The 72,089-nt window shown below is 32.9% G+C and overlaps 3 protein-coding genes across 5 annotated transcripts in view; 2 read left to right on the top strand and 1 right to left on the bottom strand.

The window, feature by feature from the left end:
• The window catches only part of LOC134718703 (ras-related protein Rab-27A-like), a 14,788-nt gene extending 4,928 nt beyond the window's left edge, over window positions 1-9,860 (top strand). For both annotated transcript variants that reach the window (XM_063581370.1, XM_063581371.1), the window contains exons 5-6: window positions 1,022-1,249; window positions 2,149-9,860. In XM_063581370.1, the coding sequence (XP_063437440.1) occupies window positions 1,022-1,249; window positions 2,149-2,338 (418 nt within the window). In that variant the 3' untranslated portion in view covers window positions 2,339-9,860. The remainder of the gene's footprint in view (window positions 1-1,021; window positions 1,250-2,148) is intronic.
• A 5,841-nt stretch (window positions 9,861-15,701) lies between these two features.
• On the bottom strand, window positions 15,702-39,731 carry LOC134718702 (cytoplasmic polyadenylation element-binding protein 1-like). 2 transcript variants are annotated; one of them, XM_063581368.1, is made up of 13 exons: window positions 39,633-39,731; window positions 33,641-33,794; window positions 32,257-32,364; window positions 29,782-29,919; window positions 29,161-29,188; window positions 28,096-28,267; window positions 27,264-27,561; window positions 25,771-25,884; window positions 24,709-24,771; window positions 23,353-23,477; window positions 18,634-18,927; window positions 17,847-18,049; window positions 15,702-16,608 (listed from the first exon to the last, which is right to left on the bottom strand). In XM_063581368.1, exons 1-13 carry the CDS (start codon window positions 39,666-39,668, stop codon window positions 16,590-16,592), a joined length of 1,752 nt encoding a protein of 583 aa, XP_063437438.1. In that variant the 5' UTR covers window positions 39,669-39,731; the 3' UTR covers window positions 15,702-16,589. The 2 variants fall into 2 exon arrangements, with proteins under 2 accessions (XP_063437438.1, XP_063437439.1); XM_063581369.1 differs by lacking the exon at window positions 39,633-39,731 and adding an exon at window positions 39,515-39,622.
• Window positions 39,732-40,505: 774 nt separating this feature from the next.
• LOC134719553 (uncharacterized) lies at window positions 40,506-53,500 on the top strand. The gene is made up of 6 exons (XM_063582547.1): window positions 40,506-40,718; window positions 48,470-49,108; window positions 49,618-49,734; window positions 50,608-50,655; window positions 51,425-51,511; window positions 53,187-53,500. Exons 1-6 carry the CDS (start codon window positions 40,670-40,672, stop codon window positions 53,294-53,296), a joined length of 1,050 nt encoding a protein of 349 aa, XP_063438617.1. The 5' UTR covers window positions 40,506-40,669; the 3' UTR covers window positions 53,297-53,500.
• The last annotated feature ends 18,589 nt before the right edge of the window (window positions 53,501-72,089 follow it).

Genomic DNA, 72,089 nt, shown 5'->3' with positions numbered 1-72,089 from the left:
ATCTTGGTTAAACCGAAAACCTGTCTCCACCAGACATGTACTTCAGTCCAGTCAAATAAAATTTTGTGCTTGTGATCATGAAAAATAAATATTTGCCCAAATTTTCAAAACATCTTAGTTCTGAAGAGGTTTAATTTAAACAAGTTTCACTGTATATTGAAATAAAGAGATCTGCTATTATTGCCAATGAAACAACTATCCACTAGAGACCCAAGGACAAGGTTGTATGCGGGTAAGGCAACACTGAACAGTATGACGAAATGCGAACAAAACAAGAAAATCATCACCTGATAAATTAAAAATAATAGACAAATGCAAATCTGAAAGACAGAAAGCACTGACTTGGGACATGCACAATTGTTTGCCAAACAATAAAATCAAATATTGTATCGATGAAAATACTATTTTTCATCAATCCATTAAAATGAATACATGAAGTAATTTCTATGGTAGAAATTTACACAAGTAAAAGATTGATACTTTTAGTAATTTCTATGGTAAAAATTTACCCAAGAAAAAGATTAATACATGTAGTAATTTCAATGGTAGAAATTTACCCAAGAAAAAGAATAATACTTGAGTAATTTCTATGGTAAAAATTTACACAAGAAAAAATTAATACATGTAGTAATTTCAATGGTAGAAATTTACACAAGAAAAAGATTAATGCATGTAGTAATTTCTATGTAGAAATTTACAGAAGAAAAAGATTGATACATGTAGTAATTTCTATGGTAGAAATTTACACAAGAAAAAGATTGATACATGTATTTATTTCTATGGTAGAAATTCATACAAGAAAAAGATTAATACATGTATTAATTTCTTGGGTAGAAATTTACACAAGAAAAAGATTGATACATGTGGTAATTTCTATGGTAGAAATTTACACAAGAAAAAGATTGATACATGTAGTAATTTTTATGGTAGAAATTTTGTAAACAAAAATTTTGAAACTACTGCAATAAGGGTATAAACAATTTGAAATCAGGCCTTATTTCCCATAATTTTTTTATTTTAGATTTCGGAGTTTAACAACTGCATTTTTCCGAGATGCAATGGGCTTCCTTTTATTATTTGACTTAACCAATGAGCAATCATTTTTAAACATACAGAACTGGCTCAGTCAATTACAGACACATGCTTATTGTGAAAACCCAGATATTGTACTTTGTGGTAATAAGTCAGACCTTGAAGATCATAGATGTATTTCTGATGAGAGAGCGAGAGAAACTGCAGAAAAATTTGGGTAGGTAAAAATTAAAAATAAAAATCAGATTTGTTTTCTTAATTTTTATTGATTTCTTTGTTTGTGAAACAACTGTTGGTTCTTGTGATTTAAAAAAAATGATTCAAGATAAAACACATTTAGAATAAATGGAAAATGTTATAATTTTGTTTGAGTGAACCATGAAATCCACAAAAGTTAGTATCTTTTGAATAATGTTAATCTTCTGCTTGCTTTAAGGTGGTACCTAACACTACAGGGAGATAACTCTGTAAAGTCAGCTAAACATTTTAATTATGTTGTTTTATAAAAGGAATATTCAGCTTCTCAATGATCAAAATTGGTGTTTGTCAAATTGCTACATAACCAGTGTAATTTTTCTGACAAAACGGTTGGTTCAAAATTTTTGAAATTTTAATATTTTTGTTAAAGGGTCAAAGTACCGGTAAGTACTTTGACAAAATTTTATGAAAATTAAACGGCCCAAATTAATTTTAATGCAAGTGTTGGGTACCACCTATAGTACTGGAGATTTTTGGATTGATCCCTCGTGTCCACAGTATACGCTTTTATATAGAAATCAGAAAATGTGGTATGAGTGCCAATGAGACAAAACTCCATCCAACTCTGGCACAATTTATAAAAAGTAAACAATTATAGGTTGAAGTAAGGTAGTTAACACGAAATTTGCCTCACATGAAACAGTAAGCTATAAAGGGCCCCACAATCACTAGTGTAAAACATTCAAACATGAAAAGCAACTGTCTAATCTATATAGAAAACGAGAAACACTTATTAACCATATTAACAAACGACATTACAACGTGCATACATTATCTGAAATATTTCAGGTTCTGAAATATTTCAGGTTCTGAAATGGCTAATTCTGTTTTTTATATGTTAAATTTTGATCCTTTCAGGCTTCCATATTTTGAGACAAGTGCAGCCAATGGTCAGAATGTAGCTAAGTCTATAGAATGTTTGTTAGACATGGTAATGTTGAGGATGGAGAGCTGTGTGGACAAGTCTCAACTACCAGGGATCAGAAGTAATGCTCAGATGAATGGTTACCATATGGACGAAGCAGGGGAAGGCGGATGCGGATGTTAGAAAAAATGGCTGCAAGAAAATGGCCACTGTGGTGTTTGTCAAGATGTGCCACAATGTTACTTTACTTATTTGTTATCTATTGTGATCCCAAAAGTGAAATTAGAAAATTAATTAATTTTCCGATTTATAAAATGATGGATTGTAAAAATAAAACTCACAAAATGCTGAAAAGTAATTGAAGATAAGGCTGAAAAATGGATGTCATATTTTTCATTTAAATTCAACTCTTTGCAGGTTAAGTAATAAGCCATTTTTTTTTTATCTAAAGGATTATTGGAGATTTCCTTATCCTTACTCAAAAATGAAAACCAAGCCATGTCATTGGTTAAATTTTCATTGTTTAGAGCCATTGATAGCCAATTAAAACTGTTTGTTAAAATTTTGAATAATAATACCCAGAATGCCATCAATTTTTATAAGCAATAAGCATAATAATAATTTCTAATGAACCAATATATTTGTATTGGAAGAAAAGATCAGGGTTTGAAGTCATAAAACTATGCTCAGTGCTTGGAGCATAAAAAAGCTTGCTGGAAACATGAAATCCAGCATTTTGATTGGTTGATTTTGGAGTACGAGGAACAGAAAACTGACTCCAAAGTTTTATGACTTCATTGCCTCATCTTTCATCAATTGATAAGATTTAAAATGTCATGTTTGCTCAGTTTGTAATTGCAAGAGATTTCTAGAAATATGACAGCATTACTTTGATATTTAGATATTAAATAGATTTGTTTGAAATCCCTGTTAATTTGGTGCTGTCGTAGCATGCTCCTATATGCATGGCCCTTTGTTCAAATTGAAATTATTTGGTTGTATAATGTTTTTGTTCTAAGATATTTTGAGGGAGGCTGTAGCCCAGAATATCTTAGTACGGTTGTGAGAAGAAAACGTTTTTAGTCTTTTGGTCTCATGTCACTTATTTTCAAGTATTTGAAATATGATATTATGGCATTCACAATTAATAATGAAAGTTTTTGCCATTTTTTTAATAAATTTTTTTGCTTATTTCAACAATTTTCAATGTTTATAAGGACCTGATAATTGATATAATTTTATGTCAGAAATCCAGTTATTTATCATTTTTACTTTTGTTATTTGTTTTCTGTAACTATTTAATGTCATATACAAGTTAAATGTTTAGTTTTTGTATAACACTGTATCGTTCATCAAACCAGCAAATTCATTATAGAACATTTGTTTTTGTGTCATTTTTTTTTTTGAATCCTGTGATTTTTTCATCAGGAACCATGAATCATAAAGTAAATTTAAGGTTTCCTGATGTTATAACTAGCAACAAAGTACAAAATATCAATTAACAGGAAATATAATTACTATTCTTTCATTATTTACAATAAGATGGGTGTTCTTCAGTTTCTAAAAACCATGGAAATTGAAGTTTGGTGCTGTTATTCTATTTATAGATCTGTACCCTTTTACTTTTCATTGACATTTTTAGAGAACATTTTACCACAGAAATCCATAGAGAATTTGATTTTTTTTTTTACATGACGAAATATTTAAAGCTTTTTAGAGCTAATTTCCTTGTGCATGTAGAGCAAGACTTTGGTTAGCTTGCTTGCTTGTTATATTTGTATATTGACAATTGTAATTGGGAAAACATCCAATTATATTTAAATATAATAGATACAGGTTTAACTATGCCTATATATATTTGTTTGCAGATGTCAATCTTGATTACGAAGCTTGAGTAAATACAAACAAAGCAAGCAAGTAAGCCAACCAAAGTTTTACCCTACAAGCATTAGGAAATTAGCTGTTATCCCCTTTTTGTCATTCAATCCTTCCAATGTTATTTTGTTGATCTGTAGAACTACATTTTACGTAATATTTTGTTGTTTAAGTTTATATTTATGTATTTGTATGTTATATGTGTTAAGGAGCTTTTGCTCAGCTAGATTATAGTTTTTGATTAAGATTCTAGAAGCTATGTACATTTAATTGATAAGTTCAACACCAGACTGTGACCTAATTATATGCATTTCACAGTGATTGCATAATTATTTTCAAAATGCTAAATCTATACTGTTTTTTTTTTTTTTTTTTTTTTTTTTATCTTAATCAATAAATAACACCTAAGTGACCATTTCTCATAGTATTTTTATGTCCTTGTCACTATGCAATAGGGCATAATAAAGTTTTACCCTTTTCCGTCCCTACGTTCCTTGTTTTGTTTCCATTCTCTAACTATAGTTTGGTCTAGATAATGTTGTGAAACTTATACAATGCTTTTTACCACCATAGACTGATCAATTTGTTATTTTCTTGAGTTATGTCCACTTGCATTGCCTTTTAAGGTTGTACCTAACACTACAGGGAGATAACTCTGTAAAGTCAGCTAAATGTTTTAATTACATTGTGTTGTAAAGGGAATGTTAAACTTCTCAATGATCAAAGTTGGTGTTTTTCAAACTGCTATATATCCAGTGTCATTTTTCTAACAAAACGGTTGGTTCAAAATTTTTGAAATTTTTATATTTTTGTTAAAGGGTCAAGGTAAATACATTGTCCAAATTTTATGAAAATTAAACGAGCCAAATTAATTTTAGTTAGAGTGTTGGTTACCACCTTAAATAGAAAAATTGCTGAATTAGACATACATTTTCAAGTGGATCCTAGTTTACTGAAAAAAATAAATTTGCTTCATTTTATTTTGAAAACAAATCCCAGTAAATGAACATGTTGAAGACCGTACTTTGACCTATAATGGTTTACTTTTACAAATTGTGACTTGTATGTGTTGTTGTCGCATTGGCACTCATACTATATCTTCTTATATCTATTGTTATGGTTGTGTTTAAGACTTTCAATAATTATAGTTGTAGGTCTGTCCAGTTAAGATTGGGCTATTCCATTAAAACAATTCAGAGGAAGGCTTTTTAAAATTTAAATAATAACAAACATACATTCATAATATATTGTTTTCGCATTATAACTAGCTCACAACCTTGAATGACCAACAAATTGTGACTAAAAGAAAAATAAACTTCTCACCCTACCACATTCTTTAATATGGAATAGTCTGTATTGTTAATTATCTTATGAAAACATGATAATTGGATCAGATGCTTGGTTGTGAAGAGATTATTTTCTTGCTTTTTTGTAATTTTATATTTTTACAGCTACATTTGTGAAGAATATTAAATTTCCATGTTATCTTGGTACACAAAGAAATGTGTCCAGAAATTATGGCACACTTCAATGTAGTTCTATGATTAATTCTTTATATTTTATCTTCGATATTTAGAAATAGTTTATTGAAATACAATTTAGATATCTAAAAATATTGAATCAGAACATAATATGCTTATAGTATAATAGCATAATTGACGGTAGCTTTATTAATTTCTTTGCACTAGAAGAACTGAAAATTGTTCCAGTAATGAAGAGAAGAAAGTGGATTTTTTTGTATATATATTTTGTATAATGTTTTTTTCTGTCATATCTTCTTTTCTTTGTAACAAAAACCCCTTTTTCTCTCCCAGAAAAAAATGCAGGACAAGGATGTTTTTTTTTAACAAAAGTGTATTTATAGAAACTAATCTCTTAGTGGATGAATACTTGCTTTTTTTTCAATCAACACCCTAACTGCATTTTCAGAGTGTTTAGATAAGTTTATTTTATGTAAGGTATTCAATATTTTTGAAAGTTTTTCTAGACAATGAGTAATGTAGTATACTTTGGTAATAAATAAGAATAAGAATAAAATTGTTTATTATAGTGTCACATATTGATTGAAACAAGGCATTCACACAATATTCATATACATACAAACAACAATCAATATCCAGCTAACAAATGATGAGCTTGTTCTTTTGACAATATGTATATATAGTCCATATTATAACTTTTTTTTTAAAGCTATTTGAATTTGGATAATTATTATACACGATCTTTGTGATATCTTAAAAAATCTAGTCTCTAACTTTCTTAACTGTCTGTTAAATAAATGAGAGCATTTTTTTTTAATATCTTTATTTTATTTTACAGACTTAATAAAAAATCTAATAGTATATTTAATATATTCAAAGAAGTTGCCACACATAAACATATGTATACTAAATAAACAAATGTAAAAAGGTGAAGGTTGTAAAATAATGTAATTAGTAGGTTTAATATAGTTATATCAACATAGTAATATATATTCTGGTTTAAGATGGGTCATATTACCATTAAAAGGGGGGATGGCTTGCAGCCTTTTTTTAATATTGGGAAACTAAATCACTAATTCAAAGGGTGATCTTTCTCATGGTGTATTCAGCTTGACCATCAATATTGACTTTAAAAAAAAAAAAAAGTTTGAAGGCATATTTTCAGAATGCTTAGGGACGACATCAAAAGTTCAATAAAGGATAAAAAAAACTTAATTCACACATGTTTTTCACTGATGTCCGTTAGGTATAAATGAAATTAAAAATCTAAGATTCAAAATTAATTATCATGCTACAGATCAAGATGGAATAAGGATCTGCAAAACACAGTTGTTTAAAATTGTCAACATGTTTCTTCTTTTTAATGATACATGTAACACAAAATATATTTTATAATTATATTTGAATATGCTTTGTTATTACTATTATTAAGTTTATATAAACCAAGCCATTGTAGATGTGGTCCTAATAGTTAATATATAATTAAGATGTAAAATTCCTAATTTTTATAATTATCTTTATTAGCAAAAGTCGGTTAGATAGATTTTTATTTGATTATGAGAAGGAGGAAAATAATGATAGGTTTTTTTTTCCATTATAAATATTAGGGAAAAATCATGTGCATTTTTACAGTGGAAAAATAACCCTCAATTATATTAAATAATAAAATGTAGGATTAATACTAAAGTGAAAATATCTGCTGAATTATTGATAATAATGTAAAGGAGTATGGCCACAAAGGCATTAAATTGGTCCTAAAAATCAAAGTTTGTACCGTTAATATCATATGTAAAACCCTATAAGGGCTATTCCAGAAAAAAATGTATGGGTGGAAGGCAGTTTTTGTCAGCACCTGTACCAAGACAATTGTAAATTAGAATTATAGTGCATTAAAGTGTGAAAATTTGCTCTGATACCCATCACCCATGTATTACAATGTGCCTTCAAAACCCCCCATACATTTTTTTCTGGAATAGCCCTAATTATAATCTTAAATATGAAAATCTAGATACACTATGAAAACAAATTTTGTTGTCTTCTGTTCCTTGTAACAATGTTTACAGCTTTGACATTCAAAAGTGTGATATTTAATAAGTATATTGCTACATTGCCTGTTTTTATGCATTTGTAAGGTCTATTTCCTTCTAAATAAAATCATTGACCACATCCTTTGACAAAAATAAAATTGTTATAAAAAGATGTATATGTGTCCGATGAACATAAACACAAAAGTTATGGTCCTTGCATGTGGCCAAAAATATTTTAAAGCAAACTTATTTAATTTAGGCAAAAATAAGTAATTTTTTTTACTATTATTGTCTTCAAAGGACATTTCAATTGTTCTCATGCATCAGAGCTTGTAGAATTTGTAATTTTAATACACTAGCATATTTTGTAAAATATGGGTAAATTCTTAGAATTTTAGGGCCAATAAGGACCTTTTGTGAATGTACTCCTTTTGGCAATCTTATAGTGCAATAAATCATGTGAAAATTCGAATTCATATAAAATATATTCTGTTTGAATATTTTCAAAATAATTTTTGACATTTTTTTTATTATGAATTTTTGTATGTTTTAATGTTAATTGTGACTTTTTGTAAAAGAAGGAGGTTAAAAGTAAAATTTTTCGTGTGTTGTTCATGTATTGTTGTAAAGTACTTTATCTGTCTTGCATGAAGAGAAATACATTCCAACTTTGTTGTTATATGCATTGGGTTTACATTTACCATAAGAATTAAGAATTAGGTTGATTTTTGGTGTTTTAACACCACTTTTAAGCAACGCATTTAGGCTATTTTGTGGCGGCTAGTTTTTATTGGTGGAGGAAGCCGGAGTGCCCAGAAAAAAGCACTGACCTTCAATAGGAAAACGGACATTCCTTGTCAATTTAGATTGGAATCTAGTGCAACCGTTTGAACGGGGGTTCGAACATACAACCTCAGTGTTGACTGGCTAGTGATTACAGTAGCAACTTCTTAGACCATTCAACCACTGAGGCCCAATGAGACTAGGAGTCAAGTGCTTCTTTTTATTATGATTTGTTTATCAAGTTGTTGAGTAGACCTTAAATAAAGAATTGTAGGTCAAGTACTCGTACAAGATAATACACGAAGTCTCCTTTGTCATCATAAATAGTTGGTCATAAAAATCACAGTAGCAGAATATTTTATTAATTTATTCAGAAATCAAACTTGATTTTTATGGTAGATTTAAACTTAGTATAAAATGTTGGTTATTGTTATAAAATGATTATTGTTAATTTTTAAATTTAAAGATATTTAATTGTTCACACTGAAAAATAAACCTTTTTTTCACTTTTTTTAACTTAAATAAATGTTTATTGTAAACAAGAAACCTACTTTTGTGATATTTTGTAATCCTATTGTTGGGAACATTTGTTATTTTGTGAAACAAGTTCTAAGGATTTTATAATAATTCATTGGCTATTAGTATTTGTGGATATAGGGGGTAAAGGTGAACTATAAACTCAAATATTCAACAAAAGACCAATTCTATATAGTCAATTATGCATAATTTGACCAAACCACATATTTAAGTACCCACTAAAATACAGTTAGTTCTAAATGCACGAAAATAAATTGTATCTCTTGTATTTCTTTTAAAAATTTTCCTTTATTTTGTTTTACTGAATTTGGTTAAACTCAAACTTAACAGAATTCTTAAAACATTTTTTTCAATTAACTTTTCTGTGATACATTAATTCTCAAAAGGGAGATAATTTACAAAATAGATTCTTTACACTTGTTCTATCTAATTTAAAATAGCTTACAATATGTTATGAAATACCATTGAAAATTTACTACCAGTATTTAATAACGGATAAATTTGCATATTTTGAGTTTGTTCTGAAGGTTTGCTTGTTTGTTGGTATTAAAGCCATATTTCAGAAACCATAGCCACAACAGGGGCGTATCCAGCCATTTTAAAAAAGGGGGTTCCTGACCCAGGACAAAAGGGGGGGGGGAGGGGGGTTCCAACTGTATGTCCCCATTCAAATGCATTGATCGTCCAAAAAAACATGTTGACTGGTTTTTTTTATAGGAGGAAAAGACAAGTTTGGGGAAAACCATGACCTTCTAAATTTCAGATTAAAGAAGTTTCTGTGATAGGTGTCACAGGTTATAGTAAACTTGATTTCATGAGGAACATGTTCTTAAAAGATTACCAGCTTAATTAACCAGTTAAGTAATGACTTCATATTTAACTGTTTGACTGATAATGAAATTTCAATGGTATTTTTATACTATATGTAACTTGTTAACACCATGATACTGTTATATCTATATATTGTTATATCTCAATATTTACAATAAACTATTTTATCCACTCTTGTTTTGTTTGTGTAGCACATCTGATCTGAAATGTAAATTGTTGCCATTACTTGCAATTGGCTTTCTTCATTGCTGAACACGAAATAAAATTGCCCTTTCATGACGGAACTAACAATTAATATTTCTGGCACAATAATCTTTTCACGATTTCACGAAAACAGGGTGAGTAACGAACCTTTTTCACAGCTGCAGGTGAAATGAAAATGGCAAAACAAGTTTCACGAAAACAACCCTTTACCATCCTCTTGTAACAATTCAGATTTTAAGTAATGTCATCATTAATTCTGTTGGAGTAATTTTCATAACAGTTCTCTCCAACTTGTACAACAATTAGAAACAGCTCAACTCATCGGAGGGATAAACCAAGCTGCACCAAATATATCTAATTTCTAGCTTATATCAAAGGAAAGGACCTAACCATGAACATATATTGTGAACTTTTAATCATGAACTTTTTTGTATCAAAGAAATTCACTTAACCTTGAAAATGAGGTCAAGGTTAGATGAACCCCTTGTAGTATCATAGAAACCGACATAACTGTGAAAAGTTAACACTTGCTTAAAGAACCATACTGAGGTCAGATAGATTTGTGTACCTTACAATCATTCCATACACAAAATATAGTTGACCTATTGCTTTTAGTATATGAAGCAACAGTTCACAAGAAGACATTACTAAGTTGTAAAACTTGTGTCTGATCCTTTTGGCATTTTGAACAATAAAATATGTTTAAACTACAAGAAGACACAAAAGAGGGACGAAAGATACCAAAGGGACAATCAAACTCATAAATCTAAAACAAACTGACAACGCCATGGCTAAAAATGAAAAAGACAAACAGAAAAACAATAGTACCGTACACATGACACAACATAGAAAACTAAAGAATACACAACACAACCCCCACCAAAAACTAGGGGTGATCTCAGGTGCTCCAGAAGGGTAAGCAGATCCTGCTCCTCATGCGGCACCCGTTGTGTTGCTTACGTGATTACAAATCCAATAAATGGTCTTATTCGGTAGGTCAAATTCATGAAAGGGAAGGGGATCGTAGTTACGACGTAAGGAACATATCCGATATCATTTGTGAAACAACATACTTCTCAAGACAAATAATCGAGCCTCCAGAGCTATCAGTCATTACGCTTACTGCTGAATGCTGTATTCTTAGGGGAGAAGCAGCAAATACAAAATTATAAAGTTTCTTGTGTGACATGGCTGAAGATAAAATAACACACCACCAAATAATTAATTAAACATCTACAAATAAATATTTCTATTGGTATTATAAATATTCAAAGTACAGTGAAACCTGGCTCAACCAGTCTTGACTAAAACGAAAATCTGTATAAAATAAACATGTTCTTAAGAACCGCCATATCAAATTGTAAGCGTTGTGAACCTAATAAAACAGAACAGTTTAAACAGGTTTCACTGTCTCACCAAACAGTAAGTTTCAGTCCAAGTTTGTTTCAAATTCAAAAAATAGTATAAGAAACCACAGGGTGAATGTAATGTTTCTATACAGAAAAAATGAGTCCATTTATAAGTAAAATACAGAAAAAAATAATTTCTATTTTTTACAAAATTTACTTCTAGATACTATCTTATAATCATAAACAAGCTTCTGTCCAAGTTTGGTACAAACCCAGGATAGTTTAAGAAAGTTATTAAAATTTCAAAAATTTTAACCACAGAGTGAATATTTGTGGACGCCACCACACTGGCACAGACGGAATGTAGGATCGCTTAGTCTCGCTTTTTCCGACTTAAAGTCGAAGGCTTGTCAATAAACCAAACAAGAAATACATTACAATCATTCAGTACACTGAATATAGTTGACCTATTGCTTATAGTATTTTTAAAAGAAACAAACTAAACCATGAAAATTTAACATTGACCAATGAACCTTGAAAATGAGATCAAGGTCAGATGATACCTGCCAGACAGAAATAGGCACCATGCAATCCTTCCACACAAATTTAGTTCAGCTGTAGAATATTGTTTTAGAAAAACATACCAAAACACATTAACTTAACTGTGAAAATGAATTCTGTGAGACTGACATGTACATCATATAATATTTCCACAAAACCAAATACCTATTGCACATACTGTGGATTCAAAATTATTCGTTGGATACCAATTTTCGTGGATACAGGTGAACCACGAAATTAAATGTTCAACGAATAACAAATTTATTATAGGCTTGTCTGCAAAGTTTGACAAAACCACGAAATCAAATATCCACGAGCATGCAAGTTTTTCTCAATCCACAAAATTGATATCCACGAAAATAAATGAATCCACAGTAGTGTTAGAAAAAGACCAAAACTTGAATACTTAACTTTGACCATTAAACCATGAAATGATACCTGTACATCTTTCAATCATTCCATAAACCAAATATAGAAGACCTGATTGCTAATAGAATCTGATGTATGGACTTGACCATGAAAACATAACCTTGTTCACGGATTATTGAAATAAGGTTGAGGTCAAATGAAAATGATCCGACAGGCAGGTGAGCAAATATCAAATAGGTTATCCCATTACTCAAAATAAGACAGAAATTAAGGAATATTAAAAATCCTAACTTTTATTCAAGGGTCACTATACCATGAAAATGAGGTCAATGACAATGGCCATACTACAGACTGACACTTCATAACACAAGACATCTATATGCCAATTATAAAGGAACCATGTATTCCATATTCTAAAATATAAAGCTTTTAAGAATTAAGCTAACACTGCCAACAGATCACTATCCCTATGTCAAGCTTTCTGTAACAGAAGTTGCAAATCTACAAAAACATGTAACAAAAGTAAAAGATATACTAAAAGTACATGTATTAGGACAAGTTCATTGCAATAGAACATCTATTTCTTGAGTGGGTGTATTAGATAGAAATGGATGATCGTTGGAAGTTCAAATTGCAATATTGTGGAGGCCTAGGAGAGATGCTTATATTAGTCGGTTGCAAAGAATGTGAATACCTACTGACGTAACTATGTGGTATGGGTTTTACTCATTGTTGAAGGCTGTACAGGGATGTATAGTTGTTTATTTCCGTGTCATATTAGTCTGCAGTGGTGAGGTGTGTCATCGGCAATCATATCACATTTTACATTCATGTTCCACTTTATGTACAATTTATCAACAAAAGCAAGTGTTGCAAAAAATGTTTTATTTTTGCAAAAATATATTTTAAACAAAAGGCCTCAAAATAAGTGCAGTGCAAAACAAAAATAAATCATATCAAAAAACTACAAAAACAGGACTTCTCCCTGAGTGAATAACAAAAATATCCTAGCTCCCTGCTAGTTAATTAAACACTGCATTGCATTGGACAAGGTAACACAAAAATTCTACATTTTAAGAGTACAATTTGATTCTATTAATTACGTATTATGCAATTAGTATTAAACATTAAATATGAATTAATAGTCACATTTCATACTTAAATCTACAAAATACTGATAAAATTAAAGTTTCAAAACTAATACTGAATATGTTAACACCAAGTTCTTAATATCTGAATATGTTAACACCAAGTTCTTCATAACTGAATATGTTAACACCAAGTTCGTAATAACTGAATATGTTAACACCAAAGTCTTAATGACTGAATATGTTAACACCAAGTTCTTAATTCAAACAGACTAGCTATAATAACACTTTGAAAATTAACTTACTTTCTTTTTCTTTAACTTGTAACATGAAAATAAATGAGGTAATTCAGAGAACTAATACTGAATATGTTAACCCCAAGTTCTTAATTACTGAATATGTTAACACCAAGTTCTTCATTACTGAACATATTAACACCAAAGTCTTAATAACTGAATATGTTAACACCAAGTTAATTCTTAATTCAAACAGACTAGCTATAATAACACTTTGAAAATTAACTTTCTTTTCTTTAACTTGTAATATGAAAATAAATGAGGAAATTCAGAGAATGAAAACTCTGAACGACATGATCAAGGAAAATCTCATATTCAATTTCAATTCTCAATTTTATAAACAGAGTTATCTCTCTTAGTAATACAAAAGATATTAAACATACAAAAATTACATTTTTTCATTTTATAGGGTAAAACTTCATGTTAAATTACCCATTCTTATAAATCATAAATAACTTAAAATGATCTCTTCTCTTTTCTTGTTACATTGAAAAATAAAATTACTGAATTAAAAAAAGCAATATTAAAGTAACAAATCTTAAAGCTAAATTTCAGAAATTTTGCAATAAAATCTATAAATAAATGCAAAAATTTCTTTGAAGCTTCATAAAATTCTCTCTGCATTTTTGAAAATGCACCTTAACCTATATTCCTATATTTAAAATGTTCTCAACTATATAAAGAAAATTCTATGTTAAAAGAAGAATATTTGAGAAGTATAGCAAATATTAAATGACAATGAAAGACAAAATAGAATAAAATGTCATTTAAAGAAAATCTAAAAAGATCCAGCATTCAAAATTTTATGAGCCCCATACTTCGGGCCTAAAATCTCATTTGGCTTGCAAAAGAATATGAATGTTATTTTGTATTCATTCATTGCAAAGCCAGGTACCTTGAAATAAAAATACTTTTGAATACTGCAAAGATCAATAAATATATAAAATATTGCATATGACAAAAGTTTGTTAAAATACTGACAGGGAAAATTTCATGTCAACAGAAGGCAATCTGTGTTTAATATATTTTGTTTTCTCTCGCCAATATTTCCATTTATCATGCCTAGTATCATAATAAATTTTATTAATTTTGTGAACTTTTTTGTCATATGCAAATTCTTCTTATTAAATAGGGTAAAATCAAGATTACAAGAAAGAGAAAATAAAAAAAATCTATTAGAGTAACATTTTCAGATAATCACAGTAAAAAGTCAACACATGAAATAAAAGGATCAAGAAAGAACCTAGTCAAAAACTCTAAAAATGAAACAAGTCTAGATTTTATTAAAATGATGCAAATTGCTTCATCCTTTTTTAATTGAATAACAGATTGATGTTGAAGTTTAAACTTAACTTTTAACGAGTTTGGCTTTTTGGCTACATCATGGTCGACAGTTTTGATTGGTTGAGGAAACTGGAGTCCCTGACTCTAAGGAACAGCAACAATTGACAGTCAATTAACTTAATGAGATTAAGCACCAATTGCATATTTCATTTCTCTAGGTTTTTTTGGACAGTGAGTTGACAAGAATATTTGAAAAATGCAACAGGCCCCTTGTGGTCTTTTTGAGCATTTATAAGGGCCCTTAACATGCCAAATGCATGTCAGTCTAGAAAAAAAAAAATTCTAATGAAGGCCAACATTCGGCCCAAATAAGTTTAAATGGTCAATTGGAAATTTCCTCAATGTTTTCAGAAATGATTGAAGTATTTAAAAAATCTAGACTTGTCCATATACAGCACATCTAAATAAAATATTCAATTTGAATAAATTTGACATAAATTACATGTGCATTTTTTCTGAATTCCAGGGAGCGTCAAGAATAGCAAAAAACATACACCATTAAATGGTATTTTAAAAATCAAGTCAAAGTCTGAACAAAATATTCATATATTTATATACATACAAATATATCAAAAATGAAAAATTGGTGCTCCGAGACCAAATTTGTTATAAAATACAAAACACAACACAACATTAACAATAAAAAAAACAGCACTTTTTCAAATTTTTATATTTTTTTTGTTAACTAACCCATTTTGAACTTTCAAATCATAACAGTTCAAACATATGTAGAAAAATCAGAAATCTTCATATGTACAAAATACGGATCTTCTCAAATATGCCACAATTATTGGTCAACTAGTTTGTCATGTCCGCTTTTGGTACCACGTTTTTTTTTCCATTTTCAAGAAAATAGATTATGTATTTCGTAAATTCTTTCATATTCTTAAAATTGCATCTTACACATACAATAAAATATGTACATCTCTTTAAATGAAGACAAATCTGACAAATAGCTATTTCTAAAACTCAAATTTTACTTTCTTTAAAAATTTAACAGCTATATTTCCCTCTAATTTCATACTTTAAAAAAGTTTTTAGTACGTTTCTTCTTTAATAAAAAAAAAAAAACCTTGTTTAATGATCTACATTAAATTTCCTCTTGTTTTGTGAACAATTCTAAAACAAGAGCCATATATTCTGACCTTTGCAAAATTTAATAAAAAATTTAATGTTCAACATTAAATTTTTCTTCATTAATTAATAAAATTTAATTGAATTCAAATTTCAATTTAATCTTTCACTTAAAAATTTAATGATCGACATTAAATGGGCAAAACAGGTATGGTGTTTTAAAACTTAAATGTTCATTCATTAAACTTTTAAATAAAATTTTCAAAGCTTTTATGAATTCGAAGTTAAAATAATTCTCACAGAAAGATATTAAGTTCTTTAATCTGACAATAGAAAAAAATAGAAGACAAATAAGGGTCCGATAAAATATCTTGAATTTTTTAAACATTTTTATACTCATGTAAAAATTTAAGTTGTAGCACCAAATCTTTTTCATATTTATTTACTTCTCTTTATAAAATGCATATAAAACCTATTTAACTGTATCAATTGTTAGGTATGAATTCGAATTCTGAAAAGCACTATTGTACATTTTTAGCACTTTGTTATACGAATATAGCACTTAGTTCTTCATAGTTATTCCCAAGTCCATTTGCTATCTGTAGGAAAATGTCTTTACATATCAATTCCATTTCTGAAAGTAAATAAAAACAAAAACCCAATCAAATACAAAGATAAAATAAATAAAAAGATATTGTAGATACATGACAAGTTTCAAAGATGAACTTGGGTGGATTTAAAATTGATGCTTTTGAGTCAGATTGATTGTTTGATATTTGTTTAAAGCCACTTCAGACACTATTGTAGTATTTTATTGGTTGAGGTAACCACTGACCTTCTATAGGAAAACTGATAATCCTAATCAATTAAGATTTGAGTCTATTGTTCTATTTTATGGCTTTCAGTTTTTAATGGTGGTGGAACATCCTTTGGTAGGAAACTGAAAATTCTTATCAAAAAGATTGGAGTCTAGTGCAAGTGCCACATGTGGAAATTGTATCATTGATTCTTTCAGGACAGGGGTATAATAAAGTAATAACATAAGCACACAGGGAGAATAGCAACCCCACATATTAGGACTATTAACTTACATAGATGCAGCAGCAATGATATTTGATGTCTTTGTATTCCTGGTGACTGGCTTGTGGTGAGGGAATCTAAAGTTATAACATAGGCCCACAGAGAATAGAAACCCCCACATATTAGGACTATAACTTACATAGATGCAGCGGCAATGATATTTGAGGTCCTTGTATTCCTGGTGACTGGCTTGTGGTGAGGGAATCTAAAGTTATAACATAGGCCCACAGAGAATAGAAACCCCCACATATTAGGACTATAACTTACATAGATGCAGCGGCAATGATATTTGAGGTCTTTGTATTCCTGGTGACTGGCTTGTGGTGAGGGAATCTAAAGTTATAACATAGGCCCACAGAGAATAGAAACCCCCACATATTAGGACTATAACTTACATAGATGCAGCGGCAATGATATTTGAGGTCTTTGTATTCCTGGTGACTGGCTTATGGTGAGGGAGACTATCCAATGTTATAACATAGGCCCACGGAGAATAGAAACCCCCCACATATTAGGACTATAACTTACATAGATGCAGCTGCAATGATATTTGAGGTCTTTGTATTCCTGGTGACTGGCTTATGGTGAGGGAGACTATCCAATGTTATAACATAGGCCCACAGAGAATAGAAACCCCCCACATATTAGGACTATAACTTACATAGATGCAGCTGCAATGATATTTGAGGTCTTTGTATTCCTGGTGACTAGCTTGTGATGAGGGAAACTATCCAAAGTTATAACATAGGCCCACAGAGAATAGAAACCCCACACGTTAGGACTATAACTTACATAGATGCAGCTGCAATGATATTTGATGTCTTTGTATTCCTGGTGACTGGCTTGTGGTGACGTAGACTATCCAAAGCATGCTGCCAATACCAACAGGTCCTACAGAAATACTTGAAGCAAACCATTTCACGACAAAAGTACGGTCCTTGTTGTATTCCACATGAGCTACACATAGAGTCTTCCAAGTATGGGTCAATTTGAATCTGAAATTCATAATTTTTATAACTTATTTCTTACTTGATCAAACATATAAAAATAACGGATTTTCTAGTGTTAACATAAGTAGTTCAGCTATTGTCCTTTGTTCAAGTCGGTCACATTTGTTTTCCTAACTTGTATTGCTATAAATTAGGACGTTACTCTACTGGTTTGAATTGTTTTGAAGCCTTTCATAGCCAGCTATTGGGAATCGTGAAAAAGTCTTTTCTCTTCAAGGCGGTACAGTGTCCTACCATTGCTCAGTCAACCTTGTCTGAACTCTTGACTCATTGGCAATCAATTACCATTACATCAGATTTTCATTCAGGGAATAATTAAAAAATATTTGCATAAATGACTTAGATCTAGAGCATTAGCATATCAGTCTGTTTTCCATACAATGCAAATTAAACAGTATCTAAAACAATCTCGAACTCCTAAAACACGGTCCACTATGAGTGCACGATGTATTCTTTTAGTTTATATTTAATCTTTCAGTAAATTTTTTAGTCTTTTTGCCCTACCCTAAATAACATTCTCCTGAATTTAAAAAAGTCCAATAGAGTTTCTGTAAGAAGTTTACATTTACCTTTTTTGTAAACTTTGGAGTTTTGATTTCTACAAAGGCAGCTTGAACAGCCTTCATATAACTCTTTTTACTGTTAAATGTCACGCGTCCACTACCGATTGGATATTTATGTTTATCCGTGTCTATGCCACCATACACTACATTGCCAAAGAGATCATTCATGATACATCCTAGTGCCTCAGCATTCATCATTCCATGAAGTGCACCTACAAAAACTGTCTTGTTGGAGTCGAGACGCTGGGATGGTTGGCGGACGTAATTGCTATCACTAAGAACCCAAGGAATCACTTGAACCTGTAGAAAAGAGAGCATTAATTAAATTTCTATGATTTAAGCATTTATAGGTGATTAAATTTTGTGTGGAGTATAATTTTTCGTGATTTTGTGGGCAACGCTGACACATGTTTTATTAAACTTCATACCTAAACAGATAAAAAGAATACAAAAAAAAAGTGATTGATTTTTCAAGATTGAAAAAAAATCGTGTATATAAATCATGAATAAGTAAAACTTAATTCTGAAATTATAAATTCCATAAAAAAAAAGTTGACATGAAGATGTCCAGAAATAAATAAGTGCTAACTAAAGTATCTTTTATAATTTAAGCTGATTTACAACAGCAGAATATATATAAGAGCCCATGCTGTGTGGTAAAATCTTCTGTCTTACATGTTCATTCATTAAAATGTTTAATCCCGCTGCAAATGTTTGCACCTGTGCTAAGTCAGGAATCTGATGTACAGAAGTTGCTTTTTGTTTAAGTAATTTATACGTGTTTCTCGTTTCTCGATTTTTTTACACGTTGGTTTTACACTAGTAATTTTGGAGCACTTTATAGCTTGTTGTTCGGTGTGAGCCTAGGCTCTGTGTTTAAGGCCCAACATTGACCTATAATGGTTTACTTGTTTTAAATTGTAATTCCGATGGAGAGTTGTCTAATTGGCACTCACACCACATCTTCCTATATCTATATTAGCAAACCAATATTACTAAATTGATACTTTTCAAAGGAAATCCATATTTTTTATGCATGAGCTTTGTATACTGATAGAACTTAAAAACTTTCTATTCTATTAAGGTTGACCAGTGAACTTTCAATGAACAAAATTGAACGAGGGACAGCGTTTTCATATCATCATATAAAAAGTTATCAAAGGTACCAGGATTATAGTTCAGTACGCCAGACGTGTGTTTCGTCTACATAAGACTCATCAGTGACTCTCATATCAAAATATTATAAAGCCAAACAAGAACAAAGTTAAAGAGCATTGAGGATCCAAAATTCGAAAAGTTGGGCCAAATACGGCTAAAGTAATCTATGCCTGGGATAAGAAAATCCTTCATTTTTCGAAAAATTCAAAGTTTTGTAAACGGGAAATTTATATCCTTGTTATCAAAGAGTAGACAAAGATTCAGATTGAATTGTAACAGTTTTAAAAATCTTTTTTTTCTAGTGGTCCTTGATGAAAATCTGCTGTCCTTGCTTCTAATTCTATTTCAAAATACCATAATTGTTAGTGCTTACCACCCCTTTATGAGAACTCTATCAACATACATTAAAACCCATATACCAACATATATATGTACAACTATAATTATATAAAAAGATGTTTCATGCAGTAAAAATAACTAAAACAAGATACTACTACTACTACAAACTACTATATATAATGCTAAAATCTACTAATCTATATGTAACAGGCTATTATTTGAACTTGGAATTATTTTTTATTATGGAATTTGCATAATTTTTCGTGCTTGAAATTTTTAATAAATTCCATGTTTATTTGGTATTATAATGTTTGAGCTGTTCATTACACTTTCAATACAATGTATTTTGTATAGATAGTGATGTGCGCGGCACAGTACATTCTATTGAAAATGTACTTTCTTCTTTGTAATAGGTCAAGCGAGAAAGTGTTGTGCACATTAAAGTATAGAATAAACATGGAATTTATTAAAAAAAAAAAATTCAAACCAAGAAATTATGTAAATTCCATAATTGATAATAATTCCAAGTTCAAATAATAGATGTTTATTTATAATAAGATAAACTGATGAATTAAAACTATACTACAGATTCCACCCCAATTATTTGATATCAGGATTTCCAGATGGCTAAAGGGAGATAACTCAACTTTATTTTGATAAAAACCATCTGGATAGCCTGGCTATACAGTATTTGTAAAGTGTGCTGTCAGATTTTCTCTCACCTACAAATTGGGATACTTAAATGTTTCTATACAACTTCAAAATTAGAGTTGAATTTTACTTAACAAAAACTTGTCTAACCGTCACTCTGTATGAATATGTTACTGAATGAATTCTGGTGTAACTTGCAAGTGCTATTCAAGATACCACATGAAATATGGAGTTTAACTTGCTGTAAATTTGAATATTAATGCATTTGCTTTTTTTAGTGCAGGGGTTAAATTCATGCACTGAACCATCTGATAGCCCTATAGGCAATTATTGTTTCATTTTATAAGTTTTTCATGCATTTTACATTTACACATTTTCAGGAAACAAGTGAAATGAACAAAGTCCCTTCAAAACGTGTAAGCTAACAATATACTAAATATTCTTATTAATTATAGGAAGCTTTCCCTGTTGTATGTAGGATTCCGTGTCCAAGTGGTCAAAGAAGTTAAAATATTCTATCATTAGCTGTCAACACTGAGGTTGTGAGTGTGAACCCTGCTCCAGCCTCCAATCTGTAAATTACTGGGAAATATTTTTTTTAAATCTAATTGCAACTTAGTGTTTACCGGCTATTGAAAATGCATACTAATTTCAATGAATTAAGTTAACATGACTGGAAGTGTTGCTCTCCACCTATTTCTCGTTTAGCACCTGACACTGATGACTTGATTAGTTTTCTAAAGCAGTTAGTTAAAAAATTTCTGACCAGTTCCACAAATTCTAATTGAATCAGAATTTTGAATGAATTAGCTGCAATAGGCAGAGAGCAACACTTACAGTTAAGTTACAGTAAGTAAGCCATGTCTAACCTAACAGCACACTTTTTACTATATACAACAAATTCTACTCTACAAGGGACTATTCTTACCGTTTTCCATTTCAAAGATGTCTAAAATTCAAAAACTAAATAAATATCATGCAATACCACACCGTTATTTCACCCAAATATAAATACATACTTGATGTTATATCGTTATCATGAATTCTTTGGAAAGCATTTTTTTTTTAATTCCAACTATTAAATTCATGCAATTTCAAAATACATTTTTTTTTTAATTTCATTTCTAAACTACAACTATTAAATTCATGCAATTTCAAAATACATTTTTTTTTTAATTTCATTTCTAAACTACAACTAAGTATTTAAAACGAATTCGCTGTGAAACAATGAATTTCAAAATAATTTATTTTTTAATATAAATTTTCAGTTGTAAAAAATCTCTAGTTGAGGATCAACTCATCACATTAAATTTTATATTTATGCAAGACGTGTGTTTCGTCTACAAAAGACTAATCAGTGACGCTTGAATCAAAAAAACTTATAAAGGCCAAATAAAGTACGAAGTTGAAGAGCATTGAGGACCGAAAATTTTAAAAGTGTTGCCAAATATAGCTAAGGTAATCTATCCCTGAGGTAGAAAAACCTTTTTTGTTAACAGGTAATTTATAATTATGAACATAGAGGGATATCCTTTTTTTTCCTTCTAGTTTTCCTTATACAACACATTGATTAAAAAAAGTCCATGCATTAGGATTGAATACTTAAATCAACTATGAAATCTGCAAAATAAGGATATTAGAAAAAAAAAAAAATCATGTGTAAAATCAGATTATATCTGTGTAAAATCAGATTATATCTAAATTTCAAAATCATTCTAACTCTGTATCGTGATTTGTTTTGCAAAAAGTTACATTTTTAAGCTCTTTTTTTTAACATATTGAAAATAAAACCTTGCCAATCAAATGAGCAACAAGAATTAAAGAAATGCAAAGCTTTTAAAAATACTAAAAACATGCTACAGAAAATATAATCAAATAATTATTAATTCATATGTCCTGTCAAAATAATATAATTTATCTTTATGGTGAATGCATGAAATTTTATCTGTTTAAAGAATGTATGGAAACTAATAGAACATGCAATATTAGGCAGGTGTATTAAGTATGTGACAAGCATTGGTGATTTATATAAAGTTTGATGATCTGTATATGCTATTGTGTAATATGTTCAAATGTCCATGCTGACTGTATTAAGTGAGGATAAGTTATCTCCCTTTAAAATAATGGAAAATATATCCTAATGTCCTAATTTAGATTTTTTTTAACCAGGTGTGATTTATTAATCTACAAATGGTTCAGAAAGGGTCCATTTCTTGTCCCTGCCTTTGCTGTTGACAGGGTAAAAGTAATATAATGCTGACTGCATTATATTCAGATATGTATAAGCAAAATATGGAACATTAATAAAAAAAATATAAAGTTCTATTTCAGATGCTGTTTCATAATCTTGAGGAAACTTTAGTCCAGTGTCTATAACATTCCCTGGAGATTTGACAAAGTTATTGAAGCAGAATCTCAGACTGAACATCTTTATATCTTAAAATTTCTAAATATAATTTCCATCCAGTTATTTAAAACAGAGTTCAAAAAGGGAACATGACTAGTACAGGAACAATGCATTAATCTTGAGACAAAGTGCAATATGATTTTTTTCTCTCACTTGAAACCCAATATTACCTCTTTAGCTCTCATCCTCCGACTTGATATCTTGTAATAATAGTCTCCGCTACTGAAGTCGTGAGTACAATCTTGTAATAATCCTCTTACACCTTTCTCGGACTCAAATAATAAATAAACATAACCTGTAAAACAAAATAATAGTTATGTACTGTAAATTCAGAAACTATTGCTGGCATTTATTATTGCAATATTTTCATATAAGACTAAACTGTGATTTGAATTTTTGCGATATTGAGAAAAATCTATTTATGTCATTTAAGAAAAATTCAAAATGCAAGTTTAAATTACTGCTATTATATACCTGACGCAATTTTCGCAATAATAAAAATATCGCAATAATTTCTGAATTTACAATAAACACCCTACATCATCCTACCACCAAAACTATAACTTTATCCAATAATAATGCAAATACATGTACAAATATTTAAGACAATGTAATATGGTCAGAAAAAGAGGACAATACAGTTTTCACGTTGACAACTTACTTACAGTGATATTGTTGGCTGTTTTCAAAACTACCTCTACCCTTTTTTATTGGGAAAATATGTGTCATTTTCATCAAATTGGGAACTTTTAAAATTAACCATGAATTTGACTGAAACTTCAATTTACAGAGCTATTTTTAAGAGTCAAACCCTGCTTTAAAATAAGACCTCATTTTGTCAGTGATGATACATTTAATTGGGATTCTTCTCCAGGGGAAAAAGCCTTTATTCTCCACTATTTAAGGCAACCAATATCACTGACTTAGCACAGAACACAAATTTGAACTGTATTTGATATTATTGCATAGCAATATAACATTTCCCACAGAAAGTAACCAAAAGTTAGAGTGCAATAAATTCTAATATTGCACTAGTGCAATAAATCTTCAAAATTCATGACATCATCAACGACAAAATCTTGGTTTAAACCAATTTTTACATTCAAATATTATATTGCTATACAAATTGTCCAGAGTAGAACAAATATTGCACTCGCAAGTTCGTGCAATATAAAATTCTACTCGGGACAATATTCCCCAATATTCATGCAATAACCCTAAAATACAATGCATAAACATCATATACAAACATTATGTCATGCAAAAATAATGAAATCTTTAATTTTAACATTTGCACAAATTTTCAGACAATTTCGTCTGAAATGAAATAGGCGCATATACTTTGAATTTTGGTCTGAAATTAGCCCTTACTGGACCTTCTACTTTGAAACAGAAGAGATGCAAATAGCAGTGCAATAAAAACTACTATACAAAGGGCAATTGTAAATAATCATACACATCAAATTCAATTCATTTGCATATTTCTTAAATAAATAGGTTAAAATTCCACATTATTGTTATATTACCATCTTTTCCTGGCCATTCAATCTTAAAAGCTCCAAATTTACCAAAGGATGTCTGAAGGCCAGCTGTAAATAATAGTATAGTTATAAGTAACAAACAAACTGGTGTTGGTAATGCTTAATAAAAATTTGAAGACTCGAACAATAGATAAACAGAGATCAAAACTAACTATATATGTATATATCTATTTACTATAGATGTCTAACAATCCAGTTTTTACCAATACAGTGTAACCTGCCTAATCGGAGTATTCCCACATCCTGCTTTAACCAACACATTCACAATGTCCAAAAATATGCCCATCCTTGCAGGAAAAAACCTTGAGTATTCTGATATTTTTTTCTGGTCCCCCAGTGTGTCGGATAACACTGTTCCTTGTTTGACCCGACAGAATTAATGTGGATTCATTACTATTCATGGGATACCAATTTTTCGTGAATAACATGGACCAAGAGTAACCCAGGAATTCAAAGTTTCAATGAAGTATAGATTTTATATATGCTTGTTTGCAGATTTGGCAAAACTATGAAATCAAGTATCACCGAAAAATGCATTTTTTTCTATATCCATGAAAATTAGAACACATGAAAAATAAATGAATCCACATTAAATATTTGTATTTACAAAAAACATAACATTTAATTGTGAATATACTCACTTTAATTTGTTTTGTTTTGGTTTTCTGTTTCGGAGGAAACATTACCCCATTTATTCTTTACATAACAACTAGAATTTGTAGTTTTGTCACCAAATTCACTGCATTCATCCACAATTATTAACTGTCGCAATAAGGAATTTGACAAGCCAAGGGAACTTTGATGGTTGTTAAACACGTGAGAATAATTTGAAAATAAGGAGATTGCCAACACTTAGACAACTATCCACCACAAAGTTCAAATGAAGTGAATGTTACCAATTATATGCAACTTTGAGGCCTTCAATCAACCAATCAATCCCCCATTTTTATCCTCTGTATACATGTAAACATACATGTCTGTTTTTGTTTTTTAGTTTTTTCGTTTTTGGGGGGATGTCTTATAACCTTATACCATATGTATACATACATTCTGTGATATCCCAGGGTACTCCACCTAGGAACACTTTACAGGAGTAGGTTGGGTTCTTGTGATTTCTGGGAGGTAGCTGTCCACTCCACGTACAACTAGCTTCACACATAGCTGTAATATATCAACAGTGTTACTATAGTAAATTACAATAAAGACAAACATGTCAAAAAGTAAAATCACAAAAATACTGAACTAAGAGGAAAATCAATTTCGGAAAGTCCATAATCACATGGCAAAATCTAATAACAAAGCGGATCAAAAACGAATGGACAAGAACTGTCATTTTCCTGACTTGGTACAGGCATTTTCAAATGTAGAAAATGGTGGATTAAACCTGGTTTTATAGCGCTAACTCTCTCACTTTAATGACAGTCTCATCAAATTACGTTATATTTACATATCAATTTACTCTCCTGATATTTATAATTCTGAAATATATGAATATTACATTTTTGAAATATAAATGAATAAAACATAAAAGTACTGAACCTTCAAACTGAATAAGTACAAGTTGGTAAACATTCTTAACATCTAATTTAATAGAATTCTAAGAATCAGTTGGATAAATTAGTCTCTTTTTTCTTCTTCTCTTAATTGTCATGAAAAATATTTAACCCAGTGATTAAAGAGTAAATGTTTGATATCATACCATTGTTTCTGGAACTATGGTTTGAATTTTAATCAACTTCTTCAGATTTATTATATACTTAGTAGTAAATTCAATCAATGGCAAGCGTGCTGTATCAATCACCCGTGATGATATCAATATCAGCATGGTTGCAAAAGCTTTACCACACCTTTAATCTGTATGACCTCACGTCATCGATATCAATCACTGTTGCAAAAGCTTAATCAAATCCCTAATCTGTATGACGTCATGTCAAAACCTAAAATCTGTAAGCGTCATGTCAAACCTGTAATCTGTATGACATCATGTCAAACCTATAATCTGTATGACATCATGTCAAACCTATAATCTGTATGACGTCATTTCAAACCTCCTTATCCGAATGACGTCATGTCACATAAAATACATCTACTTGAGGTACATGTATATAATAAAGTGAAATGATATGGCTTTTTCAATATCACACACCGTGTCAACCCTCAACCAATATAATCCCTCGAGCAGATCAACAAGAATGTGTCCCAAGTACACGGATTCCCCATCTTCACTATTATTTTTTATGTTCAGTGGACCGTGAAAATGGGGGGAAAATCGCTAATTTGGCATTAGAATTAGAAAGATCATATCATTCAGAACATGTGTACTAAGTTTTAAGTTGATTGGACTGCAACTTCATCAAAATCTGCCTTGACCAAAAACTTGAACTGAAGCGTGACAGACAGACATGCAACAGACGAATGAACGCAGGCATAGACCAGAAAACATAATGCCCATAAATAGGGCATAAAAAACAACCTCAAAAATAAAGGAATAAAGACCACTAACCCTTTTCAAATAGGACTCTGCTATTTAATTCACTGACCTGCTGCATTCCTATGTAACCTTGCAGCTCTATCAATAGCATATGGGTCCACATTTGCCATTAAGAAAGGATTAATAACCGAGTAACCTCTTGATGTTTGTACCATCTGACTGGCACCAGTTCCCTCCCTTTGTTGTTGTAAGGCCTGTAACTGTTGTTGGGTTGACAATGCCTGTTGTTGCTGCTGGGCCTGAAATAATTGTGCCGCCACATCTGCGTGCGTTTGTTGGGGTTGGATTTGTTGTTGCTGCTGCTGTTGCTGTTGTTGTTTAGTTCTGTTTCCCATATTTAATGAGTGCTAAAAATGAAATGATTGATGATAGAATGAATGCAGATAAACATACAATAGTTTGAAAATTTCTTACTTCACTTACATGCTAATTCATGATAAAATTGCATTAAAAAAGATCTCCCTACTTTGTGATAACATTGTATCGAAAGAGATCTCCTGAATTCATGATAAAATTGTATTACTAAAAAGATCCATAATTTGTGATAAAATTGAATGAAAAAGATATCTCCCTAAATCTGATAAAATTGTAATACTAGAGAGATCCCTAATTTCTGCATGTCTGATACTGCAAGAATCCTTTAAAAAACTTTTAGTTTAAATGATAGCAAGTTACAGAATAGCTCCCATTAATTGTTAATTTCTAGTAACTGTTGGTGTGACACTATAGGTTCTGAACTGAAATCAATGTAAACTTTAGTGATTTTTGTTTTGTCAAGTTTTTATAGCGGTTTTTGATATGTCAAGTTTTCATAGCGCCTTTTGTTTTGTCAAGTTTTCAACACTGACTAATTCTAAGATCATCACTGGGAGTGTTCTTACCATCATATCAATGAGTGCTGCTTCTGAACCTTCACTGCTAATTCCACTTGTGTCTGAGTCAGCTGGTGACGTACTTCTACGACTTCCTGATATCAAATTAGAATACAGTATCTTCTCTACAGGAGATAAGGTATCATTCATTGTACTGTTGGGGGAGGACGTACCATAATCACTGAAATATAATCAAGATATTAGTCACTGAAATGTTATAAGAGGATGTTCCAAAGTCACTGAAAAATAAATAAGACATCATTCAAGACACATAATGGCAACCATTTTATCTATGCAGTTTTTAAGTATACAGCTGTACTTTATTTTTTTCTATGATTGATTGATGCCAAGTAAAATGCTTTATAGCATTTTATTTCAAATATTTAATGCAGTACTGTGGATTCATTTATTTTCGTGGGTATCAATTTTCATGGATAGTTGAAACTTGCATATTTGTGGATATTTGATTTCGTGGTTTTGAACTTCTCTGTATACAAAGCCTATCTAAAATATGTTTTTCGTTGAACATTTGATTTTATGGTTCACCTGTACCCACGAAACCCATGAAAATTGGTATCCAACTAATAATAATGAATCCACAGTATCTTATCAACAGGATGAATTATGATGGACTTTTGACAGCTAAGAAGTACGTCTTTTGCACTCTTTATATTCAGAAATTATTGTGATGTTTCTTATGCATATCTGTGACATCTATCCTACCTAGATAAACTTGCGGTCTTATCTGGATCTTTAGTTTACCTAGTTGTACTTTGGCTTCAATTCTGTACATGTTATGTCAAATGCATTCCTGGTAGTACTTGCCCTCAAATTTCTTAAGTGCCTAATGTATACCAGTCATATTAACGGAGTGTCTTCTCTGGGAGTTGTGGTGTCTAATGCAAACCTGTTATATCAACCTTACCTGGATGTACTGGGGCTTCTATCTGGACCTTTGATTGCCCTATAGTATTTCTGTGGTGTCTGATACATGTCTGCAGACTTATAGCTATATTATGAGGATTGAGGTCCTGTCTAGGGTGTCCACTGTATACCTGTTGTAATTAAGCTTACCTGGGTGTACTGGGGCTTCTATCTGGACCTTTGATTGCCCTGGAGTATTTCTGTGGTGTCTGATACATGTCTACAGACTTATAGCTATATTATGAGGATTGAGGTCCTGTCTAGGGTGTCTACTGTATACCTGTTGTAATTAAACTTACCTGGGTGTACTGGGGCTTCTATCTGGACCTTTGATAGCCCTGGAGTACTTCTGTGGTGTCTGATACATGTCTGCAGGTTTATAGCTATATAATGAGGATTGAGGGACTGTCAGGGGTGTCTTCTGTATACCTGTTGTATAAGGCTTACCTGGGTGTACTAGGGCTTCTATCTGGACCTTTGATTGCCCTGGAGTATTTCTGTGGTGTCTGATACATGTCTGCAGGTTTATAACTATATAATGAGGATTGAGGGACTGTCAGGGGTGTCTTCTGTATACCTGTTGTATAAGGCTTACCTGGGTGTACTAGGGCTTCTATCTGGACCTTTGATTGCCCTGGAGTATTTCTGTGGTGTCTGATACATGTCTGCAGGTTTATAACTATATAATGAGGATTGAGGGACTGTCAGGGGTGTCTTCTGTATACCTGTTGTATAAGGCTTACCTGGGTGTACTAGGGCTTCTATCTGGACCTTTGATTGCCCTGGAGTATTTCTGTGGTGTCTGATACATGTCTGCAGGTTTATAGCTATATAATGAGGATTGAGGGACTGTCTGTTGCTGTTGTTGTTGTTGTTGTTGAGAGGCAGGTACAGAAAATAAATGTAAACCTGGGAAAAAAACAAAATAATTGCATTGATGTTAAATTCATGTTTATTAGCTTTCACAATTTGTATAAAGTCTAATGTAAGGGGGTCACATTGGGGGGTTCCGATCCTGAATCCCGCTTACTGTTTTGTCAAGATTCTCGTATCCCTCTTACACTATGTACGCAAGCAATTCACATTTTTTGGTCATTTCCCTGGTCCCGCCAGACCTCATTTCCCGTTTTCATGACATAATATTTTGAGATTTACTTGTCACGCTTATAAAAAATTGGCAATCCCACCTAATGCTACGACCCTCATGAGACCCACATGTAAGGGATGATTGATTATTTGATTGGCGTAATGTCACTTTTAGCATCACTTGCTATAGCTTTGTTGTGGTTAGTGTTTATTTGTGAAGGAAACTAGAGTGCCCTGAGACAGAAGACTGCCTTCTGCTTATGTAAAGAAAATAACATAACTTCTAAAAGGCCATTTCAACATTTATACCAAACAGTATATATGGTTGTTTAGTTTTTCCTCCTAAAATCACAGCAGATATGTGGGAAGATTTTTTTTAAATTTTATTTTCATCTTCTTTAAACACCATTATAAAGGAGATCTGCAATTTTGTCATCTTGCACTGTGGAAGTCAGAAAAGGATTTACAAAAAAACAGAAAAATGTTCACAAATAAATGAAAATTGAGCCGAAACAAATAAAAGGCGAGGGTCTCCGCACAGGAATAAATACATTTATTCTATAACTAGTTCATTGTAGTTGTTGGCATAATACCTGCGACGTTCTTCTCATATTTAAATAAAGGAGGATACTAAACCTCTAAAGGAAGGTATAGTTCTTTTCAAATGATGAAACTATTTTCTTGTTGTGTTAGTGGGCTATATTCTGCTCTTTGATCAGGTTGCTGTCTCTTTGACACATTCTCAATTTCCATATTTATATAAAGGAAAAAAAAGACCCTAGAAAATCTTGGCTAGATCCATGCCTTATAGACAAGACAACAACATTTTCAAATTAATTGCATTGGCAGGTGGCGGATCGTTTCTTTTTTAAACTAACCACCCTATAATATAAAATCTTTGATTTACTTTAATTCTTGCAAAATCCTCAAGAAAATGCATCTGCCATTACAATCCATATATATCAATAGTGGGCCTCACATCCCCCATGCATTTAAGTCTTGAACAGCCCTAACCAAATAGTCTTAATAATAAGTCCAAGAACCTTCCTTTAAAATAAAGTCTGGATCAGGGCTTCCAAAATTTTTCAGATCCAGTTAGACATTTTATATCTGATCAGAATTTTTATCCCTAAGACTAAGTCACAAAAGGCAATTATGGTAATCAGATGGCCATCCCAATGATTGACATTAGATTAAAAACGATAATAAACTTTACTTTGATATGAATTTGATGTTCCGACATAAACTGTTAAAATAGGCATTGCATCATTCAAAGTGTGCACATCAGCGTGCTCATATCTGCATTAGACTCTTTATTTGTGCAAAATGACGTTGTCTAGAACTTTATTTTCGTTTTTAAAGTCACATTTTTTGAAAACCGGATGTTGACTTGACAATATGGACCATAAACGGATACGTAAAATCTGTGTACGTTTACATAGCACGACTGAGCGAAGAAGCTCTTTCAACGTTATTTCTTCAACAAAATACTTGAAATGAACGTTAGGTACAGGTATCAATGATAGTTTAGAATTTTGAAAAAATGTAGGATGCATAATTGAATTTCCCACCTGTACACATGCGCACACGTGTTCTTGTTCATACAAAGTAGTTCTGACGATTTTTTCATGTAAAACCTTTTTAAATGTTTCATCAAATCAAGTTTATAAATGTATTTATTATAAATTTTATCTTTTGGACTAAATCAGTTGGATACAAACCGCTGAAATGTACGAAAGTAATTGTGAATGTACCGATTAATTTATACGATGTCCGGTACTGAAAATTAGTTCACCTGTCACCTGAACAGGTAGTTTTCAGCTGTCCAACAACTAATTAGCCTTGATTAAAATTAGAAAGTATTGAAGTAAGGGTTGTTTTGATAGTAATTAATCATCATGTCACTTTTATGACCGGAAATATATGGCTGTTAAAGGCAAAATGTTGGGTAAAAAAGATCGTGAATTATATTAAAATGACCGAAAAAGCCTTGAAAACTAAAAAGTAGATGACCGTTTCATGCTTTTCCCAGCCGGTCTTTTACCGGACATTATACAAATGACCGGAACATATAACCGTTTTGGAAGCCCTGGTCTGGATCTCTGTCTCAGATGAGACAAAATCCCCTAACAAATAGTGTAAGTGTAATAATAAGGTTACCAGGATATATTGCTGACATGTTGTTGTAGATACTCTGATCATATGACGAAACAGGAACTTGTTCATGACTTGTTTGTGGCATTTGTAGTGGCATCTGTGGCATAGTGGCTGTAAAAAAGATATATTATAATTTTTGTATACTTAGAAATTATTTCCATGTTTTTATTACTGTATAATTACATTAGCTGTATGTTTCATTATAATACGTTATTCTGATTGGCTAACTGCACATCACATGTTATTCCGTAAACAATTGCATGAGACAATAACATTTATCATGCATGATGACACGAGGTCCCACAATAAAGTGCACGGGTGAATTAAATAAAACTGGATAAAAATCGTGTTTTCATGATCCTAGCTAAAAAATGTAATTATAAGTATTGAATGCTTCTTTTTGTAACTTTATAGGGTTGTAAAAGCGTTGACAGTGCGTACATTTTAAGAATGAAGCGCTTCCGCGCTTCATACAAAATGTACTTCGGTCAACGCTTTTACACCCCAATAAAATTCAGGAGCATTCAATTCTTAAATAAAAAAGTCAATGGAACTGAGGACAGGGAACCCTTTAATATTTACCTGAATTTGTATATATATATTGAGGGGGTTTCGATCCCAGATTCTGCTTATTGTTTTGTCAGATTCCTGTAACCTGCTTACACTATGTACAGAAACAATTCTCATTTTTTCGTCATTTCCCTGGTCCTGATAGACCTCATTTCCCGTTTTCACAACACAATAATTTGACTTTCATGTGTCACGCTTAGTAAAAATCGACAATCCCACGTCACGCTTAGACCCCAATGAGACCCACATTCAGTTACTTAGTTATTGTCTTTATCTATTTTTGTTGCTATATGTCACAAACTGTAGAATTAAATTGAATTGAATATAAACTGCAACAGGAATTATGTTGTGTACAAACTAAAAATTTCCATTCTAAAATTTGATATTATGTGTTAACATGTCGACTTTCCTTGAAATGGCAATATTTAATTAATTTACCAGCAAAAACTGTTTACCCAAAAAAGCTATTTCTCACAAACTGACATTATAGCTTGCTGTTTGGTGTGAGTCAAGGTTCCCTGTTGAAGACTGTACTTTGACCTATTATGGTTTACTTTTATAAATTGTGACTTGGATGGAGAGTTGTCCCATTGGCGCTCATACCACATCTTTTTATATCTATTAATCACTTATGTCAGATCTTATTAAATTTTCAATTTTTTTCTTTTTTCTTTTCTTTCATCCCAAAATGTGAAAAAAATGTGTGATGTGAACAGTAAAATAATTTCTACTTTAACAAATTGTGACTTGGATGGAGAGTTGTTTCATTGGCACACTATCACACCTTCTAATATCTATATAATCAACAAACACTTACGTTTTTGTTGTTCCTGTTGAATATTCATCCCCGGAATAGAGGACAAATCAAGTGTGTTATTTAACAGGGCATTTATACTTTTGAAGAGGTCTACGTTATGATAGTGATTCTGTGCCTCGTAGTCTTCTACACTGATGGCTGGTATATCAGAATTCTGAAAAAAATAAATAAACATGAATCTGGTCTCATCCTTTTTCTCACTGATGGATGATAAATCAGAATTCTGAAAATATACAATTAATTAATCTGTTTCTGCAAACATGTTGAAAAAAAGAATAGGAAGGTTCAAATATTTTAATTTTTCAAACCATTAATGAATGGTGTATAAACATCAGTTTGCAAAATCTTTTTTCCCCTGGTGGTCCTGAAAAAAATCTGCTTGGTGTCGGTCCTCACTGTTAGTTCTATTGAAAAATACTAAAATTGTGTCAGTCCTATGCAAAATTTTGTCGGTAAAATTCAGTGGACCACTTCTTTTCGGGAACTCTAGACACATGATAAAGATTAATTGATTATTTGTTGGTGTTTGAATGCCACCTTTAGGCTATTTCTTGGCAGTCAATATATTTGATTGGAGGAAGCTGGAGTACCAGGAGTAAACCAACTACTTCTGTGATAGAAAAACTGACTATCCTAGTAAATAACAAGAATGTGTTCAAAGTACACAGATGCACTATAATTTTCCATGATCAATGGACCGTGAAATTGGGTAAAAAATCTAATTTGCCATTAAATTTAGAAAGATCATATACCATAGGGAACATGTGTACTAAGTTTCAAGTTGATTGGACTTCAACATCATCAAAAACTACCTTGACCAAAAACTTTAACCTGAACTAACACTTTCATTTTCTATGTTCAGTGGAGTGTGAAATTGGGGTCAAAAGACTAATTTTGCTTTAGAATTAGAAAGATCATATCATAAGGAACATGTGTACTAAGTTTCAAGATGATTGGACTTCAGCTTCATCAAAAACTACCTTGACCAAAAACTTTAACCTGGAGCGGGACAGACGGACGGACGAACGAATGGACTATCGTAGGTGGGGCATAAAAATTGGAGTCAAAATTGATGAACATGCACAAGTGGGGTTCAAACTCATGATCTAAGTGTTAACAGGCTAGTAGTAACAGTAGAATAACTTACGACCACGTGGGGACCAAGGCCCTTACATGATAAAGAAGATACTTAAATCATGATAAAAATCACAAAAAAAAAATTATGGTAGGAAGGGTTAGTGGACAGAAGCTTTTCTTTTGCGGCCAAATTTATATCTTTGCTTCTGTATATCTTATCTTCATCTTATTTCACCAGGTAGTTCAAGATACAAATGTATTAAATAATTAGTAGAAAGGATTGCTATAGACTGATTAGAATAATAACTATATCGATCAGAAATATATGTCTTTTGTCTTACGAAATTCTATGAAATATCCAGTTATCACAGAAGTCTTATTTTTATTACCAATTTTTTGTGAGAAAGAAAAAAACAGATGTCAAATATTTCATAAAATTATCAAAGATCATAAATAGCAATACAAAATTATGACATTTAAAATGAAAAGGAGTTAAAAATGTAATGTTGACTGAAATAAATTTTAAAGCAAATTAATATGTTTGATCATTAATTAACCATATGTAAAAATGTATCAATAACCCTTGAAGACACAGACCACCTAATAACACTGACCTGTGGTCAAACCTATTACCCAGGTGGTCTTCAATTACATTCCAATAAATTATTATCTGAAGACATGTTGTGAAAATAAATGCAATATTTCAGTTGAATTCAGGTCAATTTATCACAAACACAGATGTAGCTTCAGAGTTTTCCAAAACAAAATGAATGGTACATTCTCAATTTTGCACTAAGTAATGTTAAGAGTCACAATACAATCTCATTTGAATTTAAAACAACAGTTCTCTTTTTAACTTCCTATCCTATGAAATTAATAGTTATTTTAATTTGAAAAGTATAGAGAATACAGAATATTTATTTTTTTAATTAATGGCCCTTGATTATGGACCAGTGCAGCTTGGCATTTATATACACAACACAATACACCAAGATTGAGCTGTAAATACTGCCCCTGGTATTTACCGTGGGTAAAACAGTATTTACAATTACTGCCTAGGACGTGGTCTGAATACTGCACTGGTTGATAGAAATTTTCATAGTTGTTTATACTATTCATTGTGATCCAATGAGGTTATTTCTAGCCCATTTAACCCATTTAGCTGAAGAGCACTCGAAACAGGATCATACATAGACAACACAGCTCCAGATAAGAATTCATAAACTGGGGTTTTTACCCACCATTTTCTTATATAATTGGGTGATAAAGTTTTTTAATTGCATAATCAATTCCAATTCACCCCTCAGGTTAATATCAAATTGGGTTTTTCACCACCAAGTTCCTTAATGTATTGGGTTTTTTCATCGACACAATATTGAATATTTAGGCAATATCAACCCCAATTTTTTTCCATCTTAAATTAATACGTTTCCGTCTTTGTTTAGCTCTTTTATTTGGTTTAGGGTTAGGGTTAGGGTTATTTGCTAGCTGTTTTATTTGGTTTATTCACTGAGGAGCAATTGTAGGTTTAATTTGTGTCCCATTTCAAACCGTTTGCCAGTTTTGTATTTTCTCACATAAAAGGATATGTGTAGTCACTGTATTCACAGGCACTCGTCTTATACCTTTATATAATAAATTCTGAGACCAGTGTCTGATCAGTGGCTGTGTGCATGGTGTGTGTATTCATTAATTAACCGTAAAGTGAATAAAAAATAGTATGTTAACTCTAATTATACTTTTTTGGATCTAAAAGATTTTAGATTAAGACAATCAATCTGTAAAATTAAAATAAGCGCTCATCCATTAAGGATTGAGACTGATAGATATGCCAAACTGTATGTGAATAGGACACTCAGAAAATGTTTATACTGTACTTTAAATAAAGTTGAAGATGAGATTCACTTTGTAACTGAATGTCCACTATATATTGATAACAGAAATGATTTTTTTACTGAAATATCTCTAAATTGTAATAATTTTCAATCGTTAGACAATTTTTCAAAGTTTTAATGGCTATTTACACAAGAAAATTTAAATGTGTATAAATGTTTAGGAAAGTATTTATCTAAAAATCTAGAGATAAGGAGAAGTTCAAAAATAATGAATACAAATTAGCCACAAATATACATATTTTGAGTGGTATATGATTTTAAATGGTATATTTAAAAGATCTAAATTGTATTGTCTGGTTCTGTCCTGGCTTTTTATACCATTTTTAATAGTACTAAACAATGTTGTTTTCTTATATTATATGTCTCTAATTTATGTCTAATCATATGTACTTGTATGTAACGTCATGAAAGCTCTTTATAGGGCCCTTTAATTGGAAATAAAATATTCTTATTCTTATTCTTATTCTATACTTCAATGATTTTCTTTTATTCAATTTACATAAATCTTGGTTTAGTTGTCTTTTATTAGAACTTTTGGTTTCTAATGCTTTATCATTTCATAATTGATTTGGCCTTTCACTTTTTCCAACTGAATTCGCAATGTTCTCGTTATGGTAGGCACACATGCCCGTTCGTTTCGATGGACGCTTCCTTAAAAGACTGGCTGAGTTTTGTTATCATTATAACTTTCCCTCAGTTTTCCAAAAGAAGCCGAAAACATGCTTATATTCAATATTTTAACCGGACATTCACTTTTGTTTAAATTCAATGTATGTTATGAAAAGTCCTGAGCAATGCGAAAAAAATATGACTGCATGACACACGCTAATTGGATAAACACTGAGAAGATCGAAATAGATATAGGAAGATGTAGTGTGAGTGAAATGTTTACAAAAACATGTGTACCTATTGAGCAATGGAAAACTCAAACAGGGACCCATTTCAGCTACTTGATGCAGGGATCTTTTTTTAGAACGACAGGAAATTTCCAATTATAAATATTATAAAAATAGTTTACGCGACGACTGTAAACAGATAAGGGTAAATAACACAAACGGTAGCCAATAAAAGGGTTGAGAACTCATGGTTTTGTCATATAATTGGGTTTTCCGTTGAATTAATTGGGTTGTTGAACCCGTCAATGTACAATTACATTGGGTTTTCTATTATTTGTATTGCGTGATCACTAAAATACGCAGCTTATCTGGAGCTCTGTAGACAACCACAAAAACATACCAATCTGCCGTATCATATGGGCTTTGATCATTGTTGAAGGCGGTACCAACACCTATAGCTGTTAATTTTATGTGTCATTTAGTCTCCTTTGAAAATAGGTCTCATTAGCAATCATACAACATCTCTTTTTTTAACTTTTCTTTTTACCAAGCACAAAAATAATAATATTTATTCAAGTGTAACCAGAGAGCATGATTCAACATACAAAAATCATCCTGGTCTCCACTGGGACTGAAACCCTCGACCTCTGTGTTGCAAGGCAGCACCTAAACCAACTGAGCTAAGTATTTCCTAAGCTCAACCCCTTACGGCTGACAAGGTACCTATCACATGTTCTAAGGGAAACAATCCAATCACACTAGACTATAAAGATATGTGGACATGCTCGTCATTTTTCATGAAAAGTTCAACCATAGCATGAATGAAAGAGGACCTAAAAGCCACCTCTCAAACTTACTTAGCAATTTTCCAAGTTATAAAGGGGCACAAGTCCAGTACTGTTGGTGATTTATTGTCTAAATTCAAACTCTGTCTGCGAAATTCGATTCTTAGCATTGAGCAAATTAAGCATTGTGCAAGAGTTTCATAAAACATTAAGTTCATGGAGAGTACGATTTGCCATAAGATTTTTGTATTCATTCAGGCCGTATTTATATATAGATTAGAAATAATTATTATATTACTGTAAATACAAAATAACATCATTTTGGCATAAATCCTATGCAAAATGACCAAGTATTAACTCTTTAAATTATGTAAGCATTATTTCAAGGCAATATTTGACCTCAATTGTCCCTTTACTTTAAATGCAGTGGCAGATTCAGAACTTTTTGTTGGGTGGCTGGCTGACCTAAGAGGAGAAAGTAGGGAAGTTACATAATTCAGTGAATCCCTCTTTATTCAACCAAATGTTTCCCACAAAAAGGGGGAAGTGGGCCCCAGGGTCTGCTATGGGATGAGGAAAACTTTAACTTGAGTGTGGAAACAACAAAAAATATGGGACAGATGAAAGGACACATGAACTATAGGACTGAACAACAGCCTATCAGACTACTTAATTAAATAAATCCTTTACATTCTGAAACATAAAATGCATTATAATGTTATGTAGTTCATGCCATAAACTATCCAGGTGAACAGGTACACGTGTACTCAGACAAGAGTAAACACCAACAGTTTAGCTTGAAGGTCAAAATGAACCTCAAGATGTTATCTGGTTTACATGTACATTCCCTATTTCCATTCTCAACTTTATTCATTATAGAATATATATATATATATATCATTTTAATTTCAACAACTATCATACAAAATACCTTTACTGTCTTAGCTCTGTAAAAATACTCGGGCATGAACAATCTTGTCTGCATTTTTTTTATCCAATAATTACGATATAATACGTTGGTAAACTAATCCATTTTAAAATATAGATTTCAATCGAGTGCACCTTTATTATGAAGGGTTCATGTTCGGTTATTGACCCATTTGGGTTTTTTCACAACGGGAGAAAGCATAATTTCTATTCATGAAATTGGTTTCTATCAATTTTTCAATAAATAATTCATTGGGAAAAGCAACAGCTTCGTTCTTACAACACTCATTCTGTAAATATTCTACGAGTCAATTAAAACTGAAAATGTTATGTCATAAATATTTGTCGTCCTACCATGACCTGTTTTGCAGCAGACTCACGGACAGGAAATGAACTGCAGCCGTGGGAAGATGTCAATTCCGAAATGAAACGGCGGGAATTGGTTTTAATAAATGTACTCAGATTTACTCACCTGTTGATTGGAAGAATTCGATCCGCACATTTGCATAAAAATATAGATCTACCTTTCAACACTCCTATTGGAATACTCTTCTGTCCCACGTGCTTATGTCGTCTGATAGGGTAATGGAAGTGACCTTCCTTCAACTTCAAACAATTTCATTGTAAAATTTTGATTATCAACGCTCCAGTTTCACCTCTTTCATCATTATCTAGGGCATATTTATTACACACAATCAAATGTTGACTGTTAAAATAGCACTTCACATTAATTTCCAAATCTTTACACCCCTTTCACCGATGATGGACCAGACTTCATTCATGAAAATTCTTGCGTAATGCTTAATTGCAACCGTGGGAATATGTTACACATATCAACATTGTCAAAGATAAATTAACATTGTTTGAATTGTTTATTATACAGTAATCCAAGACTGTAAAGATAATTGAACAATTTCAGATTTGATACATTTAGAGACACAACAAATTGAAACCCAAAAAAAACCATTAAAAATCAATGCAAACGAAAATAATTTTAATAAATAAAATTTCTGCCAGGCATAAAACTGATTTTTATAGTACAAACTAAATAAATCATATCACAAATAAAAAAACATTTTAAGAACATAAGCAAAATAAATTCCGAAAATGTTTATTAATTTAAAGTCTCAATAAAAATTGTTTTTAAAATTAAATCATAATCATCTAATTCACCTTCAATCTTCAAATGATGGTCTGAGATGATGGTTTTTATTAGATACCCATTCAAGTACATGTATACTACACATTTCCGAGTGTGTTTTAAGGTACGAATAACGTTATCGTCTTCAAAAACGAATGAAAAATGAAGATAAAAAAAAAAGATAAATTCAGAATTTACTACACTTTTGTAAAATAAGTGTGATGTTGATATAAAATACAGGGCATGACATTCGCTCTCGATAGTAGTAGTCTTGTTATCATCAGGCTAGATAATACATATCCAGATGTCGCGTTAAAGGGAGATATTATATTGTGACGGCACATCCAAATCCGAAATAGCGTAGGGCTATGTCAGGTCAAATATATTTCGTATTATGTCTGCTAAATACCGTAACAGGTAAGACTATTTTTTGTAAACTATTAAAAAGTGGATTTTGAGGTAGTGCACATTGGGCCCGAGCCCCCTTTGTGGGAAACATTTAGTTGATTATATATAACACCAAAACATGAACGGAGTGGGCCCTCCTTTTTTGAAAATTTCAGGATCCGCCACTGTAGGTATTGATGTAAAGTAATGAAACTGTCATCAATGTGTTCATACTTTCTCCTTTTCATTTTTTTCTTCTTCAAAATTAGGAACAATGCCTATAATATCGTAAAACCATTTTTACATGTAAGGATAAGATTTAAAGTCTTGCAGGGTCCTACTATTAATTTTTTGTTACTTAGTTTATAAAAAAATGTATAAAAATGAAGTTGTTATTTTGACTTTTTGTTCTTTTTCTTATAATAATTCGTTCCACCATTCATTCTTTTTTTCTTAATTTGATGAAATAATTTTGGATCCAAAAGAAATAGAAAAAATTATAATTCTATATGTCATCATATATTAGGGTGTGTTTGGATGGGAGTATACAGAATAATCATGATAATAGGCAAAACAAGTATAGAACAGAGAAAAAGCTACGTTAATATCTTCATATTATAAAGAATAGAGAATAATGGACAAAAAGTATAAAGAAACGAGATACATAGTTGGTCTAAACAACGAGATACATAGTTGGTCTAAACAATAAAGAAACGAGATACATAGTTGGTCTAAACAATAAAGAATGTTGTAATGAAGGACTATGGAACGCCGTAGCTGCCTTATGTGTACTTGTTTTTAGATACGCTTATACTTTTCAATATATGCACATAGTTTTTCTATATATGCACATACTCTTTCTCTATATGCACATAGTTTACTTTATATGCACATAGTTTTTCTATATATGCACATAGTTTTTCTATATATGCACATAGTTTTACTATATATGCACATACTTTTTCTCTATACGCACATACTTGTTCTCTATATGCACATAGTTTACTTTATATGCACATAGTTTTTCTCTATATGCACATATGTTACTTATTCGTTTTTAATGCGCGGAGTATACGGTTGCACTTTGAATTAAATCGTTTTTCAATTGTGTTCATGTCTCTGGTGGTAACAATGTGTTCTTACAGATGAAATGACCCTATAAGCGCGATTGCAACCGTTCCAGTGCTCGGTTAATACCCTGTTACTTATTCACTTATAATACGTTTGTTGTACGTTGCACCTTTTAAAAAAAAATTCAGTTGTGCCCATGTCTCTTGGTGTAACAATGTGTTCTGAGAGATGAAATGACCCTATTAGCGCGCATGTACCCGTTCCAGCGCTCGGCTAATACCCTGTTACCTATTCGTTAATTATTCGCGTATAATACATTTTTTTATACGTTGCACCTGTTAGGAAAGGATTTTCAATTGTGTTCATGTCTCTGATGGTATAAACAATGTGTTCTTAAAGAGGAAATAATCCTATTAGCGCGTATGTACCCGTTTCCAGCGCTCGGCTAATACCCTGTTACCTATCTGATACTTATTCGCTTATAATACGTTTGTTGTACGTTGCACCTTTTAGAAAAGGATTTTCAATTGTGTTCATGTCTCTGGTGGTAACAATGTGATTTTAGAGATTGAATGACCCTATTAGCGCGTATGTACCCGTTCCAGCGCTCGGTTAATACCCTGTTACCTATTTGTTACCTATTCGTTACCTATTCGTTACCTATTCACTTATAATACGTTTGTTGTACATTGCACCTTTTAGAAAAGGATTTTCAATTATGTCCATGTCTCAGGTGGTAAAAATGTGTTCTTAGAGATGAAATAACCCTATTACTGCGTATGTACCCGTCCCAGCGCTCGGTTAATACCCTGTTACCTATTCGTTACTTATTCGCTTATAATACGTTTGTAATACTTTTTATGTGTAGTGTAGTATGTTCAGACTTATTTTTGTTTGTACGTTTTGGATGATTTTGTTTAAATATTCCATGTGTAATGGCAGTGTAAACATTCAGAGTTTGAATTTATTAGAATAGTAAATTTAACATTTTAGAGAAAGCTGTACTTGTCACAAAGCTGCCACCAACAAATAGGGACATTGCTTTAATCTACAATTTTCTATGACAATGATAAATGTTCATTAAGAAGAGCAAATTTTTATCTTTTATTCATCATATTTGATTTTCAACCATATTTGTCAGGGTTCTCCAAGGAAAATATGTGCAAAAGCAGAAACATGTAAATACTTTAATTTTATATAACAGGTAACAGGTTATTTACCGAGCGCTGGAACGGGTACATGCGTGCTAATATGGTAATTTCATCTCTAAGAACACATTGTTACCACAAGAGACACGGACACAATTCAAAAACCTATTTTAAAAGGTGCAACGTACAACAAACGTATTATAAGTGAATAAGTAACAGGTATTAACCGAGGTCTGGAACGGGTGCGTGCGCAATAATAGGGTCATTGCGTAAACCCCTGAGGGTTTACGCAGTATATATTGGACGAGTGATGTAGTCTTTCGGAACACCGGATGTTATTCGGAACACTTCTGTTCTTTCTATGACCACTTTTCAAATACATGCGCAATAGCTATGACCACCTTTCAAATGAATGCGCAATAGCGTACTAATCTGTTGAATATGCATTAGCATCTTAAGTTGCTATAGAGATATTTTACGTATGATCTGAAATTTATTATGATATAATATTTTCTGGCACACGATTACAAGCTGCTAATATTAAACTACATGCGTAGTGTTTTAATTAGTCCAACGATGTTACCAGCTTTGTTTAGATATGAGATAAGATTTCATGTAAACAATGCGCTTTATGTTCTTAACGAGAATAATTAAAAATAAAATCTTTAGAAAGAGTTTCAGTAGCATTTATTTTAGATTTTACGTTTATTATATCTTTATTCTCGTAAACCAAAGTACAATGGTACAGAGACATGTACAAATAAATTAACATAGTATAAATTTTAAATACAAATGTAAAAATAGAGACATAAAGTGATTACCCAGGAGATTATAGGCATTTAATAATAATTCTTATAAACTTGCACAAATTGTTTAGTTCAGACGGGTTGCTACTATTCATGAGACCTTGAAATTTTAGAATATTTGGTCTGTTTATAAAAGGTTTCTTTAGAAGCAATTGTCTACTATCGTCTATTGCTGAGCATTCTAAAATGTATAGGAACTCGTCGCCAATATCACCGTTATTGCACAAAGTACAAATACGATTTTCTCTCTGAATGTTTTGCCATCTACCAATTTCGATAGGAATTTTTGTGTTCAAAGTTCTAAATCCACAAAAAGAAGCAATGTTTTTGTCATCTAAAATATCAAAGTAAGTTTCGAAATTTAAACTATTTATGAATAACTTATAATTTAGAGCTTTTGGAGAATTCTGTACAGTAGCATACCATGTCTGTCTGAACTGGTCAGTTAGTCTTAATTTAACAGTATCATACAACCAGTTTTTACTTATAAAATATTTAGTGTTCCATATATTTGATAGTCCACAATTATCAAGCACAGATTTTACATTCTTGAACCAAGCTATATTTCCATTATAACTACCAGTAACAAGATTGTATAGAATAACAGGAAGTTTATTATTTTCCCCAGTTACAAGCTTTTCCCAATAACTTATAGTACGTAATTTAATAAAAATATCCAATGGGAATCGGCCAAGTTCCCCATATATCATAAAATCAGGCGTGGACTTTTTAAGATTAAGCAGTAATTTACAAAATTTTAGATGAACACGTTCTATAACAGAGGTGAAAATGTACATGTTGTAAAAAGCAAGCTATTTATTTTTTTTATACTGAAATTAAAGGGAAGTCTTTCTTGCACATGGTTAAATTAAAGTTATTTTTTTTGGTTAAATATTGCAACTTCAATATAATAAAATGGTTATTAAAAATAAAATTAAATAGATATTGATAATGAAAAAAACAAAATTGAACAAGAACAATTAATAATAAAATCTTTAAAAGAAGTATTAGCACTTTTTGAAATTTTACGTCTAGGATAGACCAAGGACATGGAAATATAACCATAAATACGTGCCTCAAATAGGTGCATGTGAAAACGAGGAATTTTCCCCCAAAAAAATTCGTTTATTGAAAATAACGTTAAAATTAATTAGGAAAGTTATGTCCGTATTTGTTTTCAACGTTATTTACTTTTTTTTTAAAACAAAGAGGTCACTAACCCGAATAATCCAGTCGTTATATTACGCTCCCTATCGATCACTACATTAACTCGAAAGGTGGAGAGAATCGGAGACGGTAAGGGCTTGAATTATTCGAGTTAAGAGGTCACATAATAACCTCTGAATCCTTTTCGTCATTAAAATGCGACTGATAAGTATAGATATTCAATATGAAGGCGGAAACATAACCGTGACTGAAATTTAAATCTAAAATTTATTTTAAAAAAATACACATTTGACCATGCAGATGTAAGACATGATACTTCAAGCAATGAAACAACGAATTAAATGTGCCACTTTAATTACGACTGATAACCTAAAAATGAATCATGCATGCATTTTTAGCAGACTTAACCAGGTCGGCGATAAGATATCGAATATAAAAAAGAAGAAAAGGTTTGGTGTGAATGAGACAACTTTTTACAAGAAACCAAAATAACACAGAAAAACAAACTATGGGTCACCGTACGGCCTTCAACAACAGACAAAGCACGTACCGCAAAGTCGGCTATAAAAGGCCCCAAAATGACCATGTTAAACAATCAGTCAAAAAAGAAAATTAACAAAGTCCGTATCATCGTATGCGTAACTTAGTTGCTCACCAGAGGAACGCTACGCAAGCATTTAAACCCGCGTTCCATATAAAGTTTGAAGTACGTCAAAATGCAAAGGTATACGCTTGGTGAACGCTTTCACTTCAGGAAAATTTTAATGGAACATAAAAAATTTCATTCAGCTCAAGCGTTTGTCAAGCGTATACCTGTAAACTGCACGCACATAATATACACGCTACACGAGCGTTGAAAACGCTTCAGATAAGTTTGAGACACGTTAAGGACACATTGCATACAAAAATACTCGTCGCCTTAAAGCTTTCATTCAGGAGAAGAAGTCCGATACGGGTGAAACTTCATCAAACCTACAGAAGATATTACACCCTCTCCAACCATGCAACATGGGACTAGACATAGAAGAACAGGAACTATACTCCCATTAGTTTGAGCTGTACAAGATCTACAAAAATATCCCGCCTGCCTCAAAGGTGTATAGGATCGACCATGGTCCAGCACTTATGATACAAGTACCAACCAGAGTTACAATGACGTGGTAGTTAGTCTTTAAAGGCCACCGAGCGGCCTCCAAAAATAAAAAAAAAAACCTATTTAGTCAGCTAATAAATGCCCCGACCATTAAGATTTAAAAACAAAAATCAAAGAAAACTAAACAGCCTTATTGATAACAAAATAATTTACGAACAAACTTAACCGACATGAATTATGAACAACAACCACTGTACTACATGTTCCTGTCTTTAGAACGGACATTGACACATAAACAATGTGGTGGCCATAAACCCAACCCTCCCAAATGAACCAAACCTTAAGGACAACACATCGCAAGAAAAACTGTAAAATATCAGTTGCAATTCGCGTGTCTAAAAGTATGGGTACGGTGCACAATGATCACTTACATAAAAACAATAGACACAAATCACTGAAATAATCGCACTTACCGAGAGCTATTTCAAAGCCTAATGAACATGTAGACGAACCAGTGGACATAGACGAACTGGTAAACATGTAAACAGACGGGCGATAAGCTCGTTGTGCACACGATACAGATATGATTTGACAGGTTGAATGCATCAAAATTACTAGCGTATTGGTAGCGTGCATGGTTTTTTTTTACCACGGTAAATAGTAAACAGGCAATGTCAGTTTCTAATTCTTATGTACAACAAAAGTAATTTAAGACAATACATCTTTTTTAAACAATTATCTAAAATATATCTCATTATCTATATATAATGCCAAACAAGCATTTGGGTTTACGATTGCATTTCTTTTTTTAAAGAAAGCAACTTGTTTCATCTTTAAGAACACATTGTTACCAACAGAGACATTAACACAATTGAAAATCCTTTTCTAAAATGTGCAACATACAACAAACGTATTAAAAGTGAATAGGTAACAGGGTATTAACAGAGCGCTGGAACTGGTGCATGCGTGCTAATAGGGTCATTTCATCTCTTAGAAAACATTATTACCACCAGAGATATGAACTTAATTGAAAATCCTTTTCTAAAAGGTTCTACGTACAACAAACGTATCATAAGTGAATAGGTAACAGGATATTAACCGAGCGCTGAAACGGGTACATGCGCGCTAATAGGGTAATTTTATTTTTTAAAACACATTGTCACCATCAAAGACACGGACACAATTGAAAATCCTTTTTTAAAAGGTGCAACGTACAACAAACGCATTATCAGTGAATAGGTAACGAATAGGTAACAGGTTAATTACCGAGCGCTGGAACGGGTACATGCGCGCTAATAGGGTCATTTCATCTCTAAGAACACATTGTTACACCAAGAGACATGGGCACAATTGCATTTTTTTTTTAAAAGGTGCAACGTACAACAAACGTAATATAAGTGAATAAGTAACAGGGTATTAACCGAGCACTGGAACGGTTGCAATCGCGCTTATAGGGTCATTTCATCTGTAAGAACACATTGTTACCACCAGAGACATGAACACAATTGAAAAACGATTTAATTCAAAGTGCAACCGTATACTCCGCGCATTAAAAACGAATAAGTAACAGATGTGCATATAGAGAAAAACTATGTGCATATAAAGTAATCTATGTGCATATAGAGAACAAGTATGTGCGTATAGAGAAAAAGTATGTGCATATATAGAAAAACTATGTGCATATATAGAAAAACTATGTGCATATAAAGTAAACTATGTGCATATAAAGTAAACTATGTGCATATAGAGAAAAAGTATGTGCATATATAGAAAAACTATGTGCATATATTGAAAAGTATAAGCGTATCTAAAAACATGTACACATAAGGCAGCTACGGCGTTCCATAAAGGACCCCCACCAGACCAATATAGTTTAGTATTTCAAGGCTGTAGATCGTGTTCTGTAAATGAACACATTTATCGGTGTTGCCTTTTAAGATCTTTTAAGAGGCTGTCCAAGTAAATATCAGGCAAATCCTATGATATGGGTGGCACAACATTTTTTTTCCACTGAATTTTTGGTTCCAATGCAATGTTTATATCATACAAACGATATGTATATCAAAGATATTTTGAATCAACAGTGGATGGCTCAGAAAATGATTTTAAGGTTCATTAACAATGCAACAAAATTGTGTACAAAATGAAGAGTTATCTCCCCTTTTCAATGAATTTTCAGTGCTTTCTTTGTATTTTTTTCCCTTTTTTTTGTTGCAGTTAATATAAAAACAAATTTTAACTTTGAGAAATAATGAATTTGTGATATGAAATAGATGAAAAAATTATAAAAACAAAATATGTCATGTGCCATCCACTGCCTGTTTTTTCTATGGACACCCTAAAACAAATAATCCCCAAAATATTTTCAGGGCAGTTACGAATTTGCTGTAAGCTGTCCTAAATGTAACTTAAAGATGGAGAACAGCAATAAAAACGTTGTTTTTTTTGCAAGATTTGGATTCGTCAGGTGCTCTATCGTATCTGTCTAATTTACAGGTCTTTTCCTGGACCAGATGTTGACAGACTGTCATGGATTGCCATTTGCCTGTATGCTTAAGCAACAGAAATCCAGCCAATCACAAACCTTATACAATAACCTGCATCAGAAGGCAGATACAAATACTTTGACATCTACATTATATAAACAGCAACAAAGTATCGACAGCAATGGAGGTTATAATCCATCAAATATGGCTACCATCGTTAAACAAAATACCGAATCTAACAGTGGAAATATTGGGACGATTATGGGGAATTCTGAACTACTGAATTTCATGAACACAGAAAATTCGGGGCAGTCGAGTTCTTTGATTGGACAAGAAGGGTCATCGCAGGGAAGAATTTCAAATACCAACATGCAAAATGGCGGCACGCCTCTTTCTGGGATCATACTTGGTAGTATTTCAAACGGACAGAACAGTATTTCAAAATCAAAACAAGGCAATGGAATGACAAACATGTATTCTGGTAGTGGAGCACCGAATTCTATGAACTTGATGACTAATCCATTTTCTAAAAGTATGCCAAATACGATTGGAAATGGCGGAATGCAAGGAAGTATACAGAGTGGCAGAGGACCCAAAAATGCAAAAGAGTCAGTCAACCAAGTTCAAGAATCTGATAAAGGCAACCAAGGTAATTCTTAAGAGTTAATTTCCTAATGCTTGTAAATTAAGACTTTGGTTTGCTTGCTTGCTTCATGATTGTATTAACGTCTGACCAGCAGTGTAATTGATAAACTGGCATCTGCCAACAATATAAAATAGTGGAGGTTTAACCTTTGTACATTACATATATCAAAAAAGAAGATGTGATATGATTGCCATTAAGACAACTCTCCACAAGAGACCAAACTGACACAGAAATTAACAAACTAAAGGTCTCCGTACGGCCTTCAACAATGAGCAAAGCCCATATCGCATAGTCAGCTATAAAAAGACCCGAAATGACAATGTAAAACAGTTCAAACGAGAAAATAACGGCCTTATTTAGGTATACTTCAATTTGATTCGATGTTAACCCGGAGGTTAGGAACACCCAATTGTGCATGTGAACATTACAAGACAATTTTAGTTAGATGAACTCCAATCATTTGTTTTTTTCTGTCCCAATATAGAATAATTTCTATTTGTGTTCAATTGTAGATAATTTAAAGAATATATTACTTCAGGTGGTAGGAAATACGTGTGGCCTGGACTGGCTAAACTGTCCAAAGAATTGTTTTTCGGTGGACAAGAACACCGGATGTCCATCTTGTTCTTGTAAGTATATGTCTGTCCTGTTGTTGCTAGTGTTTTCTTTTATTGAGAATTAAAACTTTAAATATTGTTTATCCCCTTAAATAAACTATAATTTATATAATAACGATATATAAAAGGTATCGACTTTACAATATTTAGATATAAGAAGATGTGGTATGAGTGCCAATGAGACAACTCTTCACCCAAGTAACAACTTGTAAAAGTAAGCCATTATAAGTCAAAGTATACTGGTTTTTTTCAGTTGATAGTCTTATTTGACACTACACAAACACAATTAATAATGTGTGTGTTCGAAGTTGTCCAGATGCAGATTGAAATTCGTCCTGGGTGCAGTCGTTTTGGTGTGCTTCGATTCTTAATATCGTAAAGTTGCTGACATAAAATTGAGGGGGACATGGTGTTCCTGATTCCCACTTCTCTTTATATTCCCAACTCCCACTTGAGCCCCCCTCTACTCCCAATTACCCCCCCCCCCACACACACACACACACCCACCCCACCCCAACCCCGCTCTCATTGCATCTCCGTTACTCATGGACGAAAAGTGATCATAATTTTATCCACAGAATATAGCTCTGTCAACCTCCTCAACATTGAAATGTAGTAACATTATACTGGCTCAACGTAAACCCCTAGTAACATTTTATTTGGCTGGCATATGTTTAAGAGTTAGACGACATAATATCTGATATGGAAGTCACAAATGAGGGTATGGAGATAGGAGTGAATCATTAATTTCTGTATTCTTTAATTTTCGCTCATGTCTTTTTATCTTTGAAAACAAGGGCTATTCTGTAATTACTTGATAACTGTATCCGCTCAAAAAAATGAACTTTAATTTATCTTAATATATATATTTCTTATTTATTGTAGGTAAAAAACCACCATCGTCTAATTCAAAAGACAGCCTACTTCAACAAGGTAATGATACATATATAAAAGTGTGTTCTATTGATGTTTCAAATCATACAATTCATGTACATTGTTGTTGCCATTTCACTCTTATTATAAAATTGGCATTTGCTGCTTCTCCGCTAAACACGAGGCATAAGGGGTACAAAGACTGCTCGGCTCGTAGTCGGAATGATATGTTCCAGTAAGCTGACATTTCTTCCTGACCACTTTCACTTTTGTGAGCCAAGGCTCCGTGTTGAAGACCGTATCTTTACCTATAATGGTTTACTTTTATAACTTGAATTGTAACTTGGAAGGATAGTTCAATGTCTCATTGGCACCCATACCACTATTTTTATGTCAATTGGGCAAAGGTTACAGTCACAGTTACACACATTTGACAACTGCACACATGAAAACCCTCGACATGCCCATGTTAATACAGTGGCGGATCCAGAACTTTTCGTAAGGGGGGGGGGGGGGGCGCTGACTGACCTAAGGGGGACCCGCTCCAGTCATGCTTCCCATTAAAGGAGGGGGCGGGCCCCCAGGCCCTTCCTGGATCCGTCTATGTTAATAGATATAGGAAGATGTGGTATGAATGCCAACGAGACAGCTCTCCATCCAAGTAACAATTGAAAAAAGTAAACAATTATAGGTCAAGGTACGACCTTCTAGTTAACTATGACTTTTTTCATCAATATTATCAAGTAACTCTTGGAGGTTATATAATCAATGTGCAAAAATTACGAAAATTTTATAAAAATGACTATATACTTGTCCATATTTAAAACAGGACAGAGGAAATGTTTGTCACTGCCACCAAACTGCCCTAAATCCTGCGTGATGTTTGATGATATTGGCTGTACAGTCTGCACTTGTGGTAAGATACTATTATTATGACTTAAACGTATGACGTGAGAGCCAAAATCAGTCAACCGAATGGTTCACCCCTCCTTCACTTCTGATGTTGACATTGTTTTAATTATTTAATAGCTGAACATGCTTAGTTCATGAGTACCAGAGAATATCACATTAACATTGATTTAAGGAGGTCGAATTATTCACTTGCAAGTGAATAATTCAATAGCGATGTTTATTTGCTTATTTTTAACGAAACTGGACCAAACTGGCTGCTAAAATCGATTTATTATATCATTATTTAACTTTCATTATTTGATTAGACCAACAGAAATCATATTTTATGTTTCCATACCTCGTAGCTAATGCCACTTTATTAGTTGCTGCAATTTGCATGAAGTGCAAGTTTTGTTTACACGATATCAGTTAATATTGAACGTGATTAAAAACTGTGATCCGTTTCAAACGATATAAAAAGATTCCGACAATACTACGGACCTCGGACCGGGATACCTAGTGGTAGAGATTGAGTAAAAAAAACACGATCAAATGCCGAGAATGAATCAAGAAGCATCCGTAGAATAAAAAGTTCGATCCACTTGTGGAATTTCGGTTTGGGATATATATCAGAAAACATATTTTGGGGACGTTCGAACACATCACGTTTGCTGACATCAAGGGTTATCAAATTAAAATAAAATAGATGAAACAGGAGTACCTTCTAAATGGATTGTTCATATAAAAAAGAAGATGTGGTATGATTGCCAATGAGACAACTATCCACAAAAGACCAAAATGACACATACATTAACAATTATAGGCCTTCAACAATGAGCAAAGCCCATACCGCATAGTTAGCTATAAAAGGCCCCGATATGACAATGTAAAACAATTCAAACGAGAAAACTAACGGCTTTATTTATGTAAAAAAAAATGAACGAAAAACAAATATGTAACCCATAAACAAACGACAACCACTGAATTTACAGGCTCCTGACTTGAGACAGGCACATACACAAATAATGTGGCGGGGTTAAACATGTTAGCGGGATCCCAACCCTCCCCTAACCTGGGACAGTGGTATAACAGAACATAAGAAAAAACTATAAAAATCAGTTGAAAAAGGCTTAACTCATCAGATGGACAAAAATACAAGTGGACGTGACTGGGTACTTATACATCCCGACACAAAAAGAAACAATGAACATCCTCGATTTTTTTTGTCTTGAGGAACATTGTTAGTGAATCATAGCTTTGGTTGAAACTGAAACAATGGCTAAAAGACGGAAAAAGTGCCAGTGACAGCTAAGCTTTTTAGACACTGATGCCAAATTGTAATGTGATTTTTATACAACAATGAAAATAACACTTTATACATATTCATTATCCGATGAGCTTTATTTCTATCAAGAACGCTGAAGGTCAATAGTCTTAAAGCCAAATACTGTTAACCAACTAATTCTTGCAAACAATTTATTTTCGTGACTTTCCCGAGAAGAAATATCACTCAAATATAAATCGTCGCGTTTAACTGCATAGAGTACATTTGAAAAATGTTGGTGTACAGTATGAACAAAATGTATTAGTATCGAAAGACGGAGACATATATATTGTGTTAATGTTTTGGACTGCATTTTATATTACCATTTACGAAACAATTATTTGTTGAACCTAAAATATATCTTTTGTAATTTTAGAAATCTCGTCCTTATCAAAAGACACTTCTATGTATACAGCCAATCAGAAAGAAGGCTCAAGTGCACAGGGGTCATCCTGGTACGACAAGATGTGGAGTTCATCAAAATGAAATAAATGCTGACAGGGAATTTATATTGTGCTTAGTTTGTTTTTTAAACTAAAAAGAAATGTTCTAATCTCTTAAAGTCTTTTTTTACACACCAACAAGAAGTCATCAAACTTTTTTCAAAATTCTGTTGATTTTGTACTGAAGTACCTTAGATGAACCTAATGCAGCGACTCTTTTCAGCACAAGCGTTCATTTTTACCGGACCCGATGGGTGGTGTTACATCTTTCAAAGTCTATACAAATTATTTTTGCAAAGAATTCCGCCTAAGTCGTTGCTAGGAGCCGTCTTAGACTTGTAGTGATGTGAGAGTTTTTTTATTGCTCCGTGTTGAGGCCTTACTGAGACGTACTCTGAGATGAAGAACAGCAATACAGTCGATGTTCATTTTCTTTTTGTATCATATTTGTTTTTGTCCATTAGTTTGGTGTCCCTGTAAAGTGTGAAACGGAACAGTTTCGTTGTGTTTCGATTCTTAATAAGTTAATTTACATGTTTCGTTTCGTTTCGCAGTGTTTCGTTTCATTTCGCTCTTTTTTGTTTATGTTTCGTTTCTCACTTTACAGGGAATCATTATTCTGTTAAAAAATTAGCCGTCAGTTTTATCGTATGAATTATTTAACATTATTCAATTCGGGTCTTAACGTAACTAAGCGGTATGGTTGTACTCATTGTTGAAGACTGTATGGTAACCTATAGTTGTTTATGTATGTGTCAATAGTTTAAACTATCATAAAATAAAAAAATAAAAAATAAAAAATGAATAAATAAACGACCCTTATGCAGACCCTGGTGCAAAGGGGAAGAATAATTGTGGTTTGAAGCCAGAAACGCGAAAATAGTTGTAATTTAACAGAAATGAAACAAATAACGAACTTTGGAAAAAGGGAGAGGGATTTTGATACCTTTTCTGAAATTTCCCAGACATAAAACTTTTACAAAAATTCATCCTACAACAGTTTACAAGCTGTAAATGCACGCGATTTCGAATGGTTTACTTCTCTGGACCGACAATTGGATTGATTTAAATTATGCCTTTTTAACCACCAGCGACAATTATGTATTAATATCCAGGTGGATAACATGCTTATGAGATACAAACTGCTTCATAGGCGGAATCAGGCCCAGCACCCCCCCCCCCCCTTTTCGTGGGAAAAATTTGGTTGATTATATAGGGAATCATTGAAGCATGACTAGAGCGCCCCCTTCTGAGGTCAGTCAGCGAGAAAAAGTTAGGAAAAGTTCTGGATCCGCCACTGTGCTTTGTACTAGACCATGTCCACGCAGAGTCGAATTTTGACATATGCTAGCTCACAAATTAACAGTCTGCAGTAGGAAGAAACACCTGTATATGTTATAATATGAACAAGTTGTTCGTACGCCGGAGTCGCATATTAGAGGTTTCCAGATTTGCTACGTATCAGGTACGGTTGGTACGTAACACAACCGTTGGTGCTGTTTGGGAGGTTTCACTTAATGCATGAGATTAATGTATGTATCATGATGAAAATAGAGAAACAAAATTGCATATCAGTGATAAAAACCTTAATCTTTTATTTTATTACGATTTCACTGCTTCTAGAAAACCTTGCACGTGATTTTATACGATAAAATTTATTTTGTGCAAAAGAGAATGAATCAAACAGTCCTTACTGGAACCGAGTTACCTCGACCTTTATATTCTAAATATAGATTTGCGTTTCTGTATGGCTATGTTTTTGTTTTCTGTATATTAGAAAAAGGATTAGAATAAAAAATATTTTCTAATACTTAAATATAAATTGGAATAATTAGAAATTACTTATTAATAATATCTAATATCTTACTTGTACCTTACTGGTGTCGTTAATGACTACATAGACAGATCCTGGGGAAAGGGGACTTCCCTTCCCCCTTTTTCGTGGCAAAAATTTGGTTGATTTTATTGGGAATCACTGAAGCATGGATGGAGCGCCGCCTCCCCCTCCCTCATTTTATGAAAAGTTCTGGATGCGCCACTGAACTAGTACACGTGCTAATGGCAAAAATGAGTAAGTTGATTTCTCATTAAAATATTTTTTTACTAATTAAGCTATCTTTTCGATCATTTGAGCAACATTTTTTTCATAAAACGTAACACACCGATGATGGTAAAACTATCGATCTATCTTTTTCCTTATATTTTGTTACTGAACTTTTTAATAAAATTGTTGATTATATTAATTACTTAAAGAATGAATATAAATTTTATGACACTATCGAAAACCATTTTTTGAGTCGAAATATTTATCATCACGATGTTACTTTATCGTGTTAGCTTATTATTATTATGTTACTAGACATTGTTATTACATTAATATTTGTCAATATTGTCGCAAGTCAAATTGTGTATTGCCCGTGTCTGCGAGTAGTATAATATAATCAACGAGGGGTAATGTTAAACCAATATCCATCCATTAATCCTTTTGTACAATAATTAGAAATCAAACGTTTTGACATCTTCGGTTTCTTGTAAATATATTAAATTAACGGTACCAAATGTAAAATTTTATGAGAAGTATGACTCCCTGGACTTCATTATATCTTATTATCTTTATCCCGTGACCTTGGAACATGGATTTTATATGAATTTTGTCATTTTTCTTTTGTTATTAACTTAAGGTCAATTTATTTTGTTCAAATACATTTTATTTGATCATGTTTTCTAAAAACGTACCAAAATAATACAAAACTTTAACATTTTATAATGATACATAAAGTTTTTACAAACAAAATTTATATTGTTTTAAATTTATTTTGTAATTTAGCTTATTTGTATCTATGTAGTTTCACGGGGAAATAACTCTTAACTATAAACCTTTCGTACCGACGGTTACTTGCAACGGTTGCTTGAAAGCATAATCGAGTGCACACACTATTGTTTCCTACGAATACAAGAAGACACCACATGAAATAAGTCCCAAATTACAGCCAAAAATTTTCAAATCAGTTCTGCATATGATTCCTAAATTATTTGTTGATATAAAGTGTATACATCAATACTTTTCAAAAGTTAAATGACGGCTCCCACTTCGTACAACGGTTGGTACGGTAGCAAATCTGGAAACCTCTGATTGGCGGAAAGGTAAACGATAGTCAAGTTTAAAACTATTTGTTTAATTCTATGACCTCCGATATCACGGCCGACACTCGGCTAACCGAGAGATAGGTCGGTTAATCTATATAGTGTATGCGGCTATATCGGCGGTGGGTCTGTTAATGTTAATCGGGTTGGCTAGTAAAGTCTGTTAATCAGGTGTTATCGTGAAAATCAGTGCAAGGTCACTATGTTTCATTGTATAACTTTTTAATTATATTTATATCATAAAAACTATTCATGACTGACAAAATGATTTGGAGTACTGAATCCAGTGGTGTAATTAATTTTTTTCTAGCTTCAATAAACGATCTATAAAATGAAAAGGCGAGTTACTCATCAGTAAATTTATACACATTTTACACACACAAAATGTAGACAAAAATGACAAGTTGGTTGAGTTTACTTGCATGCAATCTTTTGAACATCGAAAAAAGACAGGCATTGCTTTTGTTTACCATATTAACATCAATATGTGAAAAATCTACACGAAAAACTGACATAAATCAATTATTGATAAAAATATGGTCTGTTAATGGATCGGATGTATAAAACCCGGTCTGTTAATTGGTCTGTTAAGAGTTATGAATGACATTACAAGTATAATTTAATTGCTATTTGGGGTGTTATCTGAATAAAGGGATAGGCTCAAGATTAGTGGCTAGAATATATGGAAACAACACATGAACAATGAAACATAAGTTTATATGTTGCCATTGATGCATCTGATATTACATGCACTGTATCATCACATTAAGTTTCCAAACGTTTTCATACAGTACTGATAAATCGATTGGTAGTTACTTTGTAGTGATCGTACATCGCGGAAAACGTTTAATATTATTATTTCACTTTTGATTTATTTTTATCAAATGACTTGAAATATATTTAAGATGCAAAAAAACACCACCTTGAAGGTCACTCGATAAAAAAAACAAGCACGTTTGCGGACTGCGAGTCGGCTAAATGACTTACGATATCATAGGAATACATCATTACTCGAAAAGTAAAATGAATAATATGCATTTATTGTGATTTACAGGAATATAAAATTGTCTTTTTGTTACACATTAATTCAGCACCCAACACAAATATAAAAAAACTTACTGATGTCAATTTCTTGTTAGAACCACGGTTTAAAACTTGGTACAGACATTTCCTTTTGCGGCAGAAAATGAAAATGATGACTCGGTACAAAGGAAAATACATATCGGAAAAAAATCCTCATAGATACCAGGATTGAAATTTGATATTAACTCCTTATATTTACGGCAGACACGCGTTTCGTCTACGAAAAACTCATCAGTGACGCTCGAAAAAAATGTTTAAAATAGCTCCGGCGTGTTAAAAATCATTTACGCTGCCAATATGCTAGTAATTTTGGATGCATTTAGCCTGTCAATCATATTTGTAACGTGTGAAAAACGAGCTTAAAGCGTGTATTGGGCGTACTAGAAGCGTACCTAAGGCTAAGCGTTTACCCGGCGTTCAAGAAACGTATGTTGGCGTATGTTGTATGTTTTTTATGCTGCATACAAATTTCCTCGGGTTGTAGCGTTCATCAAGCGTATTTACTTTCATTCAGTGGCTAGAGGTAAAGGGGAGGGTTGATATATCATAAACATGTTTATCCCCTCCGCAATTTTGCGCCTGTCCAAAGTCAGGAGCCTGTGACCTTTGTTAGTCTTATATGATTTTTAATTTTAGTTTCTTGTGTATAATTCGGAGTTTATTATGACGCCCATTATCACTGTACTAGTATACATATTTTGTAAGGGGCCAGCTGAAGGACGCCTACGGATGCGGGACTTTCTCTCTACATTGAAGACCCATTGGTGGCCTTTGTCTGTTACCTGCTCTATGGTCGGGTTGTTGTCGCTTTGACCAATTCCCCATTTCCTTTCTCAATGTTACCTTTGTATTTTGACGTACTTCAAACTTATGCAACGCGCTTTGAAAGATTGCTAAGCGTTCCTATGGCGTGCAACTAACGTATACCGACTTTGTCAATTTTCTCTGTACGTTTGGTGCACGCCGGTCTATACGCCAATGTGTGACGCCGGCATAAGGTAATATATTCCTGAGGTAGAAAAACCTTAGTATTTCAAATAAAAAAGCATTGAATTTAACCAGCTGCATTGCAACACATGAAAGATTCAAAGATGTTACAGACTTTGAACAGACCAAAAAATACGGCTGATTGATAACTTGGCGTAAATTATAAATTCATGCGAATTCGAGCGGTCAATCAGTCCATATAACACTATATTGAAGTGACACACCCTTTAAATGAAATGCATAGAAACCAAAAATAAATAAAAGTGCTCTTTCTATAAGGATACTGTTGCACCGTATTGTACTTCAAACTTATGCAACGCGCTTTGAAAGATTGCTAAGCGTTCCCATGGCGTGCAACTAACGTACATGTATACCGACTTTGTCAATTTTCTCTGTAAGTTTGGTGCACGCCGGTCTATACGCCAATGTGTGACGCCGGCATAAGGTAATATATTCCTGAGGTAGAAAAGCCTTAGTATTTCAAATAAAAAAGCATTGAATTTAACCAGCTGCATTGCAACACATGAAAGATTCAAAGATGTTACAGACTTTGAACAGACCAAAAAATACGGCTGATTGATAACTTGGCGTAAATTATAAATTCATGCGAATTCGAGCGGTCAATCAGTCCATATAACGCTATATTGAAGTGACACACCCTTTAAATGAACTGCAAAGAAAACAAAAATCAATAAAAGTGCTCTTTCTATAAGGATACTGTTGCACCGTATTGTAATTTTTTCGTCACAAGTACATCTCATTTTATTCAATGTGGAAATATAAACTCAAGCGTCCTAAGTCAGGAATCTGATGTACAGTAGTTGTCGTTTGTTTATGTAATATATACGTGTTTGTCGTTTCTCGTTTTGTTTATATAGATTAGACCGTTGGTTTTCCCGTTTGAATGGTTTTACACTAGTAATTTTGGGGCCCTTTATAGCTTGTTGTTCGGTGTGAGCCAAGGCTCCGTGTTGAAGGCCGTACTTTAACCTGTAATGGTTTACTTTTTAAATTGTTATTTGGATGGAGAGTTGTCTCATTGGCACTCACACCACATCTTCCTATATCTATCAAGGTAGTAAAACTGTTGTCGTGGCTAAATAACTCTTAACTGACACGATTTAAATTGTCCAACCCATTAACAGACTGTATTCCCCTAATATTCATTAAAATGTGGTATAACTCAACTTATATAACAATTATAAATATTTACCAATGACAATTAATAATTTAGAACCAAAGTACTATTTTGTGTCCTTTAAATCATATCTAAAAATGTATTTTAGCCTTTTATCCAAAAAATTGCTATGCGTTCAAGCATAAAAAACACATACTTGCGCGACGCCTTTTCGTTTTACTTAAAATTGCGCAGGCTGTGCATTTATTTTACTGGTGGAAAATGTTCTATGATAATGATATATATCATTTTGTCAGACACTTTTCTTTTTTTTATGTAATTCTCATAATATGCCAAAAATCTGTATATTTAACAGAGTTTAACATTAAATTGTGAGTTTTACTCTTAACAGACGTATAATCAACCCGATTAACAGTCCCACCGCCGATATAGCCACATAATAGTACTCAATATAGATTAACCTACCTATCGGTTAGCCGAGTGTCGGCCGTGGATATACTCGAAGCGAGAACGATTACAAGATTCCATCGAAAATCAACATTGTTTGGAACCGAGAAGTCTATGACAATTTCTTGTTAAATCTCTTTAACTTAATTTGACAGGGAATTTTGAAAAAGACACACATACTAATTTAATATAGACGGGAGATAAAACGTGACATTTCAGGCTTGTACATGCATTTAATCCTATTAAGGTACACCATTACCTTCCCTTTAAACAGAATCATATTAATTCCCCCTTTAAAAAGGAATCATATTTTCTTTCACACAATAGATCCTTCATAGATATTGATTGTTGTGCCAAGAATGAATAATAGAAGATCTTTGTCTCTTATATTACCAAGTTACAAATTTAGTCTACTATCTCCGTTTAATTGTTAATGATTTCACTCTAATTTCAAGTGTATCGTGGTAGATTCATCTTGACCGTTTTGTCTATCTTTCATCATCATCTTGATTTCTACAATTGTATAGTGAAACCTGTTAAAACCGAACCTCTTTGGGACTTAAGATTTTGTTTGGTTATGACGGGGTTCGGTTTTATTAGGTTCTCAACGCCTACAAGTTTATTTAACAGTGCTTAAGAATATGTTTGGTTTATACAGGATTTCGGTTTATGCCGGATTCTGTTTTAACCAGGTTTCACTGTATATGCGAATAATTTAAATCTCGAGTTGGGTCCTACAATTATTACTATAAAATTCTATGGATGGATTTTATTTTGCAATGGTATTTTCGTTCGACGCACAACTAAACTCGTGTTTTCGACTCACCTTGCCTAATAGGCCGAGTGAGCTTTTAACAGCACTAGGCGTCAGTCGTCCGTCGTCATCGTCCGTTAACTTTAACCAAAAAATTTTTCCTCTTAAACTACAATACAAAATTCATGTAAAAGATGGAACATTCAAACTCATAGATCAAAAAATAAACTGACAACGCAATGGCTAAAAATGAAAAAGACAAACAGTCAAATAATAGTACAAATTGAGAGTGTAAATAAAAAGTCGTTTCCGGACATCACTTATACAATTCCGTAAAATATATAAAACTGAATGACACATATCACAGGCGCTTGGGTATATGATACAATTTTTTTCATTTTTTTTTATTGAAATATTCAGTTTTCTTTATTTATAATGCATATCTATCACTCCTGTGCATGTCTCACCTAGTTTCGAGTGATTTAAATGATTTATTGAAAATACCAAATTTTACTATCCATACTAAGAAACACAAAGGCAACTAACTCGACGCCATTTTTTTGCTATCGAATCCAGGTAGGTCAATTTCGTTATTTATAGATAGCAAAAAAATGGCGTCGAGTTAGTTGCCTTTTTGTATCATATACCCAAGCGCCTGTGGATTTATGTACTTAAATGAAAGGAAAACAAATATGTAACACTTATACAAACCACAATCTCTGAATTACAGCATCCTGAATTGGGACAGGCACATAGGCGTAACTCATCAGAGGAATAGAAGTACAAGTAAATTAGGCCGGGAACTTGTACATCCCAACAACATAAAGACACTAGGCACATATCTGAGAGTACTCACAGTTAACTGACAAGTATAATAGTCTATCATACAGAGGATATCCGTGCCTTAGATGACCTTAAGAATCGATGTAGGAACGCTCAAGTCATTTTAAAGACAACTACGTAACCGCGTATGCCCATAGTTGCTTAAGGTGGTAATGGTGTTTTTCGCCATCTTGGATTGTAAAAAAAACAGAGAATCTAAAGTCCAGACTTTCAATCAAGTTAGCAAAATTTGATGCAGGAATGCAGATAACTAATGTGAATTTGCATTTAAAAGAACAAATTTATAAGATTATAACTTATAAATATTGATATTTGTACAAGTGTTGATAAGTTCTGCTAGAATTCTAATATTTTGAAATTGGCATTCTAAGGGGACGTAACTCTGAAATAGTGCATTTTCTGAATGGAATTTTGCTATTTTGTATTTTAGCCGGAAAAAACGCATGGATGCCCTACCTTTTCTTTTAATATTCTCAAAGCATTTAAGGAAAGCTATCTTCTCATATTTTATTTTACAATTCTATCATTTAGTTTAGCTTCTAATCACATAATGGTGCTTTTTCCTTTATAATCCATACAAAAGGTGTCATTTCGTCACGACCTGTAGCTTGAGAAAATGTGCGGTGACCTATCAATTTTATGATATCACACGGTATAGTTGACTTAGATAAACCCTGAAACCAAATTTCAGAAATCCTTGTATTGTAGTTCCTGAGAAAAATGCGACGAAAAATATTCATGGGACGGACGGACTGACTGACGGACTGACGGAAGGACGGAAGGACAGACAGAGGTAAAACAGTATACCCCCCTTTTTTAAAGCGGGGGTATAAAAAGGGTTTGTTTCCAAGACATAAGTTTTAACAGTTACACATGTCAATTTTGATGGTTCTAGATCTTGTTTGGAAGTTTAAGTAAAAATACAAAAAAAAAGAACGAAACAGAGTAAAATAGGAGTACAATTGTAGTAAATTAGAGGTTTATCTATAGCTATAAACTAGGTTTAATCCACCATTTTCTACATATTAAGATGATGTCTGCACTAAGTAAAGAATATGACATTTGTTATCCATTAGATTGACGTGTTTGCATGCGCTTTTGATTTTGCCATTTCCTTTTAAACTTTCCCTCAGAGTTCACTATTTTTGTTATTTTACCCGGTATTTTTTCATTTGCGCTAGCTATTTTTTTACAGTTAAATTACAGGTGAATGTTATTCTTCATTTATCATTCATGACCTCTTCCGTTAGACAGTTGTACAAATGTTTTGAATTGCCAATCATAACATGTATATATATTTACATCCTTTAGATAAAGGACATGCAGGGAATCAGTCTAAGAATGTGTTTTGTTAACTTTCTTTTTCTTTTTATTTTTTTTATACCTTTTTGATGTCGTGGCATTGTTTGTTTATTTTCGATTTTTAGTTTGAATGTCCCTTTGATTTCTTTTGCATAATCCTTCTGCTGATAAGTGTATATTTTAAAAAAGTAACAAGACTTCAAAAAATTTCTTTAAAAAAGAAGATTGTGTCTTAAGACACGAATGCCCCAGCACATTTTGCAGGTTGAATTTTTCAAACGATAATAGGACGTACAAAAATCCGTCTACGGTGCACAAGCAGAATTCATGTTAAATTAAACAAAAAATCTGTTGAGAAGATTAATTACGTACATTTCGCCGTATTAACCATTCGACTTGCAGCAACACATATTTTATTTAAACCACAATAGAACCATTCAAGAAGTAATTTTTTCGTAATTATAGCTGTGTATTAAAGACGGGATGACACATACAATTCAGAATGGTATCGGATTCCTCGTATTTAAATATTCATATTTATATCGTTGTTAAGCGTTTTCATATACTTGCCATTTGAAGTATGTTGTCTTAACGTTGTTAACCTGTTTGTGAAAAGAGTTGTGATGTATGAACACGGAATTTTATCAATTTTCATCTATGCTTCCTTTGTGCAGTCGGAATTGAGATTTCTTTTAAAATCTGATTTCGGGTTCAATGAAATCGAAGGTGCTGTTTTATTTCATCCATCGGCTGTTAGTTGTATCATGCATTGTAATTTATACTGGAATTGTAAATCAGTTTTCTACAGCATGAGAACTCAGCAGTGTAATTGGTTAACGTCGGCTGTTGACCAACAACATGCCCAAATTCATGACTGGGATTTTTATGGTATGTATCATTATGGGTCAATAGGAGAGAGTTTGGTATTTTTTTTTTTTTATAGAATAGATAATATATCACAGGGAAATTGGCAAAATAATTGAGGATAGGAAATAATAACACATGAATAAGGTACTGCAATAACAATAATACAGGAACATATTGTTTTCTTCCAAACAATAAATAAGAGAAAATGAAAGTTGACCAAAAAAAAAAAGGATACAACATTTTCGACCCCTTTTCCCATCACGATCCACGGTAAAGTGTCACAATGGTTTGTAATCCGCTTTTTTCAAGATCAGTGGTATAAATAAAACTGCAAATAATCATCAGAAATGGAAGAAGGATAGAAGAAGAAATATCAGCCAGCACTGAGTGTCTTGATGGGGTTTAAAGAAGTAAAATGAGGAATAGAGGATAATAGCTAAAAACTATAAATAAAATAGATAAAACTGAAGGTTCGTCACCTAGAGTGATGGTGACCCTCATACGTTGGAGTGTTACTGAAATTTGGGTTCAATCAATTCCATTGAATGTTTGTATGTTTTTAAAACTTTTTGTGTGGATGGCATTATCCACAACATATACATATGTGATTATGTTATTTCACTTAATTGTTTCGGTTTGGCAAACAAATATTGGAGTTACCAAATGAGATAATTTGATTGGTTATGGACATTCATTTTTCAATTCACTTCAGTTGCGTTTAGGAGTGAGGAAGAAGGGTTCCAAACTTCTGAAAGAGACAAGCAAAAATAAACTTTTCTTTTAAATATTATATAAAATATTTATGAAGCTCTAAATGGGATTTTACAGAAAAGAGAATAATGAGCAGAATAATGGGCAAAACATAAAGAAAATAAAATAATGTCGTGTTGAAAAAAAAAGAAAAAAAGAGAATGATGAGCAAACCATATAGAAAATGATGGGCGTCAAGTTGGTTACCTATTCCCTATTCCCTATTCGTTACCTATTCCCTATTCCCTATTCGTTACCTATTCGTTACCTATTCCCTATTCCCTATTCGTTACCTATTCGTTACCTATTCCCTATTCCCTATTCGTTACCTATTCGTTACCTATTCCCTATTCCCTATTCGTTGCCTATTCGTTACCTATTCCCTATTCCCTATTCGTTGCCTATTCGTTACCTATTCCCTATTCCCTATTTGTTACCTATTCGTTACCTATTCCCTATTCCCTATTCGTTACCTATTCGTTACTTATTTGATTTTTAATATCCTTCCCCCTTTTTGATTATGGCATGGAAAAGATTAATATGGCTGCCATGGAAACGGCATAATAGTGAAAAAAAATCTGTTTTTGGTTTTTTGTGAACTGTTTGGATATGCTTCAACTCATAATCATCATATTTTAAAACAATGTAGGTGCCCACTATATACAGGTGTTGGATGACGTTGGCGATCATTGGAACTACTATGTTGCCATGGAAACTACACCCAAATTTTCAAAATTCTCAAAATGCTCAAAACTTCATGAAACTTCACAGTAATGATGAGCAACAATGGTAGATGTGGCATTTGGAGTTGGAATTTCCAAAATAGGTCTTGTTACCATGAAACAATGCAAAAAGGTCAAAAATTTCAAAAATAAGAATTTTGAGTAAACTGGATGAAACTTTACAGGAATGGTAACTGGCATAGGCAGAGTTGGATTTTGAAGTTAGAATTTTCAAAATGGCAGTCGTAACCATGGAAACAGCAAAAATATCAAACATTTCAAAATGTAACTTTGCAAAAATGTTACTAAACATCTGTAGATGCTCTCTTTGACTTTGGAATTGTCAAAATGGCTGCCGCTCACCTGGTAATAGGGGGAAGGATGCCATCCGTTATTGCTAGCAATTACAAATCTAGTTGTTAATACTCTTACATATGGTAATAGTTCTATATTTGTTGAGGTAAAATGATCTTTTTATGGCCTATTTATATGTGTTTGTGCTCAACCGATCCTTTTACTTCATGTTCGATACGCATTTGTTCCTTACTTGGTTTTTTTATACGTTCTACCTTTTAACTGCTTTATGTCCGTATGTTTGAAGATGGATCTTGGTTCGACGGGATGAAATCACCGTGTTAGCGCTTGCATAAAAAAGAAAATGTGGTATGATTGCCAATGAGACAACACTCCACATTAGACCAAAATGACTTAGAAATTATCAACTATAGTTTACTGTACGGCCTTCAACAATGAGCATAGCCCAAACCGTGTAGTCACATATAAAAGGCCCAGGCATGACAACCTCATACTATTCAAACAACAAAATTGACCGCCGTATTTCATATACAAAAAAATAAACGGAAATATGTGACACAAAAACAAACAATAACTACTTAATTTTAGGCTCTTGTCTAGGGACAGGCACATGCTAACATAATGTGGTGGAGTTAAACATGTAAGCAGGGTGTACATCGTTTCAGAGCATGCTATTACCTTGTTTAATTCGTTCGATCACTCACTTATAATTTGCTTATAATACGAGTATCTTACGTTGCACCTTTTAAAACATCATTTTCAATTGTTGTGTTGTCTCTAGTGGAAGATTTGGGCTCTTAGAGGCGATATAACTCTATAAGTGCATTTGTATCCGTTCCAGCGTTCTGAAAATACCCTGTTACCTATTCGCTTTTAAAAAGTTTGCTGTACGTTGCACCTTTTAGAAAAGAATTTTCAATTAAGTTCATATCTCTGGTGGTAATAATGTGTTCTTATAGATGAAATGCCCCTATTAGCACATATGTACTCGTTCTAGCGCTCGGATAATACCCTGTTACTTATTCGTTCCTTATTTGCTTTTAATGCACGAGGTATACGTTGCACCTTGAAATAAATCCTTTTTTAATTGTGTTCATATCTCTGGTTGTAACAATGTGTTCTTAGAGATGAGATGACCCTAATAGAGCGCATGAACCCGTTCTAGCGCTCGGTTAATATTCTGTTACCTATTCGTTACCTATTCGTTACCTATTACTTACAATACGTTTGTTGTACGTTGCACCTTTAAGAAAAGGATTTTCAATTGTGTCCGTGTCTCTGGTGGTAACAATGTGTTCTTAGAGATTAAATTACCCTATTAGCGCCCATGTACCCGTTCCAGCGCTCAGTAAATACCCTGTTACCTTTTCGTTACCTATTCACTTATAATACGTTTGTTGTACGTTGCACCTTTTAGAAAAGGATTTTCAATTGTGTCCGTGTCTCTGGTGGTAACAATGTGTTCTTAGAGATGACATGACCCTATTAGCGTGCATGTACCCGTTCAAGCGCTCGGTTAATACCCTGTTACCTATTCGTTACCTATTCACTTATAATACGTTTGTTGTACGTTGCACCTTTTAGAAAAGGATTTTCAATTGTGTCCGTGTCTCTGGTGGTAACAATGTGTTCTTAGAGATGACATGACCCTATTAGCGTGCATGTACCCGTTCCAGCGCTCAGTCAATACCCTGTTATTTATTCGTTACCTATTCACTGATAATACGTTTGTTGTACGTTGCACCTTTTAGAAAAAGATTTTCAATTGTGTCCATGTCTCTGGTGGTAACAATGTGGTCTTAGAGATGACATGACCCTATTAGCGCGCATGTACCCGTACAAGCGCTCGGTTAATACCCTGTTACCTATTCGTTACTTATTCGCTTTTAATACGGTTGTTGTACGTTGCACCTTTTAAAAAAGGATTTTCAATTGTGCCCATGTCTCTGGTGGTAACAATGTGTTCTTAGAGATGAAATGACCCTATTAGAGCGCTTGTACCCGTTCCAGCGCTTGGTAAATAACCTGTTACCTATTCGTTACTTATTCGCTTTTAATGCGCTGGATATACGGTGCACCTTGAAATAAATCCTTTTTTAATTGTGTTCATGTCTCTGGTGGTAACAGTGTGTTCTGAGAGATGAAATGACCCTATAAGAGCGCATGAACCCGTTCCAGCGCTCGGTTAATACCCTGTTACCTATTCGTTACCTATTCACTTATATTAAGTTTGTTGTAAGTTGCACCTTTTAGAAAAGGATTTTTAATTGTCTACATGTCTCTTGTGGTAACAATGTGTTCTTAGAGATGACATGACCCTTTTAGTGCGCATGTACCCGTTCAAGCGCTCGGTTAAAACCCTGTTACCTATTCGTTACCTATTCACTTATATTACGTTTGTTGTAAGTTGCACCTTTTAAAAAAGGATTTTTAATTGTGCCCATGTTTCTGGTGATAACAATGTGTTCTTAGAGATGAAATGACCCCATCAGAGCGCATGAACCCGTTCAAGCGTTCGGTTAAAACCCTGTTACCTATTCGTTACCTATTCGTTACTTATTCGCTTTTAATACGTTTGTTGTACGTTGCACCTTTTAAAAAAGGATTTTCAATTGTGCCCATGTTTCTGGTGATAACAATGTGTTCTTAGAGATGAAATGACCCCATAAGAGCGCATGAACCCGTTCCAGTGCTCGGTTAAAACCCTGTTACCTATTCGTTACCTATTCACTTATATTACGTTTGTTGTAAGTTGCACCTTTTAGAAGCGGATTTTTAATTGTCTACATGTCGCTTGTGGTAACAATGTGTTCTTTTAGATGAAATTACCCTATTAGCGCGCATGTACCCGTTCCAGCGCTCAGTAAATACCCTGTTACCTATTCGTTACCTATTCGTTACTTATTCGCTTTTAAAACGTTTGTTGTACGTTGCAACTTTTAAAAAAGGATTTTTAATTGTGCCCATGTCTCTGATGGTAACAATGTGTTCTTAGAGATGAAATGACCCTTTTAAAGCGCATGTACCCGTTCCAGCGCTTGGTAAATAACCTGTTACCTATTCGTTACTTATTCGCTTTTAATGCGCTGGATATACGGTGCACCTTTAAATAAATCCTTTTTTAATTGTGTTCATGTCTCTGGTGGTAACAGTGTGTTCTGAGAGATGAAATGACCCTATAAGAGCGCATGAACCCGTTCCAGCGCTCGGTTAATACCCTGTTACCTATTCGTTACCTATTCACTTATAATACGTTTGTTGTACGTTGCACCTTTTAGAAAAGGATTTTCAATTGTGTCCGTGTCTCTGGTGGTAACAATGTGTTCTTAGAGATTAAATTACCCTATTAGCGCCCATGTACCCGTTCCAGCGCTCAGTAAATACCCTGTTACCTTTTCGTTACCTATTCACTTATAATACGTTTGTTGTACGTTGCACCTTTTAGAAAAGGATTTTCAATTGTGTCCGTGTCTCTGGTGGTAACAATGTGTTCTTAGAGATGACATGACCCTATTAGCGTGCATGTACCCGTTCAAGCGCTCGGTTAATACCCTGTTACCTATTCGTTACCTATTCACTTATAATACGTTTGTTGTACGTTGCACCTTTTAGAAAAGGATTTTCAATTGTGTCCGTGTCTCTGGTGGTAACAATGTGTTCTTAGAGATGACATGACCCTATTAGCGTGCATGTACCCGTTCCAGCGCTCAGTCAATACCCTGTTATTTATTCGTTACCTATTCACTGATAATACGTTTGTTGTACGTTGCACCTTTTAGAAAAAGATTTTCAATTGTGTCCATGTCTCTGGTGGTAACAATGTGGTCTTAGAGATGACATGACCCTATTAGCGCGCATGTACCCGTTCAAGCGCTCGGTTAATACCCTGTTACCTATTCGTTACTTATTCGCTTTAAATACGGTTGTTGTACGTTGCACCTTTTAAAAAAGGATTTTCAATTGTGCCCATGTCTCTGGTGGTAACAATGTGTTCTTAGAGATAAAATGACCCTATTAGAGCGCTTGTACCCGTTCCAGCGCTTGGTAAATAACCTGTTACCTATTCGTTACTTATTCGCTTTTAATGCGCTGGATATACGGTGCACCTTGAAATAAATCCTTTTTTAATTGTGTTCATGTCTCTGGTGGTAACAGTGTGTTCTGAGAGATGAAATGACCCTATAAGAGCGCATGAACCCGTTCCAGCGCTCGGTTAATACCCTGTTACCTATTCGTTACCTATACACTTATATTAAGTTTGTTGTAAGTTGCACCTTTTAGAAAAGGATTTTTAATTGTCTACATGTCTCTTGTGGTAACAATGTGTTCTTAGAGATGAAATACCCCTATTAGCGCGCATGTACCCGTTCCAGCGCTCAGTAAATACCCTGTTACCTATTCGTTACCTATTCGTTACTTATTCGCTTTTAAAACGTTTGTTGTACGTTGCAACTTTTAAAAAAGGATTTTCAATTGTGCCCATGTCTCTGATGGTAACAATGTGTTCTTAGAGATGAAATGACCCTTTTAGAGCGCATGTACCCGTTCCAGCGCTTGGTAAATAACCTGTTACCTATTCGTTACTTATTCGCTTTTAATGCGCTGGATATACGGTGCACCTTGAAATAAATCCTTTTTTAATTGTGTTCATGTCTCTGGTGGTAACAGTGTGTTCTGAGAGATGAAATGACCCTATAAGAGCGCATGAACCCGTTCCAGCGCTCGGTTAATACCCTGTTACCTATTCGTTACCTATTTACTTATATTAAGTTCGTTGTAAGTTGCACCTTTTAGAGAAGGATTTTTAATTGTCTACATGTCTCTTGTGGTAACAATGTGTTCTTAGAGATGACATGACCCTATTAGTGCGCATGTACCCGTTCAAGGGCTCGGTTAAAACCCTGTTAACTATTCGTTACCTATTCACTTATATTACGTTTGTTGTAAGTTGCACCTTTTAAAAAAGGATTTTCAATTGTGCCCATGTTTCTGGTGATAACAATGTGTTCTTAGAGATAAAATGACCCCATCAGAGCGCATGAACCCGTTCAAGCGTTCGGTTAAAACCCTGTTACCTATTTGTTACCTATTCGTTACTTATTCGCTTTTAATACGTTTGTTGTACGTTGCACCTTTTAAAAAAGGATTTTCAATTGTGCCCATGTTTCTGGTGATAACAATGTGTTCTTAGAGATGAAATGACCCCATAAGAGCGCATGAACCCGTTCCAGTGCTCGGTTAAAACCCTGTTACCTATTCGTTACCTATTCACTTATATTACGTTTGTTGTAAGTTGCACCTTTTAGAAGCGGATTTTTAATTGTCTACATGTCGCTTGTGGTAACAATGTGTTTTAAGAGATGAAATTACCCTATTAGCGCGCATGTACCCGTTCCAGCGCTCAGTAAATACCCTGTTACCTATTCGTTACCTATTCGTTACTTATTCGCTTTTAAAACGTTTGTTGTACGTTGCAACTTTTAAAAAAGGATTTTCAATTGTGCCCATGTCTCTGATGGTAACAATGTGTTCTTAGAGATGAAATGACCCTTTTAGAGCGCATGTACCCGTTCCAGCGATTGGTAAATAACCTGTTACCTATTCGTTACTTATTCGCTTTAAATGCGCTGGATATACGGTGCACCTTGAAATAAATCCTTTTTTAATTGTGTTCATGTCTCTGGTGGTAACAATGTGTTCTTACAGATGAAATGACCCTATAAGAGCGCATGAACCCGTTCCAGCGCTCGGTTAATACCCTGTTACCTATTCGTTATCTATTCGTTACCTATTCACTTACAATACGTTTGTTGTACGTTGCACCTTTAAGAAAAGGATTTTTAATTGTCTCCATGTCTCTGGTGGTAACAATGTGTTCTTAGAGATGACATGACCCTATTACTGCGCATGTACCCGTTCAAGCGCTTGGAAAATAACCTGTTACCTATTCGTTACCTATTCGCTTTTGATGCGCGGGGTACACGTTGCACCTTCAAATACATCTTTTTATAATTGTGTTCATGTCTCTAATGGTAACAATGTGTTCTTAGAGATGAAATGACCCTATAAGAGCGCATGAACCCGTTCCAGCGCTCGGTAAATACCCTGTTACCTATTCGTTACCTATTCACTTATAATACGTTTGTTGTACGTTGCACCTTTTAGAAAAGGTTTTTTAATTTTCTACATGTCTCTTGTGGTAACAATGTGTTCTTAAAGATGCAATTACCCTATTAGGGCCCATGTACCCGTTCTAGCGCTCAATAAATTCCCTGTTACCTATTCGTTACCTATTCACTTATAATACGTTTGTTGTATGTTGCACCTTTTAGAAAAGGTTTTTTAATTGTCTACATGTCTCTTGTGGTAACAATGTGTTCTTAAAGATGAAATTACCCTATTAGCGTGCATGTACCCGTTCCAGCGCTCAGTAAATACCCTGTTACCTATTCGTTACCTATTCGTTACTTATTCGCTTTTAATA

The sequence above is a fragment of the Mytilus trossulus genome, chromosome 5 (genome assembly GCF_036588685.1).
Source record: "Mytilus trossulus isolate FHL-02 chromosome 5, PNRI_Mtr1.1.1.hap1, whole genome shotgun sequence".
Taxonomy (NCBI): Eukaryota; Metazoa; Mollusca; class Bivalvia; order Mytilida; family Mytilidae; genus Mytilus; species Mytilus trossulus.
The sequence above is the reverse complement of the archived record's forward strand: the minus strand, read 5'-3'. Positions and strand labels throughout refer to the sequence as shown.

Excerpts from the sequence above, each read along its gene's own strand:
- LOC134719553 (XM_063582547.1), top strand. The coding sequence starts at position 40,670 with ATGTCAGGTCAAATATATTTCGTATTATGTCTGCTAAATACCGTAACA. Across the intron at positions 49,109-49,617 it reads ATCTGATAAAGGCAACCAAG|ATAATTTAAAGAATATATTA; the intron begins GTAATTCTTAAG and ends GTTCAATTGTAG. Across the intron at positions 51,512-53,186 it reads CTGTACAGTCTGCACTTGTG|AAATCTCGTCCTTATCAAAA; the intron begins GTAAGATACTAT and ends TTGTAATTTTAG.
- LOC134718702 (XM_063581368.1), bottom strand. The coding sequence starts at position 39,668 with ATGCAAATGTGCGGATCGAATTCTTCCAATCAACAG. Across the intron at positions 29,189-29,781 it reads ATACTCCAGGGCAATCAAAG|GTCCAGATAGAAGCCCCAGT; the intron begins GTCCAGATAGAA and ends GGGCAATCAAAG. Across the intron at positions 24,772-25,770 it reads ACCCTGGGATATCACAGAAT|CTGGCCTTCAGACATCCTTT; the intron begins GTATGTATACAT and ends TATTATTTACAG.